General features: G+C 34.1%; 6 protein-coding genes across 11 annotated transcripts; 2 read left to right on the forward strand and 4 right to left on the reverse strand.

The window, feature by feature from the left end:
• Positions 1-835: 835 nt before the first annotated feature.
• LOC101212162 (transmembrane protein 120 homolog) lies at positions 836-7,379 on the reverse strand. Its single transcript, XM_004145839.3, has 10 exons — positions 6,875-7,379; positions 6,679-6,757; positions 6,446-6,540; positions 5,001-5,105; positions 3,879-3,958; positions 2,747-2,837; positions 2,557-2,664; positions 2,228-2,314; positions 1,455-1,523; positions 836-1,341 (listed from the first exon to the last, which is right to left on the reverse strand). Exons 1-10 carry the CDS (start codon positions 7,112-7,114, stop codon positions 1,198-1,200), a joined length of 1,098 nt encoding a protein of 365 aa, XP_004145887.1. The 5' UTR covers positions 7,115-7,379; the 3' UTR covers positions 836-1,197.
• A 1,282-nt stretch (positions 7,380-8,661) lies between these two features.
• LOC101211919 (probable methyltransferase PMT18) lies at positions 8,662-12,693 on the reverse strand. Of its 3 annotated transcripts, none has more exons than XM_031885193.1 (6): positions 12,548-12,693; positions 10,847-11,573; positions 10,231-10,441; positions 9,842-10,139; positions 9,224-9,688; positions 8,662-9,083 (listed from the first exon to the last, which is right to left on the reverse strand). In XM_031885193.1, the coding sequence occupies exons 2-6, from the start codon at positions 11,543-11,545 to the stop codon at positions 8,846-8,848; spliced, it is 1,911 nt and encodes a 636-aa protein (XP_031741053.1). In that variant the 5' UTR covers positions 11,546-11,573; positions 12,548-12,693; the 3' UTR covers positions 8,662-8,845. The 3 variants fall into 3 exon arrangements, with proteins under 3 accessions (XP_031741053.1, XP_004145886.1, XP_031741052.1); XM_004145838.3 differs by having other exon boundaries at positions 12,145-12,692; XM_031885192.1 differs by lacking the exon at positions 12,548-12,693 and adding an exon at positions 11,686-11,909.
• Positions 12,694-16,825: 4,132 nt separating this feature from the next.
• On the reverse strand, positions 16,826-35,016 carry LOC101212003. 4 transcript variants are annotated; one of them, XM_031885562.1, is made up of 27 exons: positions 34,706-35,014; positions 34,518-34,613; positions 33,240-33,403; positions 32,497-32,770; positions 32,061-32,128; positions 31,413-31,482; positions 30,974-31,333; positions 30,329-30,408; positions 30,195-30,246; positions 29,862-30,015; positions 28,796-28,883; positions 26,790-26,892; positions 26,606-26,696; positions 25,000-25,085; positions 24,365-24,547; positions 23,506-23,757; positions 22,614-22,709; positions 22,424-22,518; positions 22,265-22,328; positions 22,082-22,169; positions 21,901-21,974; positions 20,582-20,710; positions 20,380-20,453; positions 19,246-19,352; positions 18,890-19,005; positions 18,306-18,383; positions 16,826-17,730 (listed from the first exon to the last, which is right to left on the reverse strand). In XM_031885562.1, the coding sequence occupies exons 1-27, from the start codon at positions 34,880-34,882 to the stop codon at positions 17,518-17,520; spliced, it is 3,432 nt and encodes a 1,143-aa protein (XP_031741422.1). In that variant the 5' UTR covers positions 34,883-35,014; the 3' UTR covers positions 16,826-17,517. The 4 variants fall into 4 exon arrangements, 2 of the variants coding, with proteins under 2 accessions (XP_031741422.1, XP_004145966.1); XM_004145918.3 differs by having other exon boundaries at positions 20,582-20,851; XR_004216749.1 differs by lacking the exon at positions 16,826-17,730 and having other exon boundaries at positions 19,235-19,352; positions 20,582-20,851; positions 34,706-35,016.
• Positions 35,017-37,577: 2,561 nt separating this feature from the next.
• Positions 37,578-38,333, reverse strand: LOC101211764 (RING-H2 finger protein ATL79). The gene has a single exon (XM_004145917.3). The coding sequence runs from the start codon at positions 38,258-38,260 to the stop codon at positions 37,712-37,714; it is 549 nt and encodes a 182-aa protein (XP_004145965.1). The 5' UTR covers positions 38,261-38,333; the 3' UTR covers positions 37,578-37,711.
• A 4,315-nt stretch (positions 38,334-42,648) lies between these two features.
• On the forward strand, positions 42,649-46,618 carry LOC101211684 (hypothetical protein). Its single transcript, XM_004145837.3, has 2 exons — positions 42,649-43,051; positions 45,872-46,618. Exons 1-2 carry the CDS (start codon positions 42,821-42,823, stop codon positions 46,103-46,105), a joined length of 465 nt encoding a protein of 154 aa, XP_004145885.1. The 5' UTR covers positions 42,649-42,820; the 3' UTR covers positions 46,106-46,618.
• Positions 46,619-47,680: 1,062 nt separating this feature from the next.
• LOC101211438 (probable cinnamyl alcohol dehydrogenase 1) lies at positions 47,681-51,159 on the forward strand. Its single transcript, XM_004145836.3, has 6 exons — positions 47,681-47,849; positions 49,278-49,391; positions 49,468-49,698; positions 49,879-50,164; positions 50,270-50,420; positions 50,616-51,159. The coding sequence occupies exons 1-6, from the start codon at positions 47,761-47,763 to the stop codon at positions 50,810-50,812; spliced, it is 1,068 nt and encodes a 355-aa protein (XP_004145884.1). The 5' UTR covers positions 47,681-47,760; the 3' UTR covers positions 50,813-51,159.
• Positions 51,160-51,657: the final 498 nt, after the last annotated feature.

Genomic DNA, 51,657 nt, shown 5'->3' on the forward strand with positions numbered 1-51,657 from the left:
TTAAGATTTGAGATTATGGTTTAAATATAGGTTGTTGTTGATTGAAGTTGATAGGAAATGAAAAGTGATTTAGTTATAATACGATACACTATAATTGTTAAATAAGTTCATGGTTGGTATTCACCTCCCTAGGTTAGACAAAATTAGAGCTTGTGTGGCGCTTCTTAAATCACTTTCCAAATCTACTTGTATACTCGCCTTAAGGAATTATTTATCTTAATACTTATGAGTCCTGTGCTCATAGTTCATACCTTAGCTACGTCTTAATTTATGGCACCTCCATCTAATAAAATGATGGCTAGAAAAAGTTACTAACTACAATCTTGCCTCCGCAAAGAAAAAGATAAAAGTACTACATGTTTCATCCATAGCATTTAATCACAATGTTTCTCAAGGTTTACAAAGATCATGTTGAACTATCGACGACCATTTACAAGTACAATAAAAAAAAACCTATCGAGGACGTCATAACTCTATGGTATCAGCTCAAGAATTTCTGTTCAACTCGAGACTGAAACAGCTAAACTCTTTTTTCTCCCATAAAGTAACATTCAGCCTTCATAATCAAGTATAATCGGCAGACCGTAGTTAAAAGGAAAGGTGATTTTAGTTTCGTTGGGATGTCTCTGGGTAAGCACAAGGGTTTAACTGGGCTCAGAAACTTCTATGCAGTAAGCTCACGAAGTTTTATATTATCCCCAATTTTGATAACGACAATGCTAAAAGATCTACCCAAAGGAAGAACATGGATAAAAAGGGAAAATATGACAAACATTCAATTCTTTATTACATTTTTTGCTAACCTAAGACTATCCAAAATGACAAGGAACAAAAACTTTGATATTGAAAACGTCCAAACCATTGGTTTTCCATTAGAATTAAATACGATGAACTGAAATTACAATAGGATTCAAAATCTCACTCACTAGCTTGCAATGAAAAGCAATTGAAAAGAGAAGAATGATACATGGTAACTGGAACACGAGTCCTGCGCTTAGCAGCACTTCCATCAACTTCTCCAGGGAAGAACCTATGCAAGACCAACTTTACATGATAAAAGTGTATTGAGTCAAAATGATGATTGTAAAGAAGGGGGGAAGAGCAATTCTCACAGATCAGCTTCGACAAAACATATTCTAAGACCTGAAAAGGTAAAGAATAGATCCTACAAGTTGTTAATTTAAGTAATCCTACGTATTAAGAATTGGTTTGGGCCAATTCGTGCTTGCTCTTGCTTCTTTTCATCTTCGCCTTGAATCTTGATTTTACCATTAAGGTTTGAACTGTATTTGAGAAGTTCCCGACCGCCATTAGAACCAAAAGAAATCCACAAAATAATACCTGCACCGGACATTTATCCATCAATTTGTATGTAAGGATGTTCAGAATCTTTTTGGCAAGTTGAAAATATTGTTTTGAATTTGAACCAATAGAAACAGAATACAATTCATCACCTGCCATTCAGGCACCACACCCACCAATGCAGTCTTGAGGAGAAGTAAGCCAACATATGCCTCAAAGCCCTATTAAATACTCCACGTGTAAAAATAAATTAATATACTACGATGACTCACATTAGAGTTCCATTAGGTAGTAATTGGCTAGACAGATACTGTGCTAGATGCCAAGATGGTTCATACTGGCCATCATAAATCCACTGTGCCACCATTTTAAAATTGTAAACAGTAAAAAGAATATCATTTTCAATTATGCTCAAAATTTACATAGAAGCTATACAGCAACATTGTATTAAAAGACGGGCTTTCTAGTTTTTATAATCCAACCAGAAAGACTGAACTTCAAAATGGAAAATTCAGTAACACATCGAAATTTTGGCCCTTCTAAATTTTTTGTCCAAGATTGAAAATTTCTACAAGTTTGAATATCCATCAGAGAAGTTGTAGTTAAAGAATTTTGGGCAATTTCCTAACTAAATACAAATGATTGTAAGTCAGAGGTTGTTTTTGTAATTTGACTCCAATTCATAAGATAAGGAGAACTACGTAAAGAAAAGGTGGGTGTATTAAGATGCCCTCTAACTTATTTCAATTAGAGGAAGTATGGTTAAATAGAAAAAGAGTTCTGCTAGTTTGAATTGAATGACAAGTTGCTTAAAACGGTAAGAAATTAACATTGGTTGTCATGAAAAATCAAGTCTTCACACTTCGTAGTTTGTTCAACTGCCAAGAAAATTTTGGAAGATGGAAAAAGTTAAGGCTTATGTCACCTGTAAGATAAAGAGTAGAGGACACAGTATCCATAGTTGACCATCTACACCAGCTGTTTCTCCCCAAACGACATCCATTCTCTTAGCCTAGTAATAAAAAGAATAAACAGGGAAATCAACAGATTTGATAAAACGACTGTAAAACTACAATCAACCACCAACTAATATATATGCAAAATTCATAAATGCTTATTATCAGATGCTTAAAATTTTGGGTGCCTTGGGAAGGGATAATGAGCTCCAGTCATAGGAGGTGATGCGACAATCGACATAAATTAGAATATACCATGATGAAGTTGAATGTAAAAAAATGCAGTAGTAAATGGCACCTTTCCAAGAGCAATCCGAGTATATAGCCTCTGCCGCTGATATCTATTTTGTAAAAGCATTGCAACTCCTTGCATCATGGCCCACTGTAGAAAGAGTTGTACACCTCTCTGGAGAATAATTCAACCTGTACTGTTAATCTAATGCATAGAGTAGATATGTATTTAGTAGGTAATAAACAATTGGTAAAACCTGCTTTTGGGCACAATTTGGCTGTCCTTTGATCTCCCACGTAAGACTAACAAGTGCCATAAGCATAGCACAATAGTGATGATATATCCACCTGTAAAATCATGACTTCCGAACCTCAACATAACATTTGTATAACTAAGAGATCATAGAGCATAATAGTGATAATCTATCAACCCGCCACAAAAGTATAATAAAAAACTTCACCATAATGTCTTAAAGTACAATCCTATACATAATACACACCGTATCAAAAGACAGAATAAGATTGTATAATACAATACTCTGGTGTAATAGACAACAATGCATTGAGCACCAAATAGAAATAAAAAATTATAACATATGCAGTGACAAGAGAACACATTCATGGTAAGTGGTACCCTTTTTAATGCCTAACTTTTTCTTCAAAAGCACTCGGGAAAGAGAATATGATTGCTTTTGCCTTCCTCAGAGTGATAAAGTGATAACAAAAGTAATTTTGAGGGCTTTTAAATAGGACAGCCAAATTGTGCCCACAAGCATAATCACAGCTATTTGACGTTCCTTATTTGATAAGAATAGGGACAATTGAAGATAATGTGAGCCTTTTGGAGATAACCAAATGACATGAGATGGAAACCTTTAAGTTCAACCAAGGAGGCATTTAGGAAGGGGAAGGCCTATGAGCTTAGAGGAATTGATAAATCTATTATAGACCTCCCGTGGTAGAAGAAATTTCACGGGGCTCATTAGACATTAAGATCACCTCCCAAAAGCCACATGGAAGTATAGAAGCACACAAACCTTGCAGATCCGAAAGCTCACTCCAGAAATCTATTCTCTACCTTCAACTGGAAGGCCCATAAATACTAAACCAATTACATTCATCCACCATCCACCATCATAACTGTGGTAGAACTAGATGGGAATAAGAGTGACTCAGTGAGAATGTCCATAGTCCCTCAAGAACCAAATTATGATTTTTTGTTAGGTTTCTAGCTTTCATTATCCGCTATGAAAGTTGATTTCTCATTACAAATACTTTTAAGTATAAAAAACTCGTAATCTTAAATACTCAAAGCTATCATAAGACTATTTTAAAATAAAACAACGAATAGCAGCATAACAACGAAAGCAAAAGTTGCAGTGCACATACCAAGGGCGAATGTCACTGCCATTGACTCTTAGTATGTTTTCACGCAATGCCAATCCTGTGTATAGGAACAAGAGCCATGCCTGGAAAGAACAATGATGTGTTGAGTTTAAATGAATCTATAAGTTGTCTTTCAAGGCATTGAATTCACCATATGAAGATAAACCTATAAATGCCCAAAAAACAAGAATTCAAAAATTGCAACATTAATAGAGATATAACAGAACAAATGAGACGTCCTCCATTAAAAAACACAAAATAACAAGAAATTAGATCTAGGTAAACTTGGTTTGTGTTTTGCATCAAATGAGAAGCCTAAAATTGGATGGTTAGAAACTGAAGATGGGAGGCATGTTCCTTATAGTCTTGTATGTCTATTTCTCCTTCTAGGTGCATCTTACGTTGCCACAACTCTCAATCCCCTGTTTGCTCCTTTGAGCCATTTCTGGCTTATTATTATGGATGCGTCTTTTTCTTCCCTAACTCTACTTTAGATTTCTTACCATCTTTGTTTGTGGCTCATCCTTTTGGTGATACCAAGCAGACTATTTGGCTTGCTTTCCTGAGTTTTTTTTTCTTTTTCTTTTTTTTGGGCTCTTTGGGGTGAACGCAATGGTTGTTCATTCAGGGACTCTGCCTCCACTTTTGATAACTTTATAGTTTCGGTTCATATGATTATAATTGGTGTAAATGAGTCTTCTTTTACTTCTCTTTTTTTTTCCCTTTAAAATTGGAGACTTCTTGTAATCGCCTATAGGTGTGGGGTTTTCCCTATTTCATTTATTCAATGAAATGTTTCTTTATAGAAAAAAATAATTGTTTTTTTTCCTTTTATAAGAGACGAGGATATATTAAAAGAAAAGAATAAAGCAACACCTTAAGAAAAAAATGTTGAAACAACCCCCAAAAAAACTACAAAAGGAATGTCTTTCAATTGTAAAGGATTCAGATGAATGCCAAGTAGGTATTAACAGTTATATTTATCTGGTGAATCACAACATTTTTGTTCCACAGTTCCTACTACCATGTTCAGAAGGAGCCATGAAAACTCGTACAGAAACAAATTCAATATGCAACAAAATATTCAATTACAGAAAGAAAACCAATTTGGAAAAAGAAAAATACCTGGTACAGTTGAACTGGAAATGCAGGCAAGCATCCATCCCAAACCCAGCCTCTTAGAACAAGCAGCAGAGATGGGAAAAGGAGAAAAAGAAGAGCAGTCCTGTCCTGCTTGAAAGAGATCAACGTGAGGGCACCTCAAGCTAAAATTACATAGAATTTACCCCAAAAAAAACCATCTTGACAAATATCTTAACCGATGGATATCCAGAGCCCCCCAAACTGAGAAAATATCATGTAGTAATTACTATAGAAGGAGGATTACGAATGCCAATAAGTAGCTTGAGGCATTTAGCTGCATCCACCTCTCACACCACTTGGTAAATTTGTCCAAAATATTCATTAGCTCCTAATCATTATAATTGCATAGGTCATAACGGTTTCACTTTGCCTCTAAATCTAGACTTGATTCTACCTAAAAGTTGAATAATAGTACTCATAGTGCTTTTGTAGTTACAAAACTTGAAATGAAACCTGCCAACATTTCTTGGCACCAAAACAATGCAAGAAGTGATTTTTATTTCACTTCCCCTCTAAAATCTTTAAGTCAACTATGTCTCCAACTGTAGTTTAGTATATTACAAAGGCAAGATTGAAATTGACCAGAATACTAACTGTACATTTAAGAGAAAAATGTAAAATATAGGAAGAGAACTCTTGGCAAGTACCTACAAAATTTCCTTTCACTCTATGACAGTTAACTAAACAGAAGATGTGCTCTAAAACTTAGATATCCCCGTAGGAAATCAGAAGTCAGCTGAATAAGTATTCAAATAATTACTGACAAGATGGCATAGCTTCGCATAAATCCGTGAATTTTATTAAGCTGGTAGTCACGTAAAAGGGAAGGCGTCCATATAAAGTTTTCGAGCAAGGTTGTTAAGTCAAGATCCAAAGACAACTTGATCAAACTTTTGTTTTTATCTGTTCCATTTGTAATAAAATCTGAATAACTCCCCTGGCGTAGGATTAGAGGACGCATTCTTATCATACTGTAAATTCCATACTATAAAACTCAAGGGCACAATTGTGTAACCTACAGAAACTAACCTGTTCAAGAAAGCTCATCATACTGTAAATTCCATCCTATTAATGACCGTTTGTTTCTAACTAACAAAAACTGGAAAATAACCCAAAATCTAGACGGGGTAAAATTAACTAATCAGGCCCATCTGAAGCTTCATTATCCAAATCTATAAAAGAAAGAATGTTTCCGTCAGCAGTTGGTGGCTGCTGATCCTATAGAAGTACGTCATCTAACAAAGGTGTTCGAGTAAAATACAAAAGTGAGTGAGAAAATAACTCTTATAACAAAGCACTAATTTCGGAGAGTTCGAGGTATACCTTAGCCCTAAATATTGAAAAGTTTCATCAAATTGCAAACTACCACATGCAATAAGGGGAAAGATGAGAGATTATACAATACGAAGAGTAATAGAAATTCATACCCTGTAACTGTTATATTCCTCTTTAACTTTCAACTGAACATCTTTCCTTGAAGCACGCACATTTATAGGTCCCAGAAACATCCGCAAGAACTTCCCTGCCATCAAATTACATACTCAGACACTAAAAATGCAGCAAGGAGCATAAGAACACTAATCCTCTGATAATATTGTCCTCCAAAAGAAAGAATGACATCAATTCACGATCTCTAAATACAAAAGGAAATAACTCTAACCTTGCGGCTTCCCAGGGAGAAACGATGCAACCTCTCCATCAGTCATCATACATTTAGCTCTTTGCAAGTCATCTTCCAGCTGATTCACCAAAACAAAGAATTAAAAAGAAAAAGAAAAAGAAAGATGAATCGATCCGTGGATTTCAGAAAGACAGATTCGAAATCAAATGCGTCGAAAAGTGAGAAAGATATAGACCTTTTCAGCAAGCTTAGAGTCCAAAAGCTTCTTGGATTGAAGGGAATTGAGTAAAGAACAAAGACGGCGAACTGAGGAGTCAAGAGAGAGAGCACGTTGGCGGAGAGACTGTTCGTCGATGGCTGTTCTGGAGATTAGAGATGCAGCAGAATCATGCAACTCTTTGGCCAGCTCAACCACTCTCCCAACTTCATCCTCCACGTTGTGAGAGGAATCGGGCATGTTGTCGGTGTCCACCATAACTGTCCGGGCTTTGAGACGATGGTGAATCCGATCTTTGATGAGGGTGGAAGTCCCCAAAGGTAGAGGACGGGCGAATCTCGTAGTCGTAGGCCACCGCTAGAGAAGCTAGAGAGAGAGAGAGAGAAAGAAAGAGAGATAATGGCTGTTTCTTTCTTCTTCAGTCGATTCACATTTACGTAACCTTTTCTCCGTTCTCTTTCTCTCCCGCACACACACACGTAATCTCTCTTTTCTCTCTCCAACCGAGTTCTACCCCTAACTCCTAACCATTTCTACTTCTTACTAGAGCTTAGTGATCCCACCCTGGAACCAGCCACATCATTCTTGACCCATTGACAAGAACCATATTGCTTTTCCACCCGCTAAACTTATCTTAGTGTCTCTAATCTTCTCAATAAATTTCGACGGATTAATCTAACACTTCAACTTTGAAGTTTGAGGAGGATACGTAAAAGATGAAAATATTTATAGAGTAACATTATTGTGTGGTGCTACACAACGTTAGAAGGGAAAAATGATGGTGCATACACGTTATTAATTGTTTGAAATAAATTTATTGTTTAATTGTATGTGTTTGAAAATAGAATTGATTTTTGATATTTAATTATTAAAACTATTTATTTGAGTAGTATTGAAAATAATAAAAGTATGTTTGTTATTGAGATGTAATGCAATTACTATTTAGTTGATAAGTTTCGTAAGTCAAAATTAACGTGGGAAGAAAAGAAAATGTAAGTTTCCTAAGGATGGACAAAGTTTAGGTAGTTGGGTTTATTTTTCAACTTTTGGTTGTGTAAACCTAATCTATAAACCCATAAAAATAAACAACAAAAATTTGGTTGAGAGGGACCAAAATTATAATAAGAAAATAGACTCAAATGAGTTCACCTAAATGCATAATTTAGAAGAGTCCATAATTGTAATTAGATCCACAGAATATTAGTATATATGGTATGATACATGAAAGTTGTTAGATTTCTCAAAAAAAAAAAAAATAGATGTAAGATCAATCTTATTGGGGTTTAATTCTTAGAAGGCAGCCCATATCCTTGGCCATCTTTTCATTGTCTTTAATTTGTTGCTTCGAAAGTTCTATGTTCTGCATCAATACACTATTCTTACAAAAAGGAAAAAAGAAACATTTAGGAATTGAGGAATTGATGAATTGATTTGATAAAGTAGGTGAATTAATAAGATTTGTCTTTATATCCGTGCTAATCGCTTTGAATCTAAAAGATCTTATCTAATCGAAAAGAAAGAGATAAAAGTCATACTAAAATGAGAATAAATTATACATTTTAATTTCAAAAATAATAGTTTGACATAGATTTATAACTTAGCATGTCTCTAATATTAGAGGGTATTATATTAAAAGTATTAACATCCTCATAATTCAACCGCTACAAAAATATGATCGTGCATTTCACAATCTCATCGAAATGAGAGTTCATATTTTAATTTCAACTTCAACATAGAGAATTAATACTCGTTTTCTAATAGGAATGTCATCCTAGTTATAATTAAAAGAATCCAAAAGTTTGAAATGATATAAATATTTCTTATATTAAAAAAAATTAGATAGAAAATTACAAAATAGGAACAGGAAATAGAAGAAAAAGTACACACACCTAAGCGAGAAAAATGTGGAGTAAAATTTAAAAATTAAGAAGAAAAAAAGAAAAAAAAAAGAACAAACTGTTGTAATTATAATCTTAATTTAAAAAATGACTATGCTTGTTTCTCTTGTTGTTGGTTGGTTTCACCAGTCCAATAAGTTTTAACAGCCACAAGAATCTTCTCAGGATTAAATGGCCCAGTTTCATGATCCATAATTTGACTCTTCCACTTCATTCCATCTGATATTGTTTGAATCTTCACCAATACTTCAACTGTATCCCTAAATATTACTGTCCCTTCTGGCCTCAATATTCTATCCATCTCCAATAGAATCTGAGTTATATCACACCTGCATTTTTCATCATTCAAAACAGATGAATATGAATATGAGTATGAATATGAATATGAATATGAATATGAATATGAACATGAACATGAACATGAGTAGAGAGTTTCATTGTTTTATCTGATCATTTGCTTCAACCTTACCTATCTTGATATATGCTAAATATGCCATTGGCATGGATTAGATCATACGTTCTTGGGTATGTTGAGAACGCCTCACACCAATCTTGGTACGTTCCGATCAAGCCACGTTCGTATATTACACCTAAAGTGTCACGGTCTGAATTTGCAGGGACAACGTTCATTACCCACACTGGGAACTTGACTAAAGCGGCTGCGAATCCGCCGAGATTTGCATTCATGTCCATTATGTTTCGGTACCGTCCTTGTGCTAATGGGATCATCTTTTTGTAATATGTAATCCTCTCCTTCCATAGTTTGTTGTCTTCTTCGAAGTTTTCTGCGGTGATGCCTGGTATTGTTCCTCTACTGATTCGTGGTGGTACGGCCAATGCTCGCTCCGGCCAATTTTCAACTGCCCCACCAGCAACTTCTTCAGAGTCGTTCACTTCTGGCAATGGAGTAATGCAAGTTTCCATATTTCGGTACCTGAGTTCAGGAGAGAAATGAGCAATTAGCCGGTGTTGAAGAGAAATGAGCAATGGAGTAATGCAAGTTTCCATACTTAGTTGTTCCAACAAAAGGCATGATGATGATAAGAATTAATGTTAGAGGATAGGGGCTGTTTTCGGAAGTACATACCAGCCAGCATCAGGATTGTCTGATTTGCAAATGTGGGGTGTTTTGTAGACTTTCTTGTTCTTGATGCATTGGATGTGATTGAGGGGCTTCTGCCATATTGCAAGATCATTCTTCTCAATCACTTTCTTCCAGCATAGTCTCCTTGCAACTTCTTCAATGGTGTCTTGCTCTTCTTTCAAGTCTTCTTGTGTTCTTTCCCAACCTCTCCAATATTTCTTCCAACGAATCGGGGGCCCAGAGAGAATCCAATAGCCACCCGGCCTCAAAACTCTATCGAGTTCAATTAAATACAACCCATCTGTAAATAAAGTTCAGTGTAACCATTTCACCAATGACTTCAAACTCATTTGAAAATGTTTCTGTTTTTTACTTTGTGAGAAACAACTTACCATTTTTACCCCAGGGAATCAAACAACGAGAGCAATGAGCCATGTCGAAAGCACGAGCCGGGTAAGGGAGTCTCTGAGAAGCCATGATACCAATCATGGCAGGAACTCCACGTTCTAGAGCAAACTGAACTTGAGCTTCATGAGTATCCCTTGGGGCAAAGGACATGGCCACGATGTCCCTCTTTAGCAAATAAGCACCCCAACTTGCTACCTATAACACAACCAAAGTCAGTAGGGTACCATGACCCAAAACACATCAATAATTGCCCATCCACATAACTCAAATTTCATTTTCTACCGTTCAAAACATCAAACATTTGACCGCTTCCTATCCCATACTTTCATAAATGTCAAATCATTTAATCAATTTTTTTTGGTACAATAACTATCAGAACGAGAGATCCAACCTTCTACTCCCATGAACAAGAATAAAACTATAACTATAGTTTGAAATTTTCAAAAAGTTTGGTTTAAAGATTTTATTGATATGAACAATAAGAAAAGACATTGATTGTCACATTATTTTTTTAAATAATTGCCCAAGAAAAAATTGTCCGAAAATTGTTGCAATGAAAACTCAACAACGAAACAATTTGGAGTGAAGAAATTCAGTTACCCCACAGCCAGTATCAATGGCGGTTCGAATCTTCCCTGTAGTAAGAGGAATCAGCTCGTTAATGTCGTCAATATAAGCATCGGCGCCGCGGGGGAACATCGTGCCGCCGCCGGGAAATCGGAAACGATCGCCTTCAACTTGAATCCAATTCTGTACCGCTTTCTCAATACTAAGTTCTCTATGAGGAATATTATCATACCAAGCATAATCGCGGCTCTGCGGCCATTTGAACGGCGTTTTGTACTTCGGTGGCGCCGGAATCATACAGTGGAGTAGTTCTTCCTTTGCAGGACAATGGCGTTCTCTGTATTTCAACATAGTCCGATCAAATTTCCTTGCTCTAGTCGGATCTTGACAGGGAGTGTATTCGCTAAACGACATGTCGCAGGGAAAGATCGTTTTGGTGACTGCTTCAATGGTATTGTTGATTTCGACGCCATGGTGGCTGTCGAAGTCGAGCGAACGCGTCGGTGTAGAGGATTGGGCTTTGGATTGTGTGTTGGTGGATGGAAATGTTTGATCGGGGCAACCGACTTTGGAATATGCTTCGGATTGGTTGATCGGCGTTGTGGTGCTCTGCCATGCCCCAAACATGTATGATAAAATGCATAGTCCACTGACAGCAAGAATCCATGTCACCCGTTTCCTTCTTGACTCGATATGGTGATGCTTTGGTGAGCCACTATACTCCTTTGCCATTTTTTCAACTTTTGTTCTTTACAAACTCCTAGAAAAACCATTCAACAAGCATTGATTATTAACAAATAAGCATTGAATCTATGGTAGAAACTTAAAGCTAGATCATATATATATATATTAATTATCATGTTCATCTCCACATTTTAGCCAATCTTGATTCTGGATTGTTGAGTTCCAATGTTATTTGGCCACTCTTGATTCTGGGTTCTTCCATGTCTGGCTATTGGGGGGGGAATTTTTCAAAATTAAGCAGGAAAATTTGGGTGGAGTGGAATTATACGTAAATTAATCTATAGTCTAAAAAACCCACTGAAAAGAAGAAGCAGTCGCTTTATATTTTCAAACCACGAATACAACCCGAAAGTTGAAACGACAAACTACCAAGAATCAAGCCTCCTACACTTACGCCACCCTCAAACTTCACAAAGAAAAAGAAAAACCATCAAATCACTTGGACAACAATCCATTGGTTAGATATAAACAAAAGAACAACATCCAACCGACCCGGATGAAACAAAACAACCATTTTCTTTTTCAAGATGTTCCCTTTTTCCTTTACCATTAGTTTATTCTAGAAGAAAAGGAGGAAAGTGAGAAACCTGAAAAGGGTTCTGATATCTGAACCGTGGGCTAGAAGAAGAGTATCATGTGAAGCAAATATAGACCATGGTTACAAGCAAGAAGAGAACTTGTTTCACTTTTTATCAACAATGGGAAGAGGAAGGAGGATTAAAATATAGTGATTAAATAGCAAGAGAAAGCTGTAGGAAGGTACATGGAGGGTAAAGAAAGAGGTTATAAAAAAAGGAAGAATAATGAGTAAGTTGGAGAAAGGAGGTTGATATACTGAGCCATAACAGAGAAGGGGAAGTGAGTGGAGGATAAAGATTTACAGCCTACCCAACAAAATGATAAGAAAATAGAAGAAGCCTCTCAACTTTGTTTGAAGAAGAAACTAGTAATACAGAGACACACAGAAGAAGAGAAGGAAGGTGTGAATACCGTAGTTTGGATTTTGGAATGGATTTGGATTATATCATAACTTTTCTCATTAAATTTCTAAAGGTGGAAAGGGTGAGAGAGACAGAGAAACAAAGGGAGAGGGAGGGAGGGAGAGAGAGAGAGAGAGAGAGAGAGAGAGAGAGGGACAGGGGATTTAGTCTTATGGAATATGAGGGTTCACAGGAGAGTCATTAGCCTGAAATGACTCAACACCTTTGATTTTCATTTCACTCTCATTTCTATTTCATTTTACATTTCACACGTTGATGCATTTTCATTCCATCATCTTTTACTTTCTTCCTTGCAACCTCTTACTTTTTTTTTTTTCCAAAGAAATTTGCTCCAACTTTTTAGGTTCTTATTCCAAGTTTACAATTAACCAATACCTAAAAGACAGGTGACCATGAGTCAGTAATATTTATTTTTGTCCATCCCCTTTGAGAGTAATAAGTTAATAACCAGCCAGCTGTGATCTTTCTTTCTATTTCTTTGTAAAATTAAATTTTGATTTAAGATCCCATACTTTAATTAACACTAATTGCCCTTTCCCCATCAACCATTCACATTCCCAAACACTATAGATATATATATACATATAACATAACTGCAAAATTAATTTATAATGAATAAAGTTCTAAATTAATAAATAAAAACTTTCCCTTCTACATTGGTAAATTAGGAGCAGAATAAATATGAATAGGAAAGAGACAGAGTCCCCAGAAGCAAAGGCCATTTACAGAAAAGAGAAAGAAAAGAAATCACGTGAAGACTCATATTTATGAGTGCTTTATGTCTCCTACATCTCTTCTTAATATTCAATCACCTTCTCCTCCTCATTTATTTTCTTTCCTTTTTTTCAAAACTCAATTCATTCCTATTTTGTATATAAGTACCTAAATTGAAAAATATATATTATCAATTACACAACAAGTAGATTAATAGATTGAATTTAGATTATATTCTTTTGTAAATTAAAGAAGCAAGTTATTGTGTAACAAGTTTATGAACTAAATTATTACAAATTTGAAAAATGTAGGATTGAATCATTACAATTTTTTTTGAAAAAATAACAATAAATTGAATGTGGGTTGATGGAGAGAATATAATAAGGGTCCCATGTCTTTGCATTTACATTTTTCAGATTCTAAAAAAATATTGATTCCAACCATCTTCTTCCCATTATTAATAAGAAATGTAAGGTTGTAGAAATATTTTACACAGTTTCCTTTTTTGAAAAACAAATTGATATAATATTTTATGAACATATAAATGGATTGAAAAGGATTCAGATCCGTACCTTAGACTAATTAATGAGATGTTCCTTGACTTTTATTTATCAAAAAATAATCAATCTGAACTCACAATTTCAACGTCCAATTTGTAAGATAATAAAATCAATTCATTAGTTTAATTGATAAAATCGTAGTTTTTATAATTCTACAACTGGAAAATCATTTCTTAAGAAAAAACTTTGATTTGATTTAAATCCAGATTGGTACATGTGATTGAGTTGTGAAGGAAGTAGGAAGTAGTGGTCCATTATATATATATATCCGATCGGAGTTTGATCAATATGTTTTGAGACGGTAAAAGATACAACAATCAAATTCAAAAGTGTTTATTGACTCGTAGACATAGAGAAATTCGAATCCAAACTTCGGATTCAATCAATATTCGACTTCACAATAACATGACTAATAAATGAAGCAGTTTTCATCTTCAAATGTAACAAATCTATCCATAAAATGGCAGTCTTGAAGCAATTTCAATGGTTAAACCTTTATAATGAAATTTGTTTAATTGCTAAGGATACAATTGGGAATAAATTCTAAAGAAATTATAAATAATTAAAATTTATTTGTAAAAATGGAACAAATCTTAGTTTAAATTAAAGATTAAGAGTTGGTTTGCATAATTAAAGGGTTAAATATGTGGGAACAACTACAATAATAGATTAGCTCAAAAGGATTGAATAGAAAGCATTTATGCTTTTAAAATGTACCATAAATATTAAGAATGAATTACATGGATTTAGGGATAAAGGTGGTGGAAAAGAGGTTACTTAAATTGGAAACAAATCGAACTATGAATTGTAATTAAAAAAAAGATTAAAACAACACCGACAACCAAAATTTAAACTTTTGATTAATGATTCTAATGGTTTGAAATTATATATCATTGTAATAAAAGTCTAACTTAATTAATCAATAATAATTTTTTTTAATTCAAGATATTACTTATATATATATATGTATATGTATATATATATGATGACTTAATATAGAATTACTTTTTAAAAATTTCTTTACTCTTATAAGTATAAATAAAGAATAAAAGGTGGATAAATATTATGTGGGGTTGTCTTTTGAATGGAATAATTTTTTCCTTTAGTCAAAATGGTTATAGATTCAACTTTATAATTTTCCAAGGTTTAAATTTTCGTTTTGATATCTACAAATATGTTTTGATTCTATTGACTTTGAAGAAAAATGATTATTTTAGTGTTTAGGGATAATATTCCTTCAATGAATGAATGAATGAGTGATGTGACTTTTTATATATTGAAATTGAGTAGATATCCACATGGTTGATGGAGTGTATAACTAAGTTGCCAATGGAGGTTTGGGAATATCTACCCAACTTGAAATAATGGATGTTATGACAATTTTAGGATGGAAAGGGTGAAGGTCATCTTAGGATGATATATGGATGGAGGACTCAAATTAATCTTTTTAAAGTTTAAAAAATAAAACAAATGATGATAAGTTAAGATCTAATAAAGAGAGTTAAACAAAACTAAATTACATTTTCTAGATTTTCAACGTTGCGACGATTGAATTTTCGTGTTCTAAAAGGTTTGTTAGTTTAAAAGTGATTATTTAGGTTTAAACAAATCAACTAAGAAAGAACTTTCAATAATTATGCATGCACAATTGGTTAATTTTGACAAGTCAAAGCTTAGACAATTAAATACTTAAACACGGTTACATTGTGGTAAATCAAACGATCTATTAGACATTCAATATTTTATTTATGGTAAATCGACTTTAAATAACGAATTTATAAAGTAATTTAGAAGTTAAAGAAAACTTTATAGGTTAAAACAAAATTAAGATCTATAGAAACAAATAAGGATAGAGAGAGAGGAAAAAGAGAAAAAGGAGAAATGCAATGATTTGAGAGATGGATTAGGGGATGGGATGCCAATCAACTCAATATGTTTGGTTTTGTGGGTCAAAAAGCCAAAAGGGAATTTCCTTCTTTGTCGTTTAATTGCAGCAAAATGTCTTTTGATATTATAGTAAATATGAAAAGAAAAATGATTAATGAATCATTGTGTGCTTCTTTTTTTTTTTCAAGTTTAAAATTGGAAGGAAGAGATTGAATATTCTGACTGTAAAGAAGATAATCGGATTCATAGAACCTTGAATCGGATGTTTAGCCTAAGAGTTTGGAGTTAGACATTTTAAAGCCAAACTCAGATTCGAGCAATCGAAATAAAATTTGTATCAATAAACCAAATCCATGAATTTGGATGATGGGTTTTCATAGAATGTTGTAAGTTTGAAAGAAAAAAATATCATCACTCGTTTTCTATTTTTTATCATTAATTGTTGCTGACTGTCGACGATTGTCATTGATCAATTATAGTGATTGTGATCCATCAATGACTCTCAACGACCACTGTCAATCAGCCAACGGTAGTGAGATAGTCGATAATTGTTGTCGATGTAAATTGATCCATATAATCGTTAAATAGCAGTGATTTTTTTTTTTTGATTAATTACATGAAACACCCTTTCAAAGTGTGTCTAATAGATGGCATATCGTTTGACTTAACTTTGATTGAAAATATAACAGAAGAAAAAAACTAAAATCGAGTTGTAGAAATGTTTATTATTAGGTTTCTGAAGTATAACATTGGCTGAATGTTTCTTCCGATTGTAGAACATAAAACAATCTTTTAAAATTTATATATTTTTAATGAAAATGCATGTAACAATAGTAAGTTGAAAATTTATTCTCCAAAAATTTAAATTAATATCAATATAATTTAAAATTTATCAACGGTCAAAACAAACATAGTTCAACTTACATATACATACGTTTATGTCAAATTCGATTTTTAACTTTTTGAAAGTATCAACTATGCTTCTTTGCTCATAACTTTTAATTTTGGATATTTCGTCATCGAGCTATTCACCAACCAATTAAAATTCATTTCTCATTAGACAACAAAAAGAAAAGTGAAATTCATTGTACTATCAAACACACGAATTTATATCTAATAATTAGAATAGTTCATTAAATAAATTAAATGTCCTATATTATATTTAGGGTCATTAAAACAAGCAAACCAAAAAAATCTTACCTACATTATAAATAATTCAATTATCTATAATTTATTACAAAATGAAATACACAAAACAAAATTCACTCACCTTATACATAATAAATAGACCAATAGTAAAGAAGCTGTGCACTACAACATTGACTTGATGAGCTCAAAAAGGGAGGATCTTCCATTGCCAATTTGAGAAAGCAATGAGAGGAGGAAGGAAATATTACCGACTGAGCTCAAACCTTTCAAACGAACCCACTTACTCTGTACAGTCATAAATGAAAAGTAAACACTCTCTTTCAACTTGCTGAGAAGAATAGTTTCCCCAATCTCCCTGTGCATACCCACCAAATTTCCGAACCCCTGGCCCTGGCCAATCCACAAGAACCAGATCTAGCCATGTCTCGTGTCGATCATGCCTTGAAACTTTCACTTATATAACATCTTTAAGTGCATTTCGCGGGCTTATGCCAGTCGAACATCAGTCTATCATTTCCCGTTAATTTCATCAGAGGGGATTGCATCTCTTACAGGAACGTATCTGAAATCTGGGTAGAGGCTACAGGCTACAGTAACCGCTGAACTCTTTCCAATTGGTAGAATAATGTAACAAGAAAAGTGAAGGAATCTAGTGAATCCCTTTGACCAAGTTCTCAAATCTCTGAGAAATTGCACTTTGGTTGCTGCTTGTATACACTTCAATTAGTGACCGTAAAGCTTTCAATATCATTTCTCTCTTTTGATTGTTGGTGGAATTGTTTTCATCATCACCACGCCAATTGCTTCTCTCTCCAACCGACGAACAAAGTGCCTTGAACCATTCCTCAAGAAATGTTGCTTTCTAGCAAGGATTAGAATAACAGTTAAGATTACTGGAGAAAGAACAAAGCTTAAACAGCAGCTAAAGAAAACGTCGGTTTCATATTTCTTTTTCATGTCTGACAAGATGGGGCAGCTGTTCATTATTAGTTGTTGATAGGGGATTCTCTTTTTTCCCCTTGCTCTGTAGCTATTTCTCTATGTCCTTATGCACCATGTTTCAGATCAATATATTTACTTCATAACTTTTATGATATTTTTTAACATTTTGGAAAAATTTCAAATCCCAACCCCTATCCCTGCAAGATTCAAGAACACGTTTTAATGCAAGAGTTGAATGGAATTCCCAGTCCCTTACACAACAAAGTTCTTAGTCTCATTGATATGCAATGCAAATATATCTATTACTTTCCGCCACATCAGTGCATATTCTTTGTACAGTCTAGTATTTGTACACATAACACATAATTCCTGAATCTATCAATGATCGTGGTTGAAGAATCTAAAAACTACAGAGTATAAAGCAAGATGATATGCTACAATTAAGTAAAGACAGTTACACCCATATACTAATCAGTAAAGAAAGTGAGAACTTACTTTGACCAGAAAATCTTTCAGCGGTTGATGGTCAGTGCTGGCAGCAAGACTTAAAACATGTAACATGGTTGAAATCAGCTGTACACAACCAAAACATTAAGCAATTAAAGATAATTATTAAAAGAGGGAAGGTATATGAAAAGGACTCATCCAGATCCACGTTTAAAACTGATGGCTGCTTTTGAGAGTATGTGTGTTGAATTGTTAAATTGAAGCTAAGCATTCACCAACACTAGCAAATGTTAATTGGATAAATGACCAACTTTCACGGACAATATTGGATTAAGAGGACCAATCTCGTATGGAATTCGGAAGGATGACATAGATGTTCAAAGAATAAAAATAGAGATGTGTGCTACGGGATTGAATTACATTTTCCAGCTTTCTTAAGGATTCCATTCACAAAGAACTTCCTAAAGCTTGTAAGAAATAGTTTTCAAAATCACCAAGTTTTTTTTGTTGGACCATGAGTTCACAGCTAAGCCTCCTAATCCAAAGTAATCACTCAATGACAGAAATGAAAGGTGCTAGTTTGCTTTAACGCAGTAGTACTGCTCGTATTGAAATTGATTGAAGGAACTGACCTGCTTCTCAAGTGCAACCTTATACTTGAAACTCGGAGCAAGAATATGATTTGATTCTAGGTTCTCAATTGTGTGCTCCAGACCTTGGACTACATCTGGAAAAGACTTCCCATAGCCTGCACCAAAAAGTAAACTTGCTTAGAGCATCCATCTGCATGAAGTTCCAATTTCCTTTTAACCTGGGAAAAAGTATAGTGTGACTCATTACAAGAACACAGTTCTCCTTACTACTACCCCGCTCCCCTTCAAGAAATCAATCATGCAAAATTGAAACTAAGTAGAATGAACTTCAATAAGGTTGTTCGTTGCCATTCTTACGTTCTCAGTCTAGCAGATAATGAATACCTGGTACTTACCATACACTGAAGATGGCACAGATAAAGCAGCAGCAGCTTGTATCCTCACCTTAAAATTAGAGGAATCACGTAATAGCAGCAAAAGAATATTGAAAAGTGATGACACCCTAGCAAAGCAGCAAAAAGAAAAATTGATCATAAATACCATCGTCCTTCAGCAATTGAGTAAAATTATTTGTTGATAGGTAAACAGAAAGAACATGTTCAAGGTTGCAAACTCAACAATTGTTGAGAATGAATTTAATTAATTTTTTTAAAACCAAAAACTTTTTATTGATATATGAAAAGACATAATGTTCAAGACAACATTGCTCGAAAGAAGAAAAGAAAAACCAACAAAAAGGAAAAAGAAAAAAGGAAAAAAAAAACAAGGCCAACATAGCAGCCACAAAAAAGAAATGGCAAACTAAAAGCATACCAAAATAGAGTACTAACGAAAATCTCAAAAACAACAAACTAACCAGCAAAAAACAAACCAAAAACAATGAATAGCTGTAATTTATTTTATTAATCTAAGAGTAGTTAATTTTATTCCAAATTAACAAATAACAGCTCACTGAAATGAAGTAATAAAAATGTTAAATAGAAATTACTAAGTTCATAATAAAAACACATCAATTAGATATGAGGTTAAATTTGGTAGCGACTGAGTGTCTAGAAGAAGCAAGAAAGAGTGAAAGTGTAAAGTGATTAGAAAATAGGTTCTCGATTTCTGGAAAAGGGAAAAGGAAAAACAAATGAGAATGTTTAGAGAATGAGATTCTCCCATCTTTGAGGGAATGATTTCCAATTTGAGGAGAATCCCACTGCATTCAGATCTCATTCCTCTGATTTGATAAGCAACAAATTCCATCCAGGACAAATTTTGCACCAAAACTAAAACTCTAACTGAATTGATGATTTGAACGAAATCTAAGGAGTTTTCTAACCAAGTATATCTTTTTGACAACGTAATTTTATCACACACATTTAATTCTGCCGTGTCCTGCAGTCACAACCCATAGTCCAAAAAATTTATTTGATTGACCAAGAAGTGAAGTTATTCTTTAAAGGTAAATTCTAAAATGTTGAAGGAAGTAAGGAATATCCCTCAGGTTACTTGATAGCAGATTAACATTTTAAATTAAATTTCACCTGTCCAGATCCTGCAGTCTCAGTGTTTCATTTAAAAATAAGTTGCTTAATGCATGACAAACATTCCACTGGACCTGCTCAGCAAACGTTAGAATTTTAGTATCACAAAATATTTAGTCCTATAAAGACAAAAATGCACACTAAAGCAAACCCGACAGGATGGGGCAACTAAATTTCACATGAGAAATGTCAGAAATTATACCTTCACATTTCCAGTTGTGATCCCAGAAATAAATGCCTGAACTATTCTCTCAAGAAAACTTGAACTGTAGAATGAATTTGTATCGTTGAGATTTTTTGATGTGCATCCAAGATTTACTTTTGAATCATCCTTCGAAAAGAGATCCTCAGAGTTATTAGCCACTGAAGATAACCCTGAATTGCTTCTAGGCCTCTCACAGGGGGAAAGTAAACACGAAAACTTTATCAACCTTGAAAGATTTCCAAGAGCTCTGACAGCATTTGATTTAATCTAGTGGTACAAAAAATTGAAAGCTTACTATTGCATCAAGTGGCAAAAACCCAAATACAATGTACTTTACACTAAAGACAAAAAGCTTAAATCTGTTGATGCCTTTTAGTCAAATGAAACTAAAACTCAGAACCCTGAATACCTTAAAAATTGAAAAGATGGGAAATTTTATGGCAAAGCAATTAAAAAAAGAAGACAAATTGATGGAGGAGAATCAGATGTATTTAGTATATTTTAGTTAATATTTGTTTAGTTCTTAATTTATATTGATTAGAGTTTAATTAGAATTAATTAGTTAATTATGTTATTTTCTAGTAAGTCTACAAATAGACAATTTAGGGTTGTAATTAGAAGCTTTTGATCATATTTTGAAATAGAACATTGTTCTTTAAAGAGCTTTTTCTCTTCTTTGGGATGAATTTCTCTTGTTTGGCCATGGATTTGGCCTAATACCTCAACTCTCTGCATCACAAATGCTACAAGTCTAGAGCTCCCCTAAGTGGCCTTGCACTCATATCGTTTTCTTTATCCAAGAGTAGACAAATTTCCCTTTAGACTCCCTGTTGGACTGAACTGCATTACTCCAGAAAGTGGTTATCCTTTTTCTAGCCATCTAGCCTTCTCACTAGTTGAATGCCAATTTGGTATAAATTCAAAACCATAGCCTTTATTGATGGTGATAATTTTCCTTCTTTACAATAGTGTAGCAACTAAAAAAATTAACTTAGATTAAAAAAATAATCATAATAATTATAAATAAAATAAATCAATATTTATATATATAAAAATAACCAACTAACCGCTAGTATACTAATCAGTAGGACTAACAAACTGTTTAGACTAGTAACTAACAATTCTAGGATGTAAGCTTCATCAGTTCTGCAAGTAGATGGCTTACAACTCACATGCAATTCTTAGTTCTCTTCCTTGGGGAGTCTGTATCCTTATCAATGTGAAGTTTATTTATTATTAAGAATGAAAAGTGATAATAGCGTCTAAAGGTTAAAAAGAAGTTGAACTATAATACATTAGTAAAACTGAAAGTTCACCTTGTCTCCATCATTTGCTAGACGCAAACTGCTCTCAATTAATAGTGTCAATATATGAGAAGGTTCCACCGAATCTTCAAAATAAAGAATGAAGAGTTAGAAAACCATAACCCTATTAGTACTTAACACTCACATTATTCCCAAAAGGTGAATTACAACTTCCCTGTTCCTATAAACCCACCTGTGGGCTGTCTTGAAGGAGAGTCCTCAAAAAAGCGCCTGATTGACTCGCATATATTTGCCAATGCCCAAGAAGCTGTAACTCTTACCTGAAATGTTGTGGAAATAATTTACATAAATAGATAAGAGAAACGGAATATCATGCTAATATGAAGTATCAATGTATGTTCATAAAAGCAGTTACCGAAACCAAAGAATCACGAGTGTTGATCTCAACAGCATGAATGAACTTGTCAAGAATCTCTGCACTATATCATTTGGACATTTAGAAAAACTCGCCTTCTCAAGATGAAGGTAATAATGAAAACATAAATATTTTGCCACACCATTACTTTAGAAGCACCTTTGGGAAACTTGAGGGAAACATGATACGACACCAATGGCACGACAAGCAGCTGACCTCACCGAAGGCACCTCATCATGTACGGCAGCATTCACCTTTGAAATAAAGCATATAGCTGTTTGAAAAATGATTTTATCGGCCAAAATAGTGTTCAAGGGTAGACTTTGGTCTCAGCCAAATAAAAACTTACCACTGAAGACAGTATATAGTCCTCCTTTTCTTTAGAGAGAGAGGAGAAAACAGAGGAAGTAATACCCGCGAAACATGTAACAGATGCTGCTCTCACCTTCCATAGGAAAAGAAGGTTATGAATTCATTCTAAAAAAGGTAAATTCAACACCTCACATTTCACAGGATGAGATTATTTTACAAAGTTAAAAGAACCAAAACTTTATTAACTTATGAAACATTGGGCAGGGGAATGGTTTTGTAGGGAAACCAAAGTGCCAGTAAGCCTCATTGTTGGAGACCGTATTTACTGAAGAAGAGATCAAGTATGCAATGTGCAGTTTCTGAATGATGCACCTACAGGTGTCCAAGCTTAGATGGTTTTACAACTGAATTATTTAAAAAGTTATAGAACATTTTAAAAGGTGGCATTATGAGGGTATTCCAGTTTTCATTTCTTTCTTTTTTTTTTTTTCCTGTTTAGAATGGGATTTCACCTAATGAAACCTGTATTTGCCTCAGTCCCAAGAGATCAAATTCTCAAGCAGTTAGTGATACCGACTGTAGACCCATCTGTCTCTCCTCATGTCTCTACAAGTTCTTCCAAGGGTTCCCTCCAAAATACTAGAAAAGATTCTCCCTTCCACTTTCACCAAGTACCAGTCGACTTTTATTGATGACAGACAAACATAATGAGCTTGTTGATGAATCGTGGTCTCAATCTTCCAAAGAATAAGGCTTTTTTTAAATAATCCAATTCATCTGGGATCCTACAGATCCAATCTATTTCCTATTCAAGATCAGTCTCCTTAGCATCATCCTATATGTGCGTGTCATGGTTTTATAGAACAATGTTTTGTAATATTTTCAAATATAATAAAACATTTGAAGAAATAAGGGAAAGTGCGGTCTACCATGGCGGAAGAATGCACCAAACTCCTTGGTAAATGCTTCTCAATCACCTCACACCACTGCTTCATTCCTGCGCAGACATCCTCTGGACTGTCAATAGTTTCATCTAAATTCTTCAATTCGTATGATGGAGCTGATGAGACCTTCTTCATTCTTATGCAGTCCAAAGTAAATGGAGAATCGAGTAGGTTATCATCCAAAAGATCCTCCGTGCCTTTGAACCCAGATATTGCTCGCAAACACTCATCCAAAACCTGAAAGCATTGAAAAGAGGAAAGAAATTGTCATGCAAAGGAGACAGGAGTAACTTTTAAACATCAATCTTTTGAGTTTGGCAGTTATATTCCCTACTAGATATTTATAAACAGAGAAAATTACTGACAACTTTCCATTATATAATTGATAAGCACCAAAGACTTAAAAATAATAAACACCAAAGTTGTAAAAACTAATGACCTTACAAATTTATTTCACTCTTGCCTAGGCCTCCATAGGAGATTAATAGGACCCAAATCTTTCCTTCTCCATGGTAAACTACCTATCGTTATTGTATACGTGGATAGCATTATTGTTGCTATTGGAAACTATGAACAAAAAGGTCAAGGTACCAGTTAGCCTAGAATCCTTTTTAGAATATTACATCATATCAAGGTGGAGTGATTCAAATATTTGGCCTTCTAAATAAAGTAGAGATTTTATCAATGAGATATGCTCTAGTTGGCACCTTAAGTCAATCATTAACAAGAATCCTACCGATTAACACATAAAGACGAACAATTCATGGAAAATGGAGATGGCTTAAAAACACTCAAGGAAAACAACTAATTTACTGTTTGAAGATCCAGGGGAAAAAAAAGTAACCTTGACTGCAGCTGTAATAACTTTTTCACCAATAATTCCAACACTATTTCTAGACTGCACCCTCCACTGCCCCGTAGAAACTTCAGGAGCAGCTTCATGAAGAAAGTTGGAAACAACTGAGGAAACTTGCTCCCAGAAAGCAAACATGATATGTGGATAATTGTGTGATACAGCTTTTAAGGCCTGCAAAAAAAAAATCTCACATACAGTCCAAGCCATACATTCTATAAAATTTTCCGGAAAAAAACTATTATTCCTTTAAAATCTCACCAACTAAACATCCTAATAGCTTTGGTGAGCCATTTACTAGTATTCTGGATCTCAAAAACTGAAGACCTGCATCCTATGCATTTACATACTTCACTATCCCATCACTTTGCACAAATTATTGATTAAGCATTCATTAGTTAAATGTTGAAATAATTCCTTAAATAATATGTTAAGTGCATCCTCTACCAGGAAAAAGACTTTTAAAAAAATTAGAGATAAGGTGTGACAACAATCATATCCATGACAATACAGAGATGAGGTCATGCCATGTGAACAGTACTAGGTGCTTGAAAAAGAAAAACTGCAAGAATAATAAAACCAGAAGTCAGACAAATAAACCAAAGAAAGTTTCAATCCAATGTTACCTGAAGAGCCTCAATGCATATGGTTGGGTTGGTTAGTTGCTCAGAATATTGAAGTAATATGACAAGAACACTGTTTCCCTTTTGAGCTACACGAAAAAGAAAAAAAACCGTGGATATCAAAGAAGTTTATTAAAGAAACTCAAAGTTTTCAACCATAGAAAAACACTAAAAGTTTGAAAGAACCAAAATAATCTATTTCATTCGCTAAAGAAATAAATATAAGTGTATAAGGGTAACCTAAGCAAGATAACTATTAAACCACCAATTCACCCAAAAGCTTAAGCTTGTGGTTAAAGGCAAATTTAATTATATATCACCAACAATAATAAAAAAGACTAGAGGATAATATTTCATTCTCATTGTTGTAATAGGCTAGTCTTATTTGGGATATGATGTTTTGGTGCTAAGGGGGTGTCAACCTAGTTGAGATGTCCGGGTGCACCTTATGATCTCCTATCGTTTATCGCTTGTTTGACATCTTTATTTCGCTCTTTGTATAATTCCCTTGTACATTGAGTTCTTATTATTAATAAACAAGTTCGTCTTCGTTTAAAAAAAATATATGACTACTATGATAATAATAAGTGTGTCTCATTCATTAAAGAGGTACATCTCATTCGATAAGTGTATCTCTCTCACTAAAAAAAAGAACAATAGTTTTGTCTTTATTGTAATTTTACTAACTTTACTTTAGGACTTCGTATGTGCCAATATATATGAAATTATAAGATACAGAATGTGACACGTTATAACTTATTACCCTGTATTTTGTCTCAAATTAACTTAGTCAACCTAAATTGTCAAGAGAATCTAAGCAGACTATCGAAAAGAAATAATGATGAAATAAATAAATTAATGTTTGTGATTTAGAAGAATAGTAGAAAATAATTAAAGCCCTTAAGAACAAAATTGAATGCGAACATCCAGTGTTTTTAAAGCTCAAGGCGCAAAAAGGCATAATAATCTTCTGAGCCTTAAGCACAGGGTGCAAAAAAAGGTGCGATCCTTTTTCTGTAAAGTGCACTGTATATAAAAAGACAACATTTTGAGAAAGCATAGTTGAAGGAAGAAGAGGGTAAAATGTTTTCATTTAGGCTTAGTCATTTTTTTTAATAAATAGAAAAGGAAATGGAAAACCTTAATTTTTACTATTTTTTTAAAAAAAATGAAAAAACCCCAAGGCACAGGGTTTTGGGCCTTGGGGCTTCATAAAAAGTGCACGACTTATTTTGTGAGCATGCCTTTTCAAGGCGAGGCACCAGACTTAGGTCTTAACGTCACGCGCCCGAGAGGGCTTTTTAAAAGGGAAGTTAGTAAAAAAAATTGTGATAATGGAGCCTATGTCACTTACATTTTCAAAATTGCAAAAATAGCAAATTTAAAAGCAGATTACCGTCATATTTGCCAAATTTGCAGTATGCAAAAATAAGGTGTTATAAGCTGTTTGTTTCTAAATTTTTTTGTCATCTAATGCAATTTCCCTTTTTAAAACACTGCAAACACCCAAAAATCTTTCTGATGCTAAACCACAGCTGTTGAAAAATTAATATAGTAATTAAGAACTGGTTAGGAATTTCAGAAAATTAACCAGAAAACACAAGCCAACCTGTGGATATTTGTTTGGAAAGCATCTCTTTTACATAAGGTGATGACTGAGAAGTAGATAAGGCTACATTCAAGCAACCGATAGCTGCAGCCTATAGCAAAATGAAAAACAATACTTGTAAACAACTATATAATAAAAATAATTAAAGAAAAAATGAGGGTAAGGTTCCAAAATCAGTCCTAACCAGCAAGTCAGTTTGATCACTTCTGAATGAAAAGCCCTCTTCAATTGTTGCTTGTAAAGCTTTTACCATGTTCGGCAACAACTCTTCAGGCATCCTTGGATATCTGAAATAACAGGATCTTTCAACATATTAGAACCCATAACTAGGAGAGAGCATGTGGATTGCACCCATGAAAAAAGCCTTGTGGTTAGCACTCATAGCAACTTCAAATGGTAGGACCTTTCACCTTTCCTTTCCATTTTGAAACAAAGCACAAAATCCATTTTATAAAATTTGTATCTCATTAGAAAAAACATACATATGGAAGTTGTATATATAATTCTTAGAAATTTGAACCAGGTCAAGGATTATTCTTGAGAAAAACTGACAAGTGAAATGTTAAAGTTTATTCTGATGCAGACTGAGTAGGTGTTAATGGAGATAGAAAAGTTGCCACAGGTTGCAGCTCCTTTGTATGGGGTAATTTTGCAAATGGAGAAGCAAAAATTAGCTTGTGCTTTGTGGTTATAAGTAGTAGTGAAAAAGCTGAATTCAGAGCACTTGTTCATGACATGTGTAAGGAAATAATACTTCATCACCAATACAAAAAATTTGTAACAATCAAGCTGGCTGCATGAGCATCACAAAGAATCTCATTCGCCATCATGACGTTTTTATTTTTTGTAATTTAGAAAATCATCTCTTAATTTTTGTAATCTTTCAGGGTTTTTTTTTTTTTTGATATCCGTGAGTCCGGGAGATATCCAAGCTAGCTTACACACACATCGACTAATCTCACGGGACAACCCGTCTGACCCTACAATATTTTGATATCAAGAAAACTCATAGAAAACTAATTCCTAGGTAAGTGGTCACCATGGATTGAACCCACGACCTCTTAGTTAGATATTTGTCACCCTTTTTACCACTAGGCCAACCCTCCATGGTTAAGATTGCATTTTTTTTAAGCATGGTTTAAGATTGCAGTTTTTTTAGATGAACAGGCATTTGGCTACCTTAAGAGGGTCGTGATTACTCTTGCCGTTTACCCGCAAGATCGCATTTTTTTTGCTTTTTCCTTTTAGAATAGTGAATAATGAATGGTCTTTTTTCATTTTCCTTTTAGGACATTTAATAAATGTATTTATTCAGATAAGTTTTAGAAATTTTAGCAATTTTAAATCTTCAAAATGAGCATTGAGCAGGAATAGAATATTGATAGAAGTAGGATCCTCTCAACCTCTTAATCTTTAGGTGTTAAAATAAGTAAATAAATAAAAACAACAAGATAAGTGAGGCCTTAGCTAAAGCAAGCATTTTTCTAAACCAAGAAACTCTTTAGACTATGGGTCCATTGTGTAGAAGGAAGAGTTCTTCGCTAGTTTTGTAGAATATGTTGACATAGACAAGGAAATTGATTTCTCTAAGAATCTAATGTAAAGGTGGGTCAAGAATTTGTTTTGAATGTGTTTGACTTCTTTCATCTAAGGAGAAAATTCTTAAAACACTCCAAAGACTTGTGGTGACATGGAAAAGAAGTCTTTTATTGCTTTTGATGGCTACTATGATTTTAGATGTTGACTAATAAAAAAAATATCATTTCTTAACTTGGGCAAATTTTCAGTAAATCGAAGATTCAACTTCTCTAATTGAAATGGCTACAACAAGCTAAATAACATATTTTTATTGGAAATTTTGAGTCATTGAGAGAAGTAGTTGGCTCCTCCATTATTTTTTAATATTCAAGATTAGGTTATCTTTTAAGAGGAACAGAATGTCGTAGTGTGTAATTAGTATTTAGTATTAGTATTAAATTTGTATTTTCAGTTTAAGCTTTAGAATGTTAGAAAATTCTTTGACATGAATTATCGATTGCATTTGGAGTAAAAATACAAGTTTGCACCAACAAAACAAGTCAACCTGAATATAATAGAAAAAATGAATAATATCTAAAACAAAGTTCAACATTCCATATACAATAAAGAAAGATATTAATCAACAATGAGACATCTAAAAGGATTACATACGGAGTAGATGATATCAGATGCAAAAGAATCTTGAACAAGATTGTCAACAATCTACCATGAGTTGAACGTTGGATCAAGTACAGAACACCTATAAACAAAAGTACCTATGCGTTTATAAATGGAAGGGAAAAGGACAAAGAATAGGAATGTGGAGATCAAAAGAGAAAATAACAACAGAAGATAAGAGAGAGTGGTTAACAAATACAAGTCATTTGGAGGAGGACATTGCTAATCTAATGCAACAATTCAATGCCGAACCCTCCTACTTCACAATCAAAGTTAGAAATATTGAAAGTAAAACCCTACTGCAACAATCTAATGCAGAGCAGATCAAAATTAGTACACTAGGAACACAAATAGATATATGGTAAGGAGAGAAATTTTGGTTCATGTCATGAGAAACAAATTAAAATGAAAGGGCCTATAATGAGGCTAAAAGTGGAATCATCTCTCTGAGCGTCAGCAAGAGGAATCACTTGCGCTCAAAAAGGGGGTAGGCATACTTAAATGCAGGTAAAACACAAACCTTCCAACCAATATTTATCAGTCTTTGCAGCCTCTGCAAAGTAACAAGGTTGACCAGCTATGTGCCAAATTCGTTCAAAATGCCATTTTATTGTAAAAAACTTGAACTTTGACTGTTAGCCTCTGCAACCTAATTTTAGGTAATTCCGATTTGTCTGTTAGCCTCTACAGTCTAATCTTAGGTAATTTTAATGGCTTTTCCTACTATAAAACCTTCCTGGCCATGATTTCTATTTTCATTCTCATCGCCCCAAAATACAAAATGTTATAGATACTACTTTGGATAGAAAGGAACAACCACACCTTCTCCAAGACCGAAAGACCAATTGACCAGCATGATTTTTTTTTCGTTCTCGTCATCCCAAAATACAAAATGTTACTGATGCTACTTTGAATAGAAGAACCAAGACTTAAAGACCAACTGGATAGATTCATGTAGCTCCCAAGACCGTCTACTTTTCAATCTCTTAATGGAAAGTGACTTTTTTCTTATTTTAAAGCTAAATACATAAAATAATATAAACAAAATAAAATCAAGTACCTGTATGGAGTTGCATTAGTATCTGCCCAAGGGAAATTGAAAGAGGCATAAAGGATCCACATTTAGCTGGATCTCTGTATTCTGCAATCTGCAAGGAAATGGAAGTAGTCCTATCCAACATAACCACCAGGGCTGCAGCAGACGCTATCTGGACCTGGACAAGCCAAAACAGTATTTAATAGATAGAGCACTTAGAATCACTGAATGTATACATTAACAAAAACAGATAAAAAAATATTTGAAAAAAAAAAAGAACGAACCACACTCTCACCCTATTTTCAGTCAAAAAAACTGAATTGTTGGTTAAACAATTACAGGAAACAGTATATGTACCTTAAGAGAAGGATCAAATAGAAGACATGTCATTAAAGTTGCGTCAAATTTCCTACAAGAACATAATTAAGGACACAGAAAAAATAAGTATGTAGATCACAATAAATGAACAGAGAAAATAAAATAAGACCTACCTTGGCAGCAGCACATCCCGAGTTGGCAAAAGAAGTGTCCATTGGCTGGTGAATGCTTTGGGGTCAGCTTGGCAAAGATCCTATCAACCAAAAGTAAAACACATAAAAATTTTAAGTTCTTAAAAAAACTAGAATAATTTCATGTTTTTTTTTTTATAAAGAAACATTTTATTGAATAAATGAAATATGGAAAATCCCAACACCTAACAATTCCAACTATGGTTGACATGAATAAACCACTGAAAATTTTCTAACACTCAAGAACTATGAACTTCACAACAATTGATTTTCTTAGTCAAGAAATATCTTTGAATTGAACTCCAAATATGTCAACGTTTCACTTTGTTACAAAATCGATAAATAAAGATAAATAGAAAAGCCTAAACAGTAAATAATCAACACACAAATTTACGTGGTTCAAAAATAGTATGTTAGCTTCCACGAGACAGAGAGAGAATAATTTTATTAGAGAATAGAGAGAATTATTCAGAATACTGAATGTTAAAGAGTTTATATAGCACACTTCTGTAGACTCTAGGGTAAAAAACCGTAAATAAGATAAAGATGGCAAACATGTAAATAACTTAGGTTTGACTGTCAAGATAGATTTAAGTAAGATCATCTCTTTCTGAGTTACCAACTTACCTGTATACAAAGAATAGCAGCAACCCGAACTTTGCCATTCTGAATGATGTCAGCATCTCTGCCCGGCCCATCACTGTCATGATCAGAATCTGAAGATATAGAATCACAGTTGAGATACTCTACAGCCATTGAACTCTGAGCATTTTGAACACTGGCCTGCTTCTTAGTTAAATTTTCTCTTCTACGCATGTGTGGGGGCCTATATGGACTATAATTATCCTTTTTCGGCTCCTCCAAACTGGACTTGGTGCTGGTCAAACTAGGTTCTTTCCCTTGATTACCAACTGAACAAGCAAGTAGGGGCCTATTAGAAAACCCATAGGCAAAGAACATGCGCAATGCTGCTACAAAAGCTGACACCTGAAAAAAATATTGAAAAAGATGCTTCAATAAGTAAGCATTCTCAATTTAGGTTTCGAAGTGTAGTTCTATTCCTTACATGGTCAGAAAGGGAGCATTTGGGTTCTGCTATAACCAAATGAAGACATCTAAGAAGAGACAGATAGTACCTGCAGAACAGAAAACACAAAAGCAAGAAAAGGATGACTCTTCCTTTTTTTTATAAGAAACCAAGCTTGGGAGACAAGGAAAACAAAAAAGAACCCTGAAAAAGAACCACCTCCCACCGAAATACAAAAAAAGGGTTTAGGGGAACGAGGCCTTGTTTCACTAATTTGAAAATTGGCCAAGATAAGGGATTACAATTTCTGGTTAGGAAAGATGGATAATGGGGCAAGTAAATGCACGTTTCATGCAGTTTGAAACTCTTCAATAAAGTAAAAGTAAAATAGAATGCAAAACACAAAATCTCCAATAAAGCCAATGAAATGGCTGTTGTCTGAGTAAATGATGTAACCTTGAGAAATTTTTATTAAGTCCCCAATAGTCCATCTTACACATGATATCATCTGAAACTTCTTAAATAAAAATCAAGTCTAGTAACAATCAAAAGAAAACCAGTAGGCAAAATACAGAAACTATACTAAACCCAATAGGATGGCTGGTACTCACTGGTAAATCAAAAGTAACGATCTCTCTAAAAATAACGAACACTGTACGACATTAAAATATTGTTGAAGCTGTATACCTGGACATCATCTTGTCTTCAACAAGTACATTCGTAGATGCCAAAAAGTCCATCAATTTTCGAATGACCTATGAACAAAAGAATCAAGCTCAACAGGTTATCTGCAGTGTTGAAGGTTACCATGCTAGCTGAAAATATTTGACATTAGCATGAATCGAGGTGTGTTGTTTTGCAGGGTCTTTAGAGACAGAAATGGTAGAATTCTTAGTGGCTTGAGAAAACTTTGTATGATATTCCTACCTTTTTTTTTTTTTGGGTACATTAGTAGATTCCAAAAATTCCATCACTTTTCATCCAAGTAAAAATAATAATGCACTATTTCCTTATTGGCTAACCGACTATATATTGCTTCCAAAACATTCCAATTGAATGTAACCCCCGAATATCCTACAAATGCATTCATAAAAAACCACAAATGTAACAGAATTGTTTCTACCTGAATTGTTGACTTCCAAACATCAACTGGAAAATATGAACCCAGACTTGTGATGGCCTGACTAAGTAGATCAAACGCTACAGCCTGAACATCCCATAAACTATTGCATTTGGGTACACTTTTCACAACTTCAGCAGTACAACCATGTCTAATGATTGAATTTGACAGGGGGAGTATTGCCGATTGAGAGTCAGCAATCACAGAAAGCAGGAACTTAGAGAGCTGAATATCTTCTGCTGGTAAGAACTTCCGCTGCTGTATAGAGACAACGTGTCTGCAAAAAAACAATAGATAATTAATCATGTCCATAAAACAGAAAACAAGGTCCAAGATATAAACATGAAATCATGACCAAATCTACCTTGAAACTCTTTAGTACAAGAAATTTCAAGAGAATCTATGAAGTTCACATTTAGGATTTAACCAAATAGCAGAAAAGCCTTCCCTTCTAAATTCAAAAATTACATTGTTTCTCCCTTCCTATGCACCAAAATAATGATAAAGAAAACCACGGTGAATTTTATTTTTTCCCCTTATTCAGTTTTAGGAACTCTCTCTCTCTATAATGAAAACCTAAGAATACTTTGAGTAACCAAACTAGCAACTAATCTTATCAAATTCACTCAGATGAGCAAACATTGCTTGGGCCCAAATGACAAAATACTGACCCAGTGTACAGCAGTGAAAGCAGCAAGAAAGAGTAGTGTTTCCCCAAGCTATCAGAGGAGAAAATAGAAGCTAACCTTACAATCTCCAAAGATTCCAAGACAGGCCTGATTAGAGCATAATTTTCTGGAAAATTAAGCTTTCCAAGTAGGATTTGGGTCACATCTCCAAAATACCGAAGGAGCAGATTCCACGAGGAAGAACTGAATTCAAGAGAAACTTGATAAGAAATACCGTGAATCTGCATTGGGTGAAATAATATAAATAATTAGAGAAAACTGAGAATTCAGAAGAGCATAGAGAGGGCCAGAAACACAATAAGATAGCAAGGTTATCCCCATTGAAAAACATTTATGTATAAAAAATATGCGCCACAAAAGTTCCTTGTCATACAGAAACGTATTTCTTTTAACAAATACAATATTACTGGAGTGCAGTAATTTAAACCTTAACTTATATCTAGCAGTTCGTATGTTTATAAATATGTCAAATATACGTGTCAAACTTTTCTCAATGAAATTATATGCAAAATTATCTCCATATACAATGAAGTTCTCCACTATACGCAACCTGTTTGAAGTCGGGAAACATGGCTTCCACTAAGTAATGAACTTTTACATACGTAGTTATTATGAGGAAGAATGGAACTCTGCATGTCTTAAATAGGATTTTTGAGTATGATGGTGAAATTGCATCATATCATGTTTGGTCCTCTAGATATCATGTCAGCTAAAAAAATTGTATCATTCTCCAAACTACATTTTGTTTGGAGGCCTTTCTTTCACGTAGCCTCCTCTCTTTTGTGGGTTTCTCCTTTGTTATGCTTGTATTCTTTCATTTTTTCTAATTAATATATATCGAGGAAAACATTCACAAATAAAATGGAAGATCTTCTCCAAGCCAACTTATGCGCACACCTCAACTAATCTCACGAGACAACCAACGGAACCCTATAACATTTTGAATTTCTAGGTAGACATATTAAACTCATGACCTCTTAGTTAGTTATTGAGACTATCATTGTTGTAATAAAATACTAAATCCACCTTACCCAAAAAAACTGAAGTTTTCATATGATTTAACCCAATGAACTTTAGGGCCTCTCTGATAACTATGGTAATTTTCATTTCCGAAACTTAAATCGGAAACAATTTCTTCTAGTTTCTAAACACCACACAGAATCCATTTTCATACGGAAAATAGATCATGATTAAATTGAGGCGATCATCTTAACAGATGCCCGAAGATTAACTAACAGAACGAACTTCCCAATTCCATCGTTCTAGCTCTAACCCAAGTAAATTGGTCCGAAAGAATAAAAAATGACCAATGGAAATCGAAAATGTGAACTGCACCAGATGTATGATATCTGCGAAGATAAGGGCAATGTCTTGCACGGAGTCAGCAGCAGAAGTAGCCAATTCTAAGAGAAACAGCAGATCTGATGAAACCTATGCACACAGAGAAGGAGCAACAAAGCGATGAGTATGCATTTTCCGAATAGCCTCCAATAAGATAAATAGAAGAAATAAGAAAAACGTACTTCTGGTGGAGGAAGGTAGCGTGCGGCGGCGATTAAGGAGTCGGAGTGCGAGAAGATGGTGTCGTAAAGAAGTTGGGAAATTGAGGTTGAAGAAGAGATGGATTCGTCTCTCAGAGTCAGAAACGCCGTCCTCCATGACCTTACTGAAGATGATGAAGACGATGACGGCGTGGCCATTCTCGGCGATTAGCCTTCAACTCTTCAATTCCGGTAATTAGCCTTCAACTCTTCGACTCCGGCTATGTAGTCCATCCCCGCGCTAGCGGGAAATTTTCTAATGCTAATGTAACTATTGTTTTCCTTCATAATTTCCTTCCAAATTTCTTTTTCTTATACCAATTATTCCCTTCCAAAATCCTTTTTATGAAATCATCATTAATTCATTTTAGATTATAAAATTTAATTATTTTAGTTTGCAATTTCACCCAAAATAATTAAATATATAGCAATGTTTCGAGAGAAATTATAAATATAGAGTCTATTATCAATATTAGGTGTCCTATGTTATATCAGTTAAATATTTTATTATCGATAGACTTTGACAAATTATATATTGATATTTTGAATAATATTATATATATTGAACTTTGACAAATTTTAAAAATAATATTATATATATTGATATTTTGAATATAATTATTATATTTGTAACTATTAATTAGTTTCTTTTAAAGTTGGTTCAACTTTAGTCTATGTACTAAAATGTTGTTTTTTCTTGGTCGAACAAATCTCAAACTATGTGATCAAAACAATAGGTTTAACTTTTGTTTTATTTTCACGTTATTCATAGGTCAAAAAATATTTTTCTATCTCTACATTTTGACCAAAATAATAATTTAGTCACAAACTTAATTACGTGATCATTTAGTTATGTTTCAGTAGAATTTGTAATAATTAGCTCATCAACTTTAGTAAGTAACGATCAAGCTTGTGTGCTTTGCAATTTGTAATGATTTAGTCAGTGTTGTAAAATAATACTAGTATGATTTAAATCTAACTTATGTAACAATATTAAGTTATGAAGGCAATAAATAAATAAACAAGCCAACAAACTAGCTCCCATCGAGATAAAACTAACCTATATCTTCATGGGGCCATCGGGAGATTCAACGAGAAAAGTGTTGCATTTTGTAGATAGGCCAATGGGTTAAGGGAGACATCATCTCCCGACATGGTAATTCAGGTGTTAGGAGATTACTACAGCTATCTACGACGTATTTACACGAGTTTTTTTTACCATCAACAAATCATCTACCAACGCTCTTTTGGGTCTTTGCCGATTGTTTTGTGTGCATGGAGAAGTCTATTTTCTTGTAATACCACCAAGGGTATTTTGAAAAGTAGACCTCATATGCGTTAAATTACATTATTGTTTCTATTACTCGTCTTTTTTTTGTTTGTCTTACACATGCATGACTGTATTAACTTCTATGAAAAAAATCTTATTATTTTATCTATTTTACAGTCTAACTATGTTTGTTTGTTGATGAAATGTGGGATCTACAACCAAATTGGAAGCCAACAAACACAAATATGAAACTGCTTCTTGAAAAATTCACAAAGAGACATCGTTACGGATACTATCACTACTACAATAAGATAATTACGAATACAAGTATCACTACGGATTAATCCCCTAATGACAATGACAATGACAACAACAAATGTGATTGAAGTTCACTATGGTTGATAGTATGTGTTATTATGATTGCAATATTTTTGGCAGCTTCTACGGAAGGGTTATCCTTTCAAAAATCAGTTAACGGGGAGTAACGAACCGTTATCATCCACTGTATTCAACATTCATACTACCGTGAGAGACGATAATTCTGACACCCACATGATGAATGAATGAATTTCATTTTGGTTTCTTTCTTTCATCTTTTTGTGGCTTTTTTTTCTTTCTATCACAATAGCATTTTGGAATTTTGTAGTTTGTTAATAAAAAGAGAGAATTTAAATCTGTGGACGCAATAATACTAATAATAATGTCTCACTCCATAAAGCACACAGTTTGTCGAGGTCATCAAAACTTCACACGTTATCTACCATGTCAGACCTTACGTGGCGCTCCCACCAACGCCCAACGTTACCATTCCCCCTCTTCCTCATTGGACGTTCTATCCTTTTCACAATGGAACTACTCGCAAAAAATGGCTCTCTCCTTCTCTACTAAAACCCCTCAAGAATTCTCAATTTCATTCAATTAAATTCCAAGCCAATACCCATTTTCTAGTTTTCAAAATGGATGACTATGTAGCTATTACGTTGTACAAGTAAAAAGCAGGAAAATTTTGACACCTCGTGGACCTGGCACTGGCAGTGATGTGTACCATAAAATGTAAAGTTATTTGGCAGACATAAGAAAATAAGTTGCCATGTAACATATCACGGGAAAAAAAGACTCATTAACGACTTCAATAGTAATAGAATTTAATAAAGCGAATTTAATTAGAGTTCCCAAACTCAAACGTATTTCTAATTACACTGAACGAATCATTTCAATTTCTTGTAAGAATCGAAATTAGGCAACCCATGTAAATTTTCTAGCCATGCATGTGATAGAGATTTAGTTTTTGAAGAATGATCCTTAGATAGATTTCTAGATAATTGAAATTTTGTATCAAATAGGTCAATTTTGCTATATTTGATAAGGGATTATAAAGTATAGATGTTAATTGATATACACGTAATTATTATTATAAACAACTTACAATTTTTAAAAAAAGTTTTTAGAGATCAAGTGTACTAAATTAACTAAAAACCCTCATTTTCTCAGCCGGAATATTGCATTAACGGATTAACGAAACCGTTAATCCAATTCATATTTTTTAGTTGATCGGAAAAGTTCGAGAGGAAGGGAGGAAAAGGGAAAGAGGAAGAAGAAGAAGATGTAAATTGTAATTTTAAAAAATAAAAGTAAAAAAGCAAATGCTCAATTCGAATTGCTATCAAACAGCTACAACGGCGGCTGTCCGAAGAAATTCCGGTATTTCTAATCTAATCTCAGGGGTTTCCGTCGCCGCCGCTAGCAGAGGACGACGGCGAGGGAGGGAGGTAACTACGGCGGCAAGTTGGACAAGAAGAATGTGAAATCAACCACGTTTGAATACACTGAACATGAAATCCGTGCTTACAAATCGACAATACTCGAATCTCTTCCCCTTCCGAGAACTCTGTCAAGCAAATCGTACACTCTGCTTCCGCACCGGCGAGTTTCGGCTTCATTTCCGCCGAGAACACCAGTGCCGGAGCCATCTTCAATTTGTCCATTAGCGTCGGCTTCGTCTCCTCTGGAAGTTCCTCCTGCCGACTATCACTCGAATCATCGTCGGAAGTGCCGCGACGGCGGAGGAAGCAGCGGATGGCAGTGTTGAGAGCGAGAGCGCAGATGAGGCCACAGAGGAGGATGATGACAACGACGGCGGCGTTGGCTTCGAAATCTCTGGAACTGGAGTACGGACGCCAAGTACAGGCGCGGAGGTCGTGGCAGGGAGGCGATGGCGGTGGTTGGAAGCGGACGGTGTCATCGGCGTCTAAAGGAGTTGGCCGCATTTTCTCTCTCTTTCTTCACTTCTAAAAGAGAGGAATTGAGTGAATCGCATCGGATGAAAGATACTATATAATAAATGGGACAAGAAAAACTAAAATCATTCTCTCTCCTTTTCTTTTCGTTAAATTCAAAATAACTTTAAATAAACTATTATTTAATTAATTTATATTTTTAAATAGAAGGAGACATTTAGCAAAAACATTTACAAAATATAAAAAGAAACTATTGAGACGTTATTAGAGTTCTAACAGATATTAATAAAGTTTATCCATATTTATTTACGTTTATTATTGATAAAATTTTAAATACATATATTATTAATAAAATATAGTTTAGTCGATTACAATAATTTATTTTATAAACTTCAAATTTACAATTTTTAATGATTAAATCATAACTTTGATTTTGAAAAAATGGTAAAAGATGCTTTATTCCCATGCCTTCTCCATGTACACCTTTATATAATTACTTTATTGTTAATTCGCATCTTATTATTGTTCTCAACCAGATAAATACATCAAAACAAATAAAAAAAGTTCGAGTCTCTAATTCCACGTTCAAATATTGAATAATATTATAGAGTGAATTTATTTGATCTAAAAGTAGTTTAACAAAAACAAAAATTATTAGATATATTTTTTAATTTTATGTTTTAATGAGAATATTGTGACAAAATCAGTTGAGTTGTAATGATCACAAATGGGGTTCATACATTATGGTTTTGCAATATTTATAAAGAAGTATTCCAAATGAGCAAATAAGTGTTATAATAGAGTTTTGATGAGATAATAATTAAATATATGTATTTTGCAAAAGAACAAAACCATAATAATAATAATAATAATGATAAATAAATTGTACTGTTTTTTTGCATTTAATGTAATAACATTGACAAGTAATCATACCAATGAGATGGAAATTAAAAAAAAAAAAAAAATTAATGGGCCAAAACTAACATTCTAGAAAGTGATCGAATATGCAAAACAAAAACAAATTTACAGAATAATTAATAAGAAGTGTATTCACAATTATTTTTATGCAATGTGTCTAGAGTTTTCTTATACTTAAAAAAAAAAATATATATGTATAGTTATTTTAAATTCTTCCCAAACAAATTAACATAATAGTTAAACACTATGCTAGTGTGTTTTACATCAGTCCAGGAAAATAGATAATTAAGTCTCTTGGTGAGAGTCAGTATATACTAATTATCATGAGACGTATACGCAGTATAATTTAATTATACTATACATTCGTATATATTAAAATAAAATAAAAATAATTCGAATAATTGAAATCGCTTGTAACACTTTTACGTATAGTTTTTGTAAATAATGTATAATATTATGATTTGTTCTCGTTAAATTGCTTTCTCCTTTGTAGCTACATTTCTAAAAAGATACAAAATAAAAATATTAGAAGAAGAAACATATTTTAGAAGAGAAAATTAGTTAATCACGTAATAAATTATTATAATCAAAGATTTATATGTATATGTATCTGGTTAATTTATTCCACAGTTACATGAGTCCCATTTTGTTACTGTCTCGTGCTAGTTTACTAATGTTTGGTAATTGTAACGAAACATGAAGTCTACAATCAAAACTTAGAGTAAGGAGGAGTGTTGAAGCAGCATCCCCATCCCTAAATTACCCATTTTTTTGCCTTGTGGATGGAAACGGAATAACAATAAATCAGCCATAATTGAGTACTGGACAGATACCCTTTTCCGGAGGGTAAAACGGACGCACCAAATTTGTCTTATTTCCTTCACTCACACGAATTCCTCCCTCCCTTCCTTATACGATAATACACAGTTTTCATTATTATTATCATTATTTTATTACACTTCCAAATTAAACACATTTTGAAGTATTGTGACAAAATTATATATTTTACTATCTATAAATTTACAAATAAAAGATATAATAAATTTATATTATTCTTCTATCTTGCAAGTTATTTTAGGATTATTTACTGGGTTAGGAAGCTTCAATATTTTTCTAAAAAGTTTAAGGAATTTATCTAAACGTGGAAGTAAGAAGTCATTCGAACATATATAATTCAACTTCAAATTTCAAATCAAGATTATACGTCAACTTATAAATACATTTATACACAATTAAGAGATGGTTAAAACGTTAAATTACAAAAATCTATATGTACATTTTACAAAAAGAGAAGAGAAAATGTATTCTTTACGTGAGACTCAACCAAATTCGATAAAAAATAGGAAGTTTGAACATCTAATTTTGAGGTTGATAGTATGTCTCTACTCGATGGTAATACGCCAATTAAGCGATGTCGTTTTTTGACAAAGTAAAGAAATTGATTGGTACGTAGTAATATATATATTATTGACTTATTTTGGAGGTATCGAATTGAAGTGTAAAGAAATTGGAGAAAGATGTAGACGTTAGTAAATGCCCACACGCCTTCAGCCCCACCCATCATTCCTATTATTTCATATTATCATTGTCTCATCTCCATCATCATGCACCCATAATTTTTCCTCTCCCCCTCTTTCATCTTTTTTAATGCCATGGAAAATCAGTGCCACACATATATTCATATTATAGATTTTAGGCTACTGTTTATGATTCATTATATTATTGTTCATTATAGGTGTTACTTATTCCACAACAATAATTTGACGATTATCGAATTTTATTAATTATAAACATTTATTAATTTATATTTTGTTCAGTTTCTCCTCTAATAGATACTGATATACTTTTTTGATTGCTTAAATACATGAAAATTATTTTTAAGAATTTGATTTTTTAAAAATCAATTGTATTTGAGTTTTTTTATATAAAATTAATGTCATAACTATTACATTCAAACATATCCTAAATGAATAAACGAAGGTAAACTTAATATAATATTAATGTTTTGTTAAGTTTGATAATTGATGATATGTATGTATCTAAATGTATACATACACACTGCACCATAGATTGTATCATTGACGAAACTTCAAAATCATCTTAAACATTACCCATTAGATCATACAAGCAAGTCTTTGGATTCCATAGAAAAATATTTTTTAATATATGAATGAAATCGAAATACAAATATATACACAGACAATGCACAAATTCGTGTATAATTAGAGGGGGAAGGGAAAGAATTTAGAGACGTCAATATATTTGTTCTTCTTTTATGGACAATTTGAAGTGAGTTGGCCACATTAAATCCACACATTTAGAATTAAGTGGTAGTACTACATACTCATACTTGGTATTTAAATTGAGAGTTCGAATGAGCCACAAATATATATGAATATATGTATATAAAGAGAGAGAGAGAGAGATGTCATAGTGATAAGCAAGTGAATCGTATGAAGAAAGGAACAGGACGGAACAAGAGTCTATGCATTAAGTATTGTTGTAGTTTAAAAGGCAAAAAAGAAGAGAGATGGACTTCCCCTTGTTGCAGGGAATTTGATTTGCAATTTGGACCTGATAAGAGCTACGAGGACAGGGCCACCTCTTCTCTTTTTAAATATGTTGGTTAACTGTTACTTGTTATTGTCGTGCTGTCGGATTTTGAGTAGTTGTCGTATGTTGAAATTGTTCGAAAACAAAACTTACAAACTCTTTAAAGTAATGTTAAATCAAATGTTACAACTTTTAAACTTTAGTGTATACCAATTGATGCAGTTAAATTAAAATATTTGTTGTATTTTCTCATTGAAAGAAGTGAGAAAATAAAAGTATACAATTTTCTAAAGGAACATTTTAAAATGTAACAAAATAAATTAAAATATTTATAAGTTATAGTAAATTTTTTGAACTACATCAATGATAAGAACTGAAAGATTTTTATCACTACCTATCAATGTCACTGATAGAAAGACTGTCTATCAAATGTTTGTTATCGATAGAATCTAAAATTCTCATATGCTAAATATTTGGTCAAATTTGCTATTTTTGATAATTTTTCATTTTTAACTATTGAATCTTCAATCAAATTGAAATTTCAAAAGGCTATCGGACACGACAATAAAAGTTTAAGAATTGATTGGTTCAATATATGCATCTTACTTTGGTATACAATCTAGCAACAAAGAACTTAAATGAAAGAATTTAAAACGTTTTACTTTCGACTACTTTTAATGATTTTTCTTTTACTACCTTGTCTAAAGAAAATTAAACTAGATCAAAATAAAAAATTTAGACTATATGAATGATAAGCTTTTATTAGCGATTTCACCAATTGTTGTCGACAGATTTGGAGAGTTTAATTTAAGGAATGATCGTTCTGTTTACATTTGATTAGAAAAATCAAACTTTTGTATTTTTTACATTATGATGCTATCAATTTCGAGCTATCTATCCAAACCAAAGCGAACCGGTCTGTTCAAATCGGTTATGAACCGGTTTCCATCGCAACACAAACTGAAGTCTCACAGAAAAAACCCTGCGTGGCTAAATTCTTCTGGCTCGTAGTCGTCTCTCTCGGAACTTCAGAGCCTTGGCGGCGGCGCGCAGTAGTAGTTATTGAAGGACAGCGGTAGCGCTTTGAGTCGGGACATAGCGCGGTAGATTGGATTAGATATGTGGTTTCGCAGTATCCAAAGAATTGGAAATGCTGATGGAGGTGGAGGTTTTGCTGGCCTCGTGTTCAACACATTTGCGAGGCATTTCTCGAGGAAGCGAGCAGAAAATCTTAGGAAGATTAATCCCAAGTTGACTCCTCAGGAAGCTTCGTTGGTTGCTCAAGATCTCTATGGTGTTGTCCAGCAGCACGGCCCTCTCACCATTTCCAATGCTTGGATTAAAGCTCAGGTAGGTTTTCCCTCACTTTTAGTTTCTGTTACTTATCATCTTTTAATTTCTTTCATTTCGAATTCGGACGTTGTTAATAAATCGCCATTACCGAAAGTTGCTTGATCTAGGCTAGGTTAGCCCAGCAGCTACATTAGCTAAAGCCTGATATTTAGTCTCAAAATTTGATCAAACATGTTATTTTTGTTTCTTTTTCTTTTTTTTTTTTGTCCCCACTCTCGTTTATCGGATCGACTAGCCTAATCTGAATGTGATTTTGCTTTTGAGGTAAAGTGACTGCCATTTATGAATGTTCTTTCACTTAATATATTGAAGGCTGGTTTCCAGTATTCGGGGGGAACACAAGAATTGCATAATCGACAACACCATTAAGAAATGGCTTAAGTATATCTAGCTAATTTGGCAATCATTTTTGAAAGCAATGCTAATCATTAGTCAGGCATAGTAAAGGTTTTTGTGTATTTTGATGAAAATCTTGCAACCAAATAAGAGTTATACTTAAGCCGTTGAATGCTTACTACAACATGTAATTTCATATTGAATGGCGTTTTTTGTTGGTTCCTAGAGATGCTCAGGAGGAGCAGTGACGTTAGAATGAGTAGCCTGTTGTGACCAACCTTCCTCGATTGGCTTGGTGAAAAATACTCCAGCATTTTTCTGTCCCACAAATGTCATTAATACGGTCTCAAGTGTCCTCGTTGTTCTATTGGCACCCTTTTACTCTCTCCAACTTCCTTTACTTTCGTGGTCGGTATCACTCCTGTTGGTACTTTTCCATAAACCTTCTCGGTCTTCTCTATTAAATAGATGCTTACTATTTTCCAAATAATAACTTGGTCAATGCTAGAGATAATCAATCTGACAGGCTTTTGGGATCATACGTTTGAGACCACCCTGACCACTACCCAACAACTGATAAGTGCCTCTTTTTCTCTTTGCTCTCGTCCTGTCACTGAAAATTTGTTCCCCGTTGTCCTTCATTCCCCTTTGTAGATGCTTTTCAACCTTCCAACCTTTCCTGCTCTTTCACCACCCCTGAAAAATGGACAGCAACACACCAGCCACTCCTCCCTCAATTAATCCAAAGCCCATTGTCAATCTTTTACCCCAAACCTAAAACCTGCCAATGCCTCTGTTACTCTAGCTCACAACAGTATCAACATCTCCAAACAAACAAGCTGACAACACTTTTCTTGTCTTTGTTACAAAATTCTTTAGATCTCCTTCACACTCTTGACTCAGAAAATGTTTGTATCTCTAGTCCTCTTCCTCTCTTTACTGTACCACCCTCTCCCTCACTAGAAAAGACCCCACAACTTCCTTCCTAGAAAAAATCGACTCATCCAACACAGAGATAAACACTCTTCTCCTTCTTTTCAAGGATGAAGGAAACGAAGCACCAAAGTCCCAAGGATCTCTTTCTCTAGCATCGGTTATGCATATGGTTGCACTTTGGCTTCTGAAGTATCACTGTGCCCCTCACATCCGTCAACAAGAAGTCACAGAAGCAGAACAAAATGGTCAGAAAGCTGTGGGGCCTCATATCTAATGTTAATTACTAAGCTCCCCACCTTCCACAAAAATAATTATCATCTCTTGGAATGTTAGAGAGATTGGCAATAAAATGGCACTCATTAAAAAAACTCTCCTAAATTTACAAGCTCACCATGGTTATTCTTTGAGAGATAAGTTCATTGGTGTGTGTGGGTGGGGTGGGGGTGCACTTATTATGCAAAATGATTTCCATATTCAAAGTCATGATCAATTATCAGAACAAAAAAGGAAGAGAATGATCAAATAACTTCTGCAAAAAATGAGACCCTTATTAGCACATTGGGCCTTATCTCCCCCTCCAAGATGGGCTTTTCACACGGTTAGACATGAAAAGCTCCTCCTTTTATGACCCTTATCAACAAATTTTATATGTCTGAAGGAATCCCTGAGAAGTAACTATGATGGCATGACCTTGATAAAAGGTTAAGAGATCTTGAGGTTAATCCATGATGGCCACTATCTAGGATTTAATATTCTATGAGTTTTCTTGAGACTCTAATGTTGATAGACTAGACCCTAATATTTTATGAGATAAGATGGTTTGTCTCGTGAGATTAGTCAAGATGTGCGTAAGCTGGTCCAAACACTAGCAGATACTAAAAAGGAAAAAAGATCCTCGAGAAGTCCTCCAACCTTGGGGCAGCATATTGATAGACCAATGTCGGATCATTTCTCCTTTCTTTTTTTCTGTATGATTCTCCAAATGATTCCGACCCTATTCTGTTTTGAGAACATGTGGCTCCACTACCCATAGTTTTTCCTGTTTGAATATTGGTGGAAGAACACAACCTTGGAGGCTGGGCAAGCATAGTTTCATCCTTAAACACATGAGTTGAAGGAATTTTTGAGTCAGTAATCATCATGTCTTTGGCTGGACTACCACTAAAAGGAACCAGCTATTGACTGAAATCTCCATCATTGATGGTATTGAGGAATCCGCTTGAAAGTATAGTGACCAAAATTGGACATCTGAAAGTAGATGGACTAGAATTGTACCAACTCCAAAGTTTGGACCAAAATGGTTGAACATAGTTGTTGTATATTAAAAGCTCCAATTTAATATGCCATTTTTGAAATTGGATCATTTGAATATATCTTATAGAAAACCAACGATGACTTAATCCATCCATTATGTTTGGACTTGGCAAGAAAGTCCCTGTTAAAGGAATTTGTAGTTTTTTGTAGAAAATTTTCATTCATCATTCATGAAACCTATGTGCTGGTTTGAATTTTGGCCTTTCTATATCTTACTACTTTTCATGTCAGGAATCTGGCGTGAATGGATTGAACAGCAAAACACACATGAAGCTACTGCTGAAATGGATGAGGGGAAGGAAGATGCTGAACCTTTTCTGCCACTACGTTGGTTCCAACAAGAAATTTCTGCTTTGTACTCCCGATGATCCTCGGGCAGAAGAGTTGAAGAATTCTTCAGAAGCGGGACCCCAGAGAAAGAAGAGAGCGAAGTCACCAACAAAGAGAAGAAAGACATCAAAATAGACTTTTGCTAACGTCTGTTATTTTAGCATGCAGTGGGCTGGCTATCCTCCTTTGAGTTTGTAATGATGCGGGTTCAGGACGCATGGTGAATTTGTGAGTCCCTCCACCCTTTTCTTGCCCCCATTTCAGCTCATTTTGGTCACATGCAAGGTTTTTTTTGAATATTTTACATTGACTTGTTTCCATGTAATTGACTGATAAAGCATGTATTTAAATTCATCTTCGATAAAGCATGGATCACGATGCGCTCATTGGTTGAATAGCTAGACTAAACCACTATTGATTGGCCTAGTAGGAGCCATCTAAATAAAAGGCTTACAGAGTTTTAAATCATGTTGGCCATGTACTTAGACTTGAGATTCTATGGATTACTTTGGCTACCAGATGTAGTAGGGTGATGGTGACTGTCTAGTTTCAATTCAAGTGCCATCGGCTACTTTGAAATTTTATGTTTTACCGATGAAACTTCGAATATACATTAAGTATGAAATTGATCCTTTTTTCCCCTTTAAATTAAATCATCCTCAATTGCCTTTGCTAATTTTGTCATTGGCTTTCGTCGAAGAACTTCAAATCAGTCCAAACACCCACATTGGACTAAATCAATTAGCAATCATCAAATGTAGTTTTCATTTTGTTTCCTCTTATGTACTTTGAGTATTGGATTCTTTCATTATATTAATGAATAGTCTTGTTTCCATTTAACAAATGTAATTCATCTTCGTCAATCAACCACACATCAAAAGGAATTTATGAAATTGTAACTTGTAGTTAGAAATGAAGAAGATGATATGATTTACCAAATGTTATAAGCAACAATAGTCGCCTATTTCTTTCAGTTTTGGTCTTTTATACTCTCAAATATTAATTCTAGTTCAAATACTTCAATTAAAATTCAACCCTTAAATCTAATTTATTGTTGAATTTTTTAGAAGTCTTAAGTTTTTAACTATACTATTATTATTATTACCTATTAGCCTTATCACTATAAATTTTGGAAATATGTTATCAAAGGATATTTTCTTACATAAAAAATTTATTGCTTAAAAAAAATCTAAATTTAAGATTTATAGAAAAAAAGGGTAAATCAAATAAATTTTAACTTCTAACCACTAGACTAAAAATTATATTGTTAGATTAGAGAAATTTTGGAATCCAAAGTCTTCGAAAACAGTTTTCGATCTTCCACAATTAGCACCATTTTTAGCAATTCATATAATAATTTTTTTTCAATGTAACAATTCATATAATACTTATTTTGAATCAAAATTTTACAATTTAAGAAAAAAATTTCAAAAGATTTGGGATAGATTACATACAACTCGATTGATAAATTACATACAACTCGATCTATGTGTGATGAAAAGAAAATAAAAAACTATTATATGTATGGACAAAAGAAATTGTTTTTGACGATGCTTTGCACAAATAAAGCCCAAAAAAGGAATAAATCTAAAAAAGGCGTCTTATGATTGGACCACGTGTCTGGACTTAATAAAAGCTGAGTTCAAAATTTAGATTTCGCTTTAAAGACCAATGCTTCCCGGCGGGACCCCACAGATATATATATATGTTCATGAAGGCAAGTTGATGAGTTCTACCCTCCGCTGTCATTTTCCTCTCCTTTCAATTTCATTCCTTGTTTGTGGACGACGATGGGCTCTCACAACTCCGGTGAAGACTGTCTCGGTTGGGCTGCAAGAGACTCATCTGGGTTTCTATCTCCTTACAAATTCAATCGTAGGTATGTCATTTCCTATTCCTTTATTGCAATCCTGTAGTTACTGTGAGAAATTCCCTTTTAGTTTTGTTTCTTTCATTGATTCTGTTCTTCTTCCTTGCAAAAGCGTATCAGTTGTTTGTTGTTCCTCAGTGTTTTGAATTTGATATTGTACTAGACTAAGTATAATTGTTGTGATTCGTGAGAATGAAGTATGAGTCAATTCAATGCTATTCTTATGCTTCCCGTGGAAATGGACGATGGAAATAATTCGTGTATTGAGATTTGATAACGATGATAAATAAATTTATTTATCTTTATCATTTTAATGTGAGATTCCCAACTTGTATCTTATAAAGAATACATACTTGAGTTTTATGATTCTGTCTAAAAAATCAATTAGAAACGAGATAAGCAATTCATTTATGTGGTATTTTGTCGTTTCAAAAACGTAGGAGCCTCAACCTAAAATTCACCAAATACCATGATCGATGAGTGTAACAAAAGCTCGTTTGAAAATTTTGGGATATCGATGTCACTGGTATAAGCCTTTCTCACCTTTGCTGTTTTGGTCCAGTTCACTTGATTAATAAATAAGCCTTTCTTACAAGTAGTATCTAATCAACCTTGGAATTCTCTGAATCTCAAAGCCACTTCTTCAGTACATGCCCCATTGCTAGACGCTTTTGGTAGTTCATTTTGGAAGTCTTCGGTAGGTATGCAGTGTTGCCTATCATCATCATTCACGACTTCCTTTTCTACTTACTAACCTGACGTCCTTTCATGGCCCAAAAGAAAGTTATTTGGATCTCTGTGGTCAGAGAACACTGCTGAAATCTATCAAAGGAACGAACCAACCACCTTTTCAATGACAAAGGGAAACGATACTACTTAAACTTGGTGCTCTTTATTACCTTTAATTGGTACAAACGTTTAAATTCTCAAAGTGTTATAATCTCACATCTCACATCTTGGTGAAAAAGTCTCCTGTGAACCACTCTGGTGGTTGGAAGGTTTCCCTTCCGTTTTGCAAATTTCATTCAATTGATAAAATTTTGTTTTTTCCTCCAAATAAAATAAAATAAAACCATTTAGACAAGTACTTAGCTTTGGTGCATTTAGTGAATCGGCAATGAGAACAGCTTGCTTTATTTATTTGTTACCATCGTGATTAGGTTGTAGCCTCTGTATTCACAAGTAATGAAGAGTTAATGAATTGAGTATTACAACATTATGTGATGTGGTGTTTCCATTGCGCTTCTGAGCAACTGCTTTGTTGGTGTACTGTAGTGGCCAAACAAGCAGCTATTGCACATAAATTTGTAGTAAGACGTGTAAAACCCATGAGAAAATCTAGCATTTTTGTAATGATTTGAATCACATACAGCTATGATTTCGTGAATTTAAAAGAACCTGATGAATGTATCTCCTAATCACTTATATCCTTGTCAGGGTTCCTGGAGATGATGATGTTTCAATTACAATAACACACTGCGGAGTTTGTTATGCAGATGTAGTGTGGACAAGAAATAAATTAGGAGATTCGAAATATCCTTTAGTGCCTGGGTACGATAATCTTTTTTTATGGTATGGCATGTCCTCTTTTTGAAACTTGAAGTGTTTGCCACTAAGTGTTCAACAGACATGAGATTGCAGGAATCGTGAAAAATGTTGGTGCAAATGTTCAACGATTTAAAGTTGGAGATCATGTTGGGGTAGGAACTTATGTGAATTCTTGCAGACAATGCGAGTACTGTGAAGATTGCCAAGAAGTTAGTTGCACAAGTGGATGCACTCATACTTTTAATTCAATTGATGTTGACGGTACAGTTACAAAGGGAGGATACTCCAACTACATTGTTGTTCATGAGAGGCTAGTTTTAACTTCCAACCTATTCTCTTATATATTTGATATCAAGAAGTCTAACCTTCATTATGTGAAGCTGAATGTACACATACTATCTTGTACTTTACAAAATAGCTTCTTATTATATGATCCTTGATTGGCAAGTTTGTGTAGATTCACATTTACTTTCTGGTTATTGGTTTACAGATATTGCTACAAAATACCTGACAATTATCCATTAGCTTCAGCTGCTCCTTTGCTTTGTGCTGGAATTACTGTTTATTCTCCCATGATTCGGCATAATATGAATCAACCTGGTAAGTCTCTTGGAGTGATAGGCCTTGGTGGTCTCGGCCACTTAGCCGTGAAGTTTGGGAAGGCTTTTGGACTTAATGTGACAGTTTTTAGCACTAGCATATCCAAGAAAGAAGAAGCCCTTGGCGTTCTTGGAGCAGACAAGTTTGTTGTCTCATCTGACAACAAGCAAATGGAGGTTATATATTAGTTTTCTCTTCCGCATCTCATTTCTTACATGTATTTGAATCATCCTCGTATCTGTCAAATTAGTTTAAAATAATTCACACATTAATCTTAACAGTCCTTGTCCAAGTCCCTTGACTTTATTATCGATGCTGCATCTGGTGATCACCCATTTGATCCATACATGTCTACGTTGAAGACTGGTGGCGTTATGGTTCTGGTGGGGTTTCCTTCTCAAGTCAAGTTCAATCCTGCTAGCCTTATTTTGGGTATGTTCGAGATAACTGAATTTTATGAAATATATTGTGTGGAATGATTATTCAGTGCTTAGAAACACTTGCTTTTGGAATGATTTTAACTGCCTTGAAACACTTATATTTTGGGTACTTGAAAAACTTTTACAAACAGTGAGAAGTCATCCCGAACTAGCTATTAATGAATTGAACGAATCAACTCTCTGGCAGGTATGAGAACCATTTCTGGTAGCGTGACTGGTGGCACTAAATTGACTCAAGAAATGATCGATTTCTGTGCCGCTCATGGAATATATCCAAACATAGAAGTGATTCCAATTCAGTATTCTAATGAAGCTATCGAAAGGGTAATGAAGAAGGATGTCAAGTACCGATTTGTTATTGATATCGAAGGTTCTCTGAAATGATCTCAAGAGGGAGAGAAAAGGTGACATACTAGTCATAAATGTGAATGGTACATCTTATTTCTACTTCTTTCCTTTGTACATCAAATAACGATTTACCCTCTTGTTATTTCTGTAACAGAGTTGTAGGAGTTAGGGGAGTAGAGTTGTTAATTCCATTCCTTGTTTTGGTCCAAGGAGTTCACGAGTCCCATAACTATAAAAACATCCATTTCATGACTACTTAACTCCTCATACTGTAGGCCTCATGATTGGACAATTCTCTTAACTAAACAACTCTGCTCCTTCCTCCAAACGCTCCCTTACGGACGTATTATGTGTTTCATTGTTAACCAAAGCCTTTTCGTTCTCTTGAGGTTGTGCTGCAACCGTATGATCTGCCTTCTTACACCACATCACTAAATTATAGTATTAGGAAACAGGGTTAGCAACTTAGATACAAGTGTTCAACTCAATACAAAAATAGTAGAGGAGGGATAGTGTTACCTTTCTAAATGAAGCTGCTCAGAGAAAACATAGAAGTAGAAACTGGTCCATTGCAACTGATGCACCAGCCTTGTAGGAAATACCCCACCCCTGAAATCACAAAGCCCTTTACCCAAATAGGGTTTATGGTTTTAATGGGGAACTTAAAAGTCAAAGACTCAAAACAAAGCATCATTAGAGACTAAACTCACACTGTATAGGACGGTTAAAAGCCTTGCATCCCATTTGCAGCTTCCATTTATCTGGACTTGTAGCAAAAATCAATGCAAGAAAGCCAGATTGTGCAGTTGCAAACAAACAAATTAAAACAGCCATGGTCAATTTTGTCGATGAGTCCCGATAGAAGTAATAATAGCAACGAT

This window comes from Cucumis sativus, chromosome 5 (genome assembly GCF_000004075.3).
Source record: "Cucumis sativus cultivar 9930 chromosome 5, Cucumber_9930_V3, whole genome shotgun sequence".
In the NCBI taxonomy this organism is placed as follows: domain Eukaryota; kingdom Viridiplantae; phylum Streptophyta; class Magnoliopsida; order Cucurbitales; family Cucurbitaceae; genus Cucumis; species Cucumis sativus.

Coding starts and splice junctions, on each gene's coding strand:
- LOC101211438 (XM_004145836.3), top strand. CDS start 47,761: ATGGGCTCTCACAACTCCGGTGAAGACTGTCTCGGTTGGGCTGCAAGA. Junction 47,850..49,277: donor CCTTACAAATTCAATCGTAG/GTATGTCATTTC, acceptor TATCCTTGTCAG/GGTTCCTGGAGATGATGATG. Junction 50,165..50,269: donor CTGACAACAAGCAAATGGAG/GTTATATATTAG, acceptor TAATCTTAACAG/TCCTTGTCCAAGTCCCTTGA.
- LOC101211684 (XM_004145837.3), top strand. CDS start 42,821: ATGTGGTTTCGCAGTATCCAAAGAATTGGAAATGCTGATGGAGGTGGA. Junction 43,052..45,871: donor ATGCTTGGATTAAAGCTCAG/GTAGGTTTTCCC, acceptor TTTTCATGTCAG/GAATCTGGCGTGAATGGATT.
- LOC101211764 (XM_004145917.3), bottom strand. CDS start 38,260: ATGCGGCCAACTCCTTTAGACGCCGATGACACCGTCCGCTTCCAACCA.
- LOC101212003 (XM_004145918.3), bottom strand. CDS start 34,882: ATGGCCACGCCGTCATCGTCTTCATCATCTTCAGTAAGGTCATGGAGG. Junction 34,614..34,705: donor GCTACCTTCCTCCACCAGAA/GTACGTTTTTCT, acceptor CTGTGTGCATAG/GTTTCATCAGATCTGCTGTT. Junction 19,006..19,245: donor TGTGCCATCTTCAGTGTATG/GTAAGTACCAGG, acceptor TTTTTGGTGCAG/GCTATGGGAAGTCTTTTCCA.
- LOC101211919 (XM_031885193.1), bottom strand. CDS start 11,545: ATGGCAAAGGAGTATAGTGGCTCACCAAAGCATCACCATATCGAGTCA. Junction 10,140..10,230: donor GATTCCCTGGGGTAAAAATG/GTAAGTTGTTTC, acceptor CTTTATTTACAG/ATGGGTTGTATTTAATTGAA. Junction 9,084..9,223: donor TTTAGCATATATCAAGATAG/GTAAGGTTGAAG, acceptor TGAAAAATGCAG/GTGTGATATAACTCAGATTC.
- LOC101212162 (XM_004145839.3), bottom strand. CDS start 7,114: ATGGTGGACACCGACAACATGCCCGATTCCTCTCACAACGTGGAGGAT. Junction 2,838..3,878: donor GGCAGTGACATTCGCCCTTG/GTATGTGCACTG, acceptor ATGATTTTACAG/GTGGATATATCATCACTATT. Junction 2,665..2,746: donor CAAATTGTGCCCAAAAGCAG/GTTTTACCAATT, acceptor ATTATTCTCCAG/AGAGGTGTACAACTCTTTCT.